The 72,089-nt window shown below is 36.1% G+C and overlaps 1 protein-coding gene and 1 pseudogene across 1 annotated transcript; one reads left to right on the forward strand and one right to left on the reverse strand.

The window, feature by feature from the left end:
* Window positions 1-26,674: 26,674 nt before the first annotated feature.
* Window positions 26,675-27,683, reverse strand: LOC137963176 (E3 ubiquitin-protein ligase AIP2-like; annotated as a pseudogene).
* An 8,737-nt stretch (window positions 27,684-36,420) lies between these two features.
* On the forward strand, window positions 36,421-38,102 carry LOC137963177 (uncharacterized). Its single transcript, XM_068810348.1, has 3 exons — window positions 36,421-36,505; window positions 36,610-36,767; window positions 36,810-38,102. Exons 1-3 carry the CDS (start codon window positions 36,421-36,423, stop codon window positions 38,100-38,102), a joined length of 1,536 nt encoding a protein of 511 aa, XP_068666449.1.
* Window positions 38,103-72,089: the final 33,987 nt, after the last annotated feature.

Below are 72,089 nucleotides of genomic sequence, written 5' to 3' on the forward strand. Positions count from 1 at the left end.
TCTGCCCAGGGAAGCCATTCGAACCATCGTTTAGGGCGGTCACCCACAAAGCACAGTAAATACATTTCTACCGTACGGTTAACAACCTCAGTCTGGCCATTGGATTGAAGATGAAAAGAAGATGAAAAGTTGAGTTTGATACCGCATAATTGGAAAAGCCCTCTCCAAAAGTGGCAGGTAAAGACTGCATCATGATCACTCACGATGGACTTTGGAATGCTTGCAAAATAACAATATTTTCTAAAAACACTTGAGCTACTCTGGAAGCCCTATAAGGATGAGCCAATGGAATAAAGTGAGAGTACTTTGAAAATTTTTCAACTACCACAAATAGGACGGATTTTCCATAAGTTTTGGGGAGGCCATAAATGAAGTCCATGGAAAGATCAACCCAAACCTGTGTGGGAAGGATTAGTGGTTGAAGGATGCCAACTGGTGATAAATGTTTGGCCTTGTCACATTGGCATACATGACACGAGGTCACATAATCTACAAGAAAAAATTGGCCCTAATCCGATGCAACGTCTTTTGAACACCCTCACGAGTGCTACAATCAAGGAAAAGGAGTGTTGTAAATAGATACGATTGTCATACATTATAATGTTGTTCCGGATAGCCCACTTGGAGTCCATTGTCCTTTCTGTAATCTTATGAGACAACTCTTGGAGTGCTAGAGTAGTCTAATGGTCCTCTTTAATGGAGTCTAAAAGGGGAGACTTTGGCTGACTAATCGCATAAAATTGGTGTTGTTCGTCCAGACGTCGGGAAAAGGCGTCAACCACCTTATTCTATTTGCCCGACTTATATTTCATCATAAAGTCAAATCCCATTAATTTTCTATTCTAATGCCGTTGTAGAAAAGTAGAGATGCATTACTCCAGTAAAAATTTTGAGGCTGTAATGATCAGTGCAGATGAGGAAGGTGCGTCCCCGCAAGTATGGCCACCAATGTTGAACAGCCTTGGCCAAACCAATTAACTTCTGGTGATGTGCCACTAATTTGGGGCCAAATATGCAATGGGATGCTGAGTTTGTTGTAGAACCGCCCCAATACCTCCCCCGGAAGCATCTCACTCAACCAAAAATAAGGCCTCAAAGTCTTGCATTTGCAGGATTGGGGTGGAAGCTCAAGCCTGTTTGAGTGCATTGAAAGAGTCTATAGCCGCATCGCTCCAATTGAAGGCATTGCGTTTGAGAAGACTGGTCAAGGTAATGGCCGCCGTTCCATAACTTTTTTATGAACTTCTGATAATATCCCACTAACCCCAAAAATCCTCTTAAGGGTGAAATGTTGTGCGGTTGTGGGCAGTCGATGACTACTGTAATTTTTTCTAGGTCCACTATTACACCCTTGACTGAGATTATGTGGCCAAGAACTTGGGGTTTCCCAAATGAATATTTAGAGCATTTCAAGTAGAGGTGATGTGCTCGGAGAAGTTGGAAAACAAGTTGTAAGTCTTCCAAATGCTTGTCCCTTGATATGTTGTAAATCAAAATATCACCAAAGAAGACTAACACAAACCTTTGGTGAAAGCCATGGAATACCTCATTCATCAAAGCTTGAAATGTGGATGGTGCATTGGATAACCCGAGTGGCATCACCACGAACTCGAAATGTCCATGGTGAGTACGGAATGATGTTTTCTCAATATCGGAAGTGTAGAATTTAGGTTCTCATGAAAGGAACTTTAGATCAACAAGAAAGAAGAAGAAGAAGAATAAAGAAGGAGAAGAGAAGAAGAAGAACGTGGAAGGAGAGGGTTTGGATTAAGGGAGAAGAGGGTTGCGTCAAAAAGAAAAATGAGGGCTGGACGAATTTTTGGAAAGAGAGGAGAGTGCTTCAATGCCCTACCTCTTAGCCAATGCCTTTATTTATAGTTTTACAATGCCCTTAGGGCTACAACTTGATAAAACAAAAGACATAAAAGGAACACATATTTACACTTCTATGCCATCTTTATGGAAAGTACCATATTTTACACATATGCCACTCCGACGTGTGGGCTTCTTGTCTTGAGCTCATGGGTTTGAGCCCATCTTCCAACACTCCCACTCAAGCTAGAGGAGAAAAAACATCATAAATACCCAGCTTGCCACATATAAACGATAGGATTCTAGATGTAACGGGTTTAGTGAGAATATCAGCTACTTGCTCTTGAGATGACACATGTTTGAGAGAGATTATTCTTGCTTGGAACTTCTTCCGTATAAAATGACAATCCACCTCAATATGTTTAGTTCTTTCATGAAAAACTTGATTTGAAGTGATATGAATGGCTATTTGATTATCACAATGCAGATTCATGGACCCCTTTTTATAAAAACCTAGTTTGGTAAGAAGGGTCCTGATCCATAAAAATTCAGTAACGGTATGGGCCATAGCTCTGTATTCTACTTTGGCGCTAGATCTTGCAACCATATTTTGCTTCTTACTTTTCCATGTAACCAAGTTTCCCCCAACCAGATTACAATATCCTGATGTAGATTTTATATCATCATGAGATCTAGCCCAATCTGCATCTGAGAAGCCTTCTATGTTGAAGTGCCCATGTTTTTTATACATCAATCCTCTTCCTGGAGCTCCTTTTAGATATCATAATATTATCTCTAAAACCTGCCAGTGAGATAAATCATTTTTCCCATGAGTTTTTGATATTTGCCAATATCAATATCTTCTTCATTTGTGGCACATAATTTTACATTTGTATCCATAGGTGTGTCAACTGGTCTACAACCCTTCAATCCTGTTTCTTCAAGGACATCCAAGACATATTTCCTTTGAGACAATATTATCCCATGTTTGGATTGAAGAACTTCTATACCTAAAAAATATTTAAGCATACCAAGGTCTTTAGTCTTGAATTCCTGACATATCATCTGCTTCACCTCTTGTATGCTCAAAGCATCATCACCGGTTAAGATAATATCATCCATGTATACGGCCAATAATATTTTTCCTTTGATCGTATCTTTATAATATATGGAATTATCAACTGAGCACCGATGAAAATCAAACTGTAGGAGTGTTTGACTAAATTTATCAAACAAAGCCCGAGGGGACTGCTTAAGCCCATATAAAGACTTTTTTAACCTGCATACTGACTCCCCCTCAACCACATAACCAGGTGGTTGAACCATATAAATTTCTTCACTGATATCACCATTTAAAAAAGCATTTTTAACATCCAACTGATAGACGGGCCATGAGGAGTTAGCAGCAATAGATAAGATGATGCGTACAGAATTCAATTTTGCAATAGGAGAGAAGGTGTCCTCATAATCTATCCCATAGCACTGCATATAGCCCTTAGCAACCAGTCGATCTTTAAGATGAGCAACTGATCCATCCGGATTATGTTTCACCAAAAAAATCCATCGACAACCAACCAGTCTTTTACCTTTCGGGAGTGATGTTAAGTACCAGGTTTGGTTTTCATATAAGGCGTGCATTTCTTCATCCATAGCCACCTTCCATCCTGGATGTCTCAGGGCCTCCTGATACGACTACGGAACGGAAGTAGAAGAAAGGGACGCAAGAAACTGAAAACACTTGGAAGACAAGCGATGGTTAGACATAAAATTTGAGATAGGATACAAAGTAGTACAAGAGCGACGTTATTTTCTTAAAGCAATAGACCGAGTATCAAATTCAGGCGCATACATAGGAGGAGATGGACTTACCTCGGGTGGATCCGATAACTCCACAGGTGAAGGTATGGCCGGTGCATCAGGGGATGGATCCACTCCAAGATTGAACGGCACAAGCGGACAAGGAGTAATAGAAGGACAAGTCCATCATGGAGGAGCATCATGGGAGGAGTAGAAGGGAGTGTTCTCAAAGAAAGTCACATCCCTAGAGATAAACATCCTCCAAAGAGTAGGATTGTAACAAACATAACCTTTTTGGGTGCGAGAGTATCCCAAAAAAATGCACTTCATAGATCGAGGATCAAGTTTGTTTTTATGTGGAGATATAACATGAACAAAACACATACATCCAAACACTTTCAAAGGAAGAGAAAAAAGGATTTTCACCATTAAATAACACAGAGTAAGGAGTTTTATGATGAAGGACTGATGAAGGTAACCTATTAATCAGAAAGCATGTTGTAAGTATAGTGTGAGGCCAATAGAAATAGGGTACCTTCATGGAGTAGAGGAGGCCCCGAGCAACGTCAAGAAGATGATGATTCTTCCTTTCACCAACACCATTTTGTTGAGGAGTATAGGCACATGGTGTTTGATGAATAAGCCCATTACTCTCACAAAATAATTTGAAATCATGAGACATGTATTCCTTAGCATTATCAAATCTAAGGGTTTGAATTTTCTTCCCAAATTGTGTCAAGACCATAGCATGAAAATTTTTAAACAAAGGAGGAATTTCGGAACGCTCTTTAAATAGATATAACCAAGTCACTCGAGTAAAATCATCAACAAAAATAACAAAATATTTAACTTGGGAAATATTTGAGACACATAAAGGACCCCATACATCAAAATGTATTAGCTCAAATGGAGCAGTACTTGTAGTTGTAAGACGAGGAGAATATGTACTCCTGACATGTTTACTTAATTGACAAAACTCACAACTGAAATTAGAAAGTCCTTTTAAAGATGGAACCAAAGAACGAAGTGAAGGGGTAGACGGATGACCAAGTTGGTTGTGCCAAAGTTGGGCCTCAGATGTAGTGGACAATAATGCAACTAATGGTGGAAGAGTGAAGTAGTACAAAACCCCCTTTTCATGGCCGCCACCAATCACCCGCTTCGCAGTGAGATCCTGAAAGACACAAGAAGATGGTGAGAAGGTGATAGAGCAATTTAATTGTTTGGTCAATTGGCTAACCGAGAGAAAATTTAAAGGAAATTGAGGAACAAACAAAACATCTTGAAGGGGAATGGATGAAGTAAGAGAGGAGGAACCTTTTCCAAGGACCTTGGTTTAGGTTCCATCAACAATAGTAATAAATTTATGAGGATAACAAGGAGATAAGGACTGCAACAAGTGTTTGTTACCTGATAGATGTTCGGAGGCCCCGAAGTCGATGATCCAAGAGGAAGAGGAAGAAGAGGAAGAGAGCATACCTGAGGCAATAGTAGTGGCATTAGTAGATGATGAGGGAATAGAGGATTCCTTGAAGGACTTCATTTTATGAAATGCAGCATAGTTCTCAGCCGTAAGAGTCACATTTTTGGATGATGATTCAGCCTTATCTTCATTTTTCTCAACGTACCGAGACTGGGTTAGCTGTACCCCAATCAGGCTTGCCATGAAGTTTCCAGCATGATGCCACAAGGTGGTTCTGATGGCCACAACAAGTGCAAAGTTGAGGCTCAGTACGGAAAAAATTCTGACCCATTCTACGACCTCTATTTTCAACCCCTCTCATAGTTTGACCCCCTCTCATATTTCTACCCTGTCTTCGGGATGAGGAAGATGTTCCCCGATTGCCAGAGAAAATCGCCGATGGAGCATCAATAGGAGAAGGAGGGGATGGATCCGGTATCCGAAGTAATGTAGCACTAATATCATCAAAGGATGGAAGAGCAGAAGAACTTAGAAGCTGAGTTTTGGCCACCTCAAGGTATGGTTTAATATTTGATAAGAAAATGGCTGCTGCCAAAGCTTCTCTTTGTCGTTCTTGAATGGCAATATCAGTAGAATATGGCTGAGCTAGTTTCCATTCTTGAAGAAAACCTCGAAACCATGCCAAAAATTCATGAATATTATCTCCATGTTTCGTATGCAGCATGTTTTGTAATACATCATATATTTTTTGTAATGAAGCAGTGCTTGAGTAAAGCTTGGCACAAGTGTCCCATATGTTCTTGGCGGTCTCCAAGTGGACCACATTGTTGGCCACCTGCTCTTCCATGATATTAATGAGCCAACTTATCACCATGTTATCATCCTTAACCCACTTGTAGTAGGACGCATCTTCTTCATCAATCGGAGGAGGAAAGTTAACAACGTGGCTCAAGAGGTCGTAATAAGAACCCTCCGAACCGATTGTGACCAGCTCATGTAATTGGAGAGACCTCTAGTGGATTTGTAGTAATACGGAGTATATCACTCTTATTACTATTGTATCCAATCTCCATGATGAGGCAAGTAAAATATGGAGGTCAAGGGAAAAAGATCTTCTTCAAAGAACAATTACTCAATGTAATTTGAAGAACCCGTTGACCAAATCGATCACCAACAAAAGAGAACAAGAACCAATTTCTTTCACAAGGGAAAGCACCAAATTATCAACAAATTTGTGCCTTTAGAAAGCTATAATAACATCCAGCCATCACTCAACTTTTCTTGTATTCATAAGAACAAAGAGAAGAAAGCAGATGCAACCGATTAGGCCTTAATCCAAACTCCAACACAAATGAGTAATAGACAAAAATTTAGAGAAGAATTAAAGACAAACCAAGACACTTGGAAGAGATTTATCTTCAGCTCATGGGAGACTTCAACGTAAAAAAAAAAATCAATTGTTGATGTTGGAATTTGTGTTTGTATCGACTGGGCCAGTCCTTGTATAAGATCCGTGGGGTTGCTTTACTAAAAGGTTCGAGCCTTTTAGCCTAATGGTTTCAACATGGTATCGGAGCAGGTTGGTCCCGAGTTCGAGTCCCGCTCCCACCGAATTTTGTCCCAGGTATTTTTGGTGAATTTGTCATGGGTTTTTCCAGGAGTTTTGTCCCGGGTTTTCCGGTGAATTTGTCCACGGGTTTTCCCGTGCAGGGGAGTGTTGGAATTTGTGTTTGTATCGACCGGGCCAGTCCTTGTATAAGATCCATGGGGTTGCTTTCCTAATAGGTTCGAGCCTTTTAGCCCAATGGTTTCAACATGGTATCAGAGCAGGTTGGTCCCGAGTTCGAGTCCCACTCCCACCGAATTTTGTCCCAGGTATTTCTGGTGAATTTGTCCTGGGCTTTTCCAGGAGTTTGTCCCGGGTTTTTTCTGTGAATTTGTCCACGGGTTTTCCTCGTGCGGGGGAGTGTTGGAATTTGTGTTTGTATCGACCAGGCCAATCCTTGTATAAGATCCGTGGGGTTGCTTTACTAAAAGGTTCGAGCCTTTTAGCCCAATGGTTTCAACAGTTGAAGTTAAAAAAAAATGGAACTACAAAGGGTAAATGACTACTAGAATTTCATCAAACATATAATGGGCATCCAACAACATAACACAAACCCATGAGCAACCTTAAGTAGGAGAAGATACAACAACATGTGCTAGAATTCTACCTCAAATGAGATGGATCCAAATTACATAAAGGTAATTTAATTTCACCCATCAATCTTAATAAGATGCAAACAACAAATGATTTTGATCACTCTTGTAATTGATTTACAAGGAGTCAAGATTATAACATCAATTTAGTCATAGAAATAAATCTTTACAACATATAAAGATTTATCTTGACTTGATGTGACTCAAAATTCAATAAGTAAAGAAAAAAAGTAAAAAGGAGTATGTAAATAAGAAAAGGAAACAAAAAAAAACATAAAGAAGAAGAGTATGAACTTATCTCTTCATGACTGAACTCCTTTTACAACTTCTTGAACAGATTTCATAATAACTCCATGAAAAGATCCTAAACTCCTTGCTATAATACCATGTAGAATTTAGGATCTCATGAAAGGAACTTTAGATCAACAAGAAAGAAGAAGAAGAAGAAGAGAGAAGGAGAAGAAGAAGAACGTGGAAGGAGAGAGTTTGGATTAAGGGAGAAGAGGGTTGCGTCAAAAAGAAAAATGAGGGCTGGACAAATTTGTGGAAGAGAGGAGAGTGCTTCAATGCCCTACCTCTTAGCCAATGCCATTATTTATAGTTCTACAATGCCCTTCGGGCTACAACTTGATAAAACAAAAGACATAAAAGGAACACATATTTACACTTCTATGCCATCTTTATGAAAAGTACCATATTTTACACATATGCCACTCCTTTGATGTGTGGGCTTCTTGTCTTGAGCTCGTGGCTTGAGCCCATCTTCCAACAGGAAGGATGCATTCTAACTTGATGACAACCCAATCATAAATCTAACTTGGTAAAAATTTGAAAACCATGCAATTCATCCAATAGCTTATCCACTACTGGTATGGGAAACTTGTCTTTGACTATTTTTACATTTAGCTCCCTATAGTCCACACAAAATCTCCATGTGCCATCATGTTTCTTAACTAGAAGGACTAGTGAAGAGAATGGGGAACAATTGCTGCAAATAAGGCCCTATTCCAGCAAGGCTTGGCACTGCCATTCTATCTCATCTTTCTGGAGGTGTGGATACCTATATGGTCTAATAACCACCACATCTTATCCAGATTTTAAACAAATTCTATGATCAGAGTGTCTCAATGGAGGCAGCCCTGAAAGCTCTTGAAACAAGTCTATGAACTCTTCTAGTCACTTTTCTAACGTGTTGTCCGATGGTTCCTGTTTGTGTAGTAGGTGGATATGATGTGCCGCTTCAGCTTGACTGCCCTTTAGCATTACTTGGCTTCCTTCTGACACAAAACTCATTGTTATAGCAGAGAAATCCCACAAAATTTGGCCCAAGGTTTGCAACCATTTGATTCCAAGTACCATATCAAATCCAGCTAATAGTATGACAAAAAATTCAGTGGTAAAATGAGTGTTACCAATTGAAAACTTTACTGCCCTTGTTGACCCCATAGCTAGGGATTTTCTCACCATTGGCAACTAAAACCATGGCAATTGGGTGAGGTTGGATCCCAAGTTGAAGATGTTTAGCAGCTGTTTAGCTTAAGAAATTGTGGGTACTTCCAGAGTCCACTAACCCCACAAGTTCCTTGTCTAGAACCCTTGCCCATACTTGTATACTTTTGGCTGATTTTTGTCTAGTAATTGCATTCAAAGAAATTTCTGGTTCGTCCTCCTCTTGAGGACCTTCATTCGGTTCTTCTTAACCCAATGCATCTAACTCCAACCAGAACAATCTTTTACATTGGTTGCCTGCTCTGTAAGGTTCATCACAGTTATAACATAGGTTTTTTGCCCTGCGGTTAGCCATTTCTAAACCAGTTAATTTTTGTATATATTGCAGTGGTGGTTTGTCCTTTTATCTGCTGCCATAGTATTAGTTTGAGTATTTTTGGATGGCTGCATTGTTGGCAAGGTCACCTAAGGTGAGTAGTTCCTCCCCCTTGCCAACCAGTCATCCAACTTTGAACTTTCTGTCTTGTTTCCAATGCTTGAGCTAAATTCATTGCTTGTGCCAAATCAGCAAGTGCATGGAGTTCCACCTCTAACTTCAAAGACTCATTAAGGCCTGTTGTAAAAAAATTTACTTGTTGGTCGACTCTAACCTTCCTGCTTGCTTGAGCCAATATTTCTTGGAATTTTTTATGATAATGTTCCATGGATCCAGTTTGTCTTAATAGGACCAAATCCCCCAACGGGTTGCTGTGTGCTGGGGGGCTCAATCTTATAGTACATAACTCTTTAAATTCCTCCCAATCTAGCACCAATCTCTCTGATTCTACTTGATGAAACCATAACTGCACTTCAACAAGCATGTGGAAGGTGGCCAGTCCCACCTTATCAAATTCAGGTGTCCCTTGATTAAAAAAAAATTCTCACATCTATGCAACCGAATTAAGGGGTTGTCGGGCCTAGTAAAAGTGGGAAAATACAATTTTGTATACCTGGGTACTGTACCTCCACCTTGCTGTGCATGGACACCAGTGCGCCTTGCATGATGCTCCCCTCTTCTACTGTGCGAGTTGTCCTCCCCCCCTTCGGTCTGGGGTTGGGTTTCTTCCAGCCAAAAGATTTGAAACCATACGTGAGAGTATCTCCACATGTAGGATAATACTTGGAATTTGTTCTAGCTGCTGGCCGAAATTTGTCATTCTCACCTCTTGTTCGGCCTTTGCATCCTGCATCTCTCTGACCATGGCTCTCATCTCTTCATTGCTAGACATATCACCCATGTTACACTGCTCTCATAACAAGTTGTTATGGTCCCGGGATATGGATCTTGTAAGACGGTGCTAGAAAGGGTAATCCAGAGTTTTGGGGACAGGTTCAACACAGCTAAGGTCACTCTTGGTTTTGGAAAATGGAAAAGAGAAAGAAGAAAAGAGAAGTAAAATTCAAAAGGGAACCTGGACATTTGAGTTCACTGAGGATAACTCCAACCCTAGAGCTCGTTGAGGAGAACTCTAAATCCCTATTTAGGCTAAAATTAGAATTGTCTTTTCCCATTCCTCGTTCCCCCCTAAGTAGGTTTGGTGCCAACAAGAGTTCAAGAGAAAGAATTAAAATAATTCCCCTATGGCATATTAACTCTGCAATTGAAATAAAAATGAAGTAAAACCAAATTTAAAAAAAGCAACTAACTGAATAACTAAATGACTCAGCCACGGCGCATCTGAATGACTCGGCCTACTATTGAGTCCATAACAGAACACTTAAGTTTGAAACATAGGAGGGGTAATTTTTCTTTTTGTATGTGAGCTTAGTAAATTTCTCCAATAGGGATTCTAGAATGGTATAACCTTACCTCGGTATTTCTTGTTTAAGGCCTCCGATGAAGCTACCAACTTGAGCCAATTGACTCAATTGACTATGCATTCAAACTTTGTTTGGTACTCTTTGATTGAGCCACTTTGCTTGAGCTTTATGAGAAGATAATCAAAATCTTGATATTGGTTGGCCCAAATCATATGCATAGATCTTGTACAAACACATGCCAAGTGATAAGAGGACTGGTGTGGTTGTTCTCTTGGAACCAACACACATATATCCTTCTAGATGGAAAGAAGCTAGAAGAATTTTTTGGTTTTCATCAGTTATTGATGTTGATTTTTAGGACTCCATAGATTTAGCTCATGGAGAAAAGGAGAGATGACATATTGGAGAAAACATGAGGAAGAAGAGGTTATGGACTTGTATCCTAACCCTTCCCTTGAAGCTCAACTTATAAATTAATAAACCTACAATATTATAATTATGCCCCTGGTACTTAAACTAATTATATCAATGTCATCTCTATGATATGACTCTTTATTTACCATCCTACCATCATTGTATGGGTTGTGGGCCTTCTCCTTGATCTATGGGCCTTGAGGCCATCTTCCACATCTCTTGGATGTGTGGGCCTTCCTTGGTTATGTGGGTTTGGGCTCATCTTCCAACACTCCCCCTCATGTTGGGGGTGATAGAACATAATGAAATCCCAACTTGCTGCAAATGTTGTATGGGATCTTTTGTATAAAATGGCAGTCCACCATATTTTCCAACACTCCCCCTCAAGCTAGTGGTTTCTTCCAAGAGGTCCAACTGTCATAATATAAGTGAGAGTAAAATCTGTTATGAATTCAATAGTAACTTGAGTCATTCAGAGGTGACATGGTTGTGTTGATTACTTTGGCTGAGTTAGTTACTTAGTCATTAAGTTACTTAGTTATTAAGTTAATTCATTAAGTTTATTTACTTTTCAAGTTGAATGTCGTGGAGGGGCATATCTGTAATTTTGTACTCTTGAACCGTACTTAAGGGGTGAAAGGAATGGGAAAGAGAAGTCTTGATTTTTGGTTAAACAAAGGATTTTTGAGTTCTCCTAATTGAGCTCTGGGGTGTGAGCTCTCCTCAACGAACCTAGGGTCTCAAGCTTTCCTTCGGCTTGATTTTCTTCGTCTTTCATCTTCTCCCCCTGTGAATCATCATGTGAGATCCGGAACCGTGACAACTTGGTATAAGAGCTTGAACATGGGTGATTCATTCAGGAGTTACAAGCTTCGAGCAATTGCCAGAGAGGTGCAATTTGCAGCAATGATGGCAGAAAGTGAGGAACGAATGAAAAGAATCGACCAAAAAATCAATAGGATGTGGGGTATGATGTTTGGAAGAAATCCACCCCTAGATTGAAGGGTAGAAGACTTGAGATTGGCTGAAATTGAGAAGCATCGCGTTAAGGCCTTAGAGGGGAAGGTCGCCGCTCCGAAAGATGAACAGTTGTTGCCCATCATTCGACCTCAAATCGCGTCAAAACAGCCAAATTTTGGTTCAACCTCAAATCTACCCTGTTCAGGCAACCTAAACTTCTCCCAAAATTGGAGATAGAAAATTTCTGAGCGGAGAAGCTCCATGTTGTAGTTGTTCGCCATCGGCAACAGATCAGGCTCAACTTCATTAGGGGGCATAAAAATATTAAAATTTTGATTTCGGAGTGGAAATAGTTGCCTTGGTGGAAGACGAGAAGTCTAGACTAGTTGGTTTTGATCTGAAATTATGACCATTAAGTTGCAGCCTCTCACTCTCGCTCTCGGCCTCCAAGCATGAAACCGACTTGACTGAATTTTGTGGCAAGTTTCAAAACCGATTTTCTCCAAATTTTTTCTTGTCCATTCTCAATCCCTAGACTTTGTAAGAAAAAACTCTACAATGGTGTTGAGGGTGTTCAGTTGGGCTGAGAACCAGAAAGGTTACTCGCATAAGCTTGAATGTTATGTGTTTCTTGTTGATATATTGGCTTCCACTGGTGATTTGGAAGGAGTTCAGGCTCTAGTGTCAAAAATTTGCGATGGGGATTTTTTGGGTCACATGTATTCAGCCTGCGGAGATGTAGTGTCCGCTAGGACACTTATTCGTTGAAATTCTTCGACCGGGTGGGGGTTGTCGGAATGCTATTGTAGACGATTATGAAATGTGTGGAGATGTGTTTGTGGTCACTTCTTTGATGCATATGTATTCCAAGTTCGGGGATATTCCTGGTGCTTACCAAACAATTGATGAAATGCCCTTTCGAGATGTGGGTACTTTGGCACACCATGAGAGCAGGATTCTGCCAAAAAGATGTGATGTCATGGAACACTATCCTCACTGGTTTTGCAAAGAATGGGCTTGCTGATGGGGCAATTAAGCTTTCCATGTTCTGGGTAAGTCTGAAGGCATACTAGTAGATCAGGGTACTATTATAAGCCTTCTCCCTGCTTTATCCCATTTAGGATCTATGCGACAAGGAATGGTAATTCCTGGAAGAACTATATGGACTGGTTTGTTGTATGAGATGTTTGTTGTAACATGTCTTATTTACATGTATGCCAAATGTGGAGAAATCAAGATTGTTCATTATGTACTTGATAGAATGGACCAGAAAGTTTTACTAGCATGGAATGCACTAACTAATGGTCAGTAGAAATTGGGGAATCCTAGGGCAATAGTTTATGCAAAGAAAAGATATGCTACACTGAAAGAAATGGGGTGGACAGAAGTAATTATGAATCAATTGAATCCTATTTGGATTTCAAAAATCGGATTTGTGTGTCAATTTGAAACTGCCCAACCACTGGTATGTAGGGTGTATGATTGCTAACCAGTTTCATGACATGCTTGTCAAGGTACTTCAGGTGGATGATACTAGAAGAGTTTTTGACCAAATCTCACAGAGGAATTTAAATTGTTGGAATACAATGATGTTGGGACACTGTATTCATGGATGTCTTGTGGCAATGGTGGGACAAAGTTTCAGTAAAAAAATGGGTGCCAGGGCAACATCAAAGAAAATGTGTTGACCACGGAAATTACCTTTATTGGTCTGTTCTATGCTTATATTCATGCAGAATTAATATCAAAGGGCCACAAGTGTTTTAATGAAATGTTGACTATATCTGATATCAGTCCCAAGTTTGCACACTTTTGGTGCATGGCTAATCTTGACCCACATGCTACTACACAAAGTGAGGGTAGTTGTAAATTTGGAGGTGTCATTTTCTTTTTGGATGCACATAGTCCAACAAGCATGGAAGTGTGTGAAAATTGGTTTTCCCAAGCAGTGCAAGATGACATCAACCAACTTTTTGTAGACGAGAAATATCATAATATTCATAACATCAAACAAGAAGAGGAACAAAATCTCCCAACGCCAAGCCTACCCTGCCTTTGAACTTGAGAACAAGCTCTTTCTCCAGGGGGGAATAATGTTATGGAGTCAATAGCAAGCCGAGTCATTCAAAGGCGACGTGGCTGAGTCTATTACTCAGTCGTTAAATTACTTAGTTGTTAACTTACTTAGTTATTAAGTTAAGTCATTAAGTTTATTTACTTTTCAAGTTGAATGGCATGGAGGGGCATATTTGTAATTTTGTACTCTTGAACCCTACTTAAGGGGTGAAAGGAATGGAAAAGAGAAGTCTTGATTTTAGGTTAAAGAAAGGATTTTTGAGTTCTCCTAAATGAGCTAAGGGATGTGCGTTCAGGTCAACAAACCTTGGGTCTCAAGTTTCCCTTTGACTTGATTTTCTTCTTCCTTCATCTTCTCCCCCTGTGAATCACCGTGTAAGATTTGGGACTGTAACAAAATCACTCCTAGCTATTAGACATCACTCCATACTCGAGTCAAATAACTCATGCTGCATGTTGGGCACACTCCTATCTTTTGTAGGTAGTGGGTCTATAGGCATTGTTCTGAAGTGTAATAAAACTCCTCAATCACTGTATCCCTCCACAAAACACCGACTCTCAAATGGTAGGAATAAAAAATACCAATTAAGGAGGGGAAACGAGTAATCACCTAGAAGAAAATATTTTGGGGCCACCATGTGCTTTTTTTTTCATCAGAATAACCAATGCTGACAAAAATCATCAAGTGAAAAGTCCTTCAATAATAATGTCTCAGCCAAAGAGACATATTAACAACAAATAAAATGGGCTTGGGCCCAATAACACGTAACAAATAATAAAAATACTAAAAAAAGTATCCTTAAAATAATTTGTTGTAAGTTTGTGCACAAAATAATATACTGACCAAGGAATAAGCTGCCAAAACTTTAAAATAATAATCCAGCCAGAGACAAGGAACCAAGTTGAGCCGAGTCAAATATCAGACCAATATTACTTAGTCGCAAGAGAAATCAATAGAGAACTCATGACCCGAACACATATAACATAGGAAAATAAACAAGAGGGCATAGTCGGGTTGACCCTGACCGAGTTGACCCAAGTGGAACAGAATGAGTCTGGCGCTTGCCCGTTGGGTTTACCATGTGGAACAGAACAAACCCGGTTTGGGTCACTTGACAGAATAAAATCTCTACAACACCTTGTTGATTTTTAGGAATCCATGGATTTAGCTCATGGAAAAAAGGAGAGATGACAAATTGGGAGAAACTAGAGGAATAAACAGGTTATGGACTTGTGTCCTAACCCTTCCCCTGAAGCTTAATTTATAGATTATTGAAATTATGGTATTGCAATTATGCCCCAGAAACTTAACCTAATTACATCAATGCCATCTCTATGAGATGACTCTTTATTTACCATCTTGCCATCACTATATGGGCCTATGGACCTTCTCCTTGGTCTAGGAGCCTTGAGCTCATCTTCCACATCTCTTGGATGGGTGGGACTTCCTTGGTCTTATGGGCCCATCTTCCAACTCTCCCCCTCAAGCTGGGGGTGAGAGAACAACATGAACGCCTAGCTTGCTGCAAATGGCGTATAGGATCTTCTTGTATAAAATGGTAGTTCAACATATCTTCCAACACTCCCCCTCAATCCGGTGGTCTCTTCTAATTGGCCCAATTGGCATAATATAAGTGAGAGTAAAATCACTCCTAACCGTAAGACATCGCTCCATACTCTAGTCAAATAACTCATGTTGGATGTTAGGCAAACTCCTATCTTCTGTAGGTAGTGGGTCTATAGGAATTACTTACAAGTGTAATCAAACTCCTCCATCATCGTATCCCTCCATAGGCAAGAGTAATAAATGCCAATTAAGGAGTGTAATAGGTAATCACCCAGAAGATAATATTTTGGGGCCACCATATGCTTTCTACGTCATCAAATAACCAATGCTGACAACAGTCAGCAACTGACAAGTCTTTCAATAATAATGTCTCAGCCAAAGAGACACAATAGTAGCAGATGAAATGGGCATGGGCCCAATAACACGTACCAAATAATGAAAATCCAAGGAACCATAAAATAATCCACTCAGAGATCATTAGAAGGTTGTGCACCACATAATATGTTGATCAAGGAATAAGTTGTCAATTAATTCTACATAATATCATGCTGAAGCCAAGGGACCATGTCAAGCTGAGTTAAGTAGTAGACCAATGTAGTTGAGTCACGGAAGAAATGGGTATAAAACTCAGGACCCAGACCTGTATAACCGAGGCAAGAAAACAAGTGGTTGAGTGAGGTTGATCTGAATTGAGTTGATTCAGTCTGAGTTGACCCAACCCACTAGGTTAACCCAAGCAGCACGCAATGATTCTCGGGTCAGTGGGTTGACCCGACAAGGTCTAGTCTGAGTTGGGCTCGAAGCTGAATCAGTGTTGGATGAAAACAAGTTTCCTAACTTAATAAACATTTAATTTTTCAAGAAGTCATCATACCTAAACATCACAATGGAGCAGTCATCTTCCAAAAATATCCTAGAAAACCTTCAAGCCATGATTGAAGCTCGACATATCAAATGGTGAGACAGCTATGAGGCTTGTTGGTGAAATCAATCTAGCTATCATCTTCGTCCTCCCAAAATGGCAATCTAGCTGGGGCAGGAAAGGCTAGCAGAAAAAACTCTATCTTTAGAAGTTACTTAAACAGTAGATGACCAACAAGGAGATTCTGAAATAATTAGAGTTGTCATCCAAAAATGGCAACACAAAGGGATACAGTCATGAGACATTCTGAAAAATAGATGTAACAACAACAACTAATGAGTCTCTGTAAATGGTAATGGACCTGACGCAAGGAGATGAGCCAAGGAATTTTCCAAAAAAGGAAATAGCAACAAGAGCAAATGTATTCTTGGCATAAACCTCTTTTTGTGATAGAGAAAAATAATCTAGTGAAGAATAGTTATTCAGCTGCAAACTGGTGTCGTCGTGATACGATGACAAAGGCAATGGCTATAGGAAGAAAGCATGCAACCAGACAACTGCTAGAAGAGTATAATATTGTCTGCTATTCACTAGCTCCATCATCAGTGCTTGAATCGCAGTTGTTGTGGATGCTGTAGCACTCCTCTGCTTCTACTTATCGGATCCGAAGCTTTGTACTTTCTCCTTTTCAGAGCCGGTTACTCTAGTTTAGATGAATTGACAAGAGTGGTAGAAAATGCATGTGGACGTGGATTGGATGGGGATGGAGACGATGTAAATTTTGTTCAAGTAGAATCAGTGCCCGAGACCAAAGTTGTATAGCACTTGCACCTCTTTCCCTGCCTTCTTCATTGCCTCCTCGCACTCCATCTCGTCGATAGAGACCAAAGGTGTAATACTAATACCATATACGACTCTGATATAAAGACCACAATACAAGTTTTTTTAGTCTTCTCTGCATCACAAACACCTCTTCATTTTTTGACATTGGTACTACTCTTTTTAGTAATAAAACTATCACTATATGGCTAGTGACCGATGACTGAACTGGAGCCAAGTGATGTCAGAAGGCAAAGGATTCAACACTCAGATGGTGGAGACTCTCCTCTCAAGAATGATGCAAAGAAAGCCAAAGAGATAAAATAATCATAGAGCTGAAGGAGATGACATAAAAAGAACTATAAAAAATGAACCATCAATATGACAAATAAAAGGGTTTTTGGAATCCTAAAAATCATAGCTACGAGTCCTGAAAATCAATGCTCTTATACCGTGTTAATTTTCAGAACTCCCTGCATTTAGCTCATGGAGAAAAGGAGAGATGATATATTGGGATAAAATAGGAAGAAGAAAGAGGTTATGGACTTGTCCTAACCTTTCCCTTAAAGCTTAATTTATAGATTAATGAAACTACAATATTAAAATTATGCTCTGGAACTTAACCTAATTACATCAATGCAATCTCTATGAGATGACTCTTTATTTACCATTCTACCATCACTATATGAGCCCATCTTTCGCATCTCTTGGATGTGTGGGCATTCCTTGGTCTTATGGGCTTGAACCCATATTTTAAAACATTTGGATGTGTGGGTCTTCCTTAGTCATGTGGGCTTAGGTCTATCTTCTGATACTCCCCCTCAAGCTGAGGGTGATAAAACATCATGAATGCCCAACTTGCTGCAAATGGTGTATAAGATTTTCCTGTATAAAATGGCAGTCCACGATATCATCCAACACACCTAAGTTGGAAATTTAATTTATTTATCGTCTTCCCCACTTCCGAACACAGTAGAAAACCAGAGAGAGCAGAGAGGTATCGTTGCGGCTGTCAATGATGAGCAAGCGGTCCTGAGGAAGCAACTCTGAGAAGAATTAGAAGTTTCCTAAAAACAGCAATATGATCTGCCAATGAAGCAGCAACAATGAACGTGACAGTTATAATCAGAAACTCGACAATATTTTCTTTAGATTAACAGCAGTAGGTGAAAATACAAAATCAAGATATCTACCATAAATAAACTCAGATTCATACAAAGCAGAAACCTTCGGATCAAAAGATGCATCTTCAGCTAGAAATGGTAACACTGTGGTGCTGGTGATTGCCAAGCAGAGCAGGATTAGAGTCAGCTTAGTAAACCAGCTAGAAGATTTTGACAGCAGGAAGATACGATTCTATCTTCAAAAGATAGTAGAGAACTCCGATTAAAAACAAAGACTCTCTTCCCGGTACATTAAATTCAAGGTACCGATTAGAGGATTTTCCAGAAAATCAGCAGTAAGATCAAGATAAGTTTCTGGAAATCAATCGGTAAATCAGCAGCTTGTATAAGCCATACCAATGAAGACGAAGCTGCCTCTGTTGCTGAAAAAAAAATCTGACAAAGCCTTGATCTGTCGCTGAAGGGATATGTATCTCCTGCTAATGAGATGCAGATATCCAAACCAAAAATTATGCTTCTTAAAAGGATGTGTATTTTCTGTTAATGAGATGTCCAAACAACAATACTAGCGGGAAATCTGGAACACCCCTTAAATAGAAATTCCAAACCGAAATTCTTGTTGTAATGCCCCTTAAACAACAACAATGACACAGACTAGAGATTGTGATATGGAATCTGAATAGGTCGCTAATTGCTTCACCAATGTGGGCAAGTTTCCTTAGAAACGGATGTGTCTGAGCTTGCCACTTCCATCTTGCCTTTGTAGCAGCAAGGAATGACTTCAACGATGGTGATTCAATGCTTCGTCTACTCCGATTATGTTATGCATGCAATAACATTAATATTTAATTATTTTTATTTAATTTATATTATTTTATTTCAGTTAGGCCATAGGGGTATTTTTAGAATATTATAATTATAGGGGTATTTTTAGAATATTTTATTTATAGGGGTATTTTTGTAATATTTTATCTTAAACCCTAACAGGTTGAACCCTATTTAAGGGGTAAGAGTGATGAGAAAGACAAGCATTGATTTTAGGTTAAATTTAGCTCTCCTTAAAGAGCTCTAGGGTTTTCGATTGATTTTCATCTTCCTCTCCATGTCTCCCTACAATTTTGCCATGTTGTTCTACAATTCTCCATGGCCGAACCGGAACTTTAACAACGAATCCATGTGTCAAATCCGAGACTATTACAATTGGTATCAGTGTAGGAACACAATGAGCTTGTCTATGTCCCGAGAAAAAAAGGATTGCCATGCGTGATCAATGGGAAGAAAGACATGCACGGTATAGAGAAATTGACAAAGAATTGCGTACAACAAGAGAAGTATTTTCTGCTGGCTTTGCCATCAGAAAATTCATACGACTTCAAATCCCCGAGCAGGATGTACGAGAAGGGAAAGCAGCAGAAGCTGTCTTGGACGGAGCAACAGGCCACGGCCTAGAAAAATAATAAAATTTGTGCCGTTTACCAGCTGAAGGCCCTGTGGAAGATTTGGGGGAAACCACAAATCTGGATGGACAGAAAGGCCATGTCTCGGAAACCTTCAAAATTTCAGCCAAGGAGAGCCAAAGCCGCACAGCGGGGACCACGATTTGGGACACTCGGCAGGGTTTTCTGCCAAGACGTCGTCGGTCGTGGACAACACTGGTGCGACCCCAAATCCGAATACGGGGACCTCAAAAATCTCCAAGGACCCTAGAAATCCGAAATCGGAGGGTCATGCAAACACAATCTCGTCAATAAAAGTTGATTTGGGTTTGATTCCAAATATCCATTATCATGGCCGGCAGAAGGTCGGTTCTTCATCGTCGACATGGAAAACTCCCAAATGGTGAAGCCCCAACGGGCTACGATTCGCCACCGGAGAAGCAGGAGACTCCGTCGGGTCCGTCGGCGAAATTTCCGCTCAAACTCGGTCTTGGCTGCATAGCGGCAAACGAATTTCCACAAAATCTGGGGTAAACTCCTGCGACGAATTTTCCAAAATTGCCTCTTCTCTTTTCTGAAATCCATCTATATTTTACATAATTCCTTCCCAATGGCATCGAAATTGTTCTGTGAAAATTTTAGTGTTGCGAAACAGAGGGGTTTTCAGTTTAATTTTTGGGATCCCATGTATGCTGTTTGGCCACAAACTTCCAATTCGAAATTTTGGCTTGGTGTGTTTCTGTTCTAAGAAGCAGAGAATTTTTGGGTGTATGAATTTTGACATGTAATTTTTTCTGGGGTTGCCAGGATTCATAGAAATAATTTTATAGAGAATGCTGAAATTTTTTTTTGAGGGGCTTTGTTTTTCTGTGGATGAGCACAATATCTGTGCGGCTGTGAGTCTTCAAATTTTTGGATGTGGGGTTCAAGTTGAAGTTGTTTTGGAGGAGACTAGCCGTTATGTAGCTGAGGCCCTTGTCCAAACACTTTGGGTTGATAGGCAATATGGCTTCCATAGAAAAGGATGTAACTACAAAATTTGAAGAGATAACAAGTCCTAAAAATATGGGGAAGCCTAATGCCATAAACTATAGCATGTTGGCCACTAATGAAGCATCTATTTCTTCAATAACTAACAAACAGAAAACAGTGGACGGCCCAGAGGCAGCTTCTGATCTTGTGGAGGGAAAAATGGATGAAAGTATATCAGGAGTCCACCCAAACATTGGGATTGAAGTTCCTATTACACTGCAAAGTTTCTATTCAGGCAAGGGAGAATTAGAAGCAGATGTTGCTGAAAACAGTTGGTCTCCTATTGAGAAGGAGTTATACATGAAAAGAATTGAGAATTTTGGAAGAAATAGTTGCCTTATAGCTAGGAACTTACTACCTGGCTAGAGGAGCTGCATGGAGTTATTCAGTTATATGTTTAATTATGCAGAATATGCTTCCAACAACACTTCCACATTGCCCAGCTTAACGTTGGATGACAAAGAAAAAAATGAACTGGAGTATATGGAACAGTTGCAAAAATCTCCATTCCTTGTGTGGCTCACCAAGAAAGACTATGAGGTAATTTTCTTCACAGCCCCAGTATTTGAATTTGGAGAATTTGGAGGCAATTCAGCAGAAGTGTCCTTCCATATTGTCACTATTGGCACTGCTTGTGCTTCTATCCCTGAAGGGAAGACATTAGATCTGAAACCATTCATGTCGGAGGATGCATTTTTGCATAGTTTTGGCGGGGACGAAGATGACCGAGATGAATATACCCCAACAGTTGACAGAGAGGAATTCCTGAGGGAGGTGGACAACGTCAAAGATTTTGCTGGAATTTGCTTGGCGGATGAGAATGTTCTTGATGCTGTTTTATCTGAATTTGATTATGTTCATGGACCCTTTAAGAAGGTACATGAAGATGTTCATGAATTTCCAATTGTTGCTTACAAGGCCCAAAATGTTATTGCTGGAAATGGCATGCCGGGGGGTGAGCTTGGAAGATTTCCTGCATGGGAAAGGAAGGATAAAAGTTTGAAGGGTTCTTTTGCAAATGTTGCTGCCAGAGAAGTCAAGAAAGTAAACGAGAATTATTTTGGGGTGTACAGTTCTTTTGGAAGTCACAGAGATGATCAGCGAGATGGTGAGGACAGATTCTTATAGGGCAGCTATTCTGAATAATCCTTCTCTCATGAGTCATGCAACAGTTCTGGATGTTGGTTGTGGTACTGGAATACTGATTTTATTTGCTACTAAAGCAGGGACCATTCTCCCTGATATGACAACTATGTTTGCTCCTGGAGTTGGGAGAGGTGGACCTAGCATTCCATTATGGGAAAATGTCTATGGATTTGACATGTCTATCTTTGGGATGGAAGTTCTGGAAGATGCTACCCAGATTCCTATTGTTGATGTAGTCGACATTAGTGATATTGTAACAGGCACATCAGTTCTAAAGACCGTTGATCTGGTGACAATGGAGTCTAGTTATGTAGACTTCACCTCTAGCTTTGAGTTGGAGCCGAAGAGGCTATCTCATGTTGCTGCTGTTATTGTAGTGCAGATAAGGGCACCCCAGCAGCAACGACAACCTGAAAAATATAATGCAGTTCCATATTGTGTACAGAGATAGAACCATGAATGGGACATAGCTTCATGCACACCTGACTTGGACAGTGGCCTGCAAATTGCTACTGTGGTGGCACTGCAGTAATGGGGTCGGCAGAAAAAATAACACTGGCTCGAAGTGATGCAGATGAGCAACACCTGGAATATGTAGACCAAAATGGAAATGACTCATAGGGTGCATCTAAAGCTGATGTGATTCAGGGACATGCTGCAGTGATTAATGCTGTCGAGTTCGGTGAACACCAATGGGAAACAACACACCTAATCGGTCCATATTTAGGCAAGTGGTATGGCAGTGTTTATGGGCAGAGAGGAAGTTCCACTCCATGGAGTTCTTTACACCTAGCAAAGGATCTCTTAACCCAGTGGAGTGCTGTGGCAGTCCAGCATACTCTGCTAACAGCCAGCCAAGCCAACAAGGCTGCTGTGACAGTCCAGCATACACTGCTGCTAGCCAGCCCAGCCGAGGTGCTTCTTGTGGATGCAGAGGGCTATTGGCATGCAATCAAGGCACTAACCCAGAGAGTTGGATACGGGCTGTATCATTCCGGTGATGCTGAATCTATTGCTTCTGCTGAACCTGTTATCAGTGATGGTTTCCGGCCTTTGAGTGTTTCAAGGTGCAGCAAATGGAGGGGGTTAGTGCTGCTGATTCTTCTCCATCCCAAGGGGTTGGTCTTGATGTTGTTGCTGCCAGGCTGGCAAAGTGTAGGCAGTGCAACCTGGCCAATGGGGGGCCACCATGAGGGGCTGTTTCACACCAATCCAGGACTGAGGAAGGGCAGAGATGCTGTTTGGGGAGATGTAGTGACATTCGGTATGCATCCCTACAGTCAAGCGTAAAAAAAGAAAGTTGCTAGAGGGAGTGCTCCAATTTGGGGCATCCAGAGGGCGGACATAGCGATCGCGGATGCTACTTGGGCCCAGGAGGAGACGTCGGCATATAGTTACGAGCTTGAGGACAAGCCCATTCTTCTGAGGGGGGTGTATTGTTATGCATGCAATAACATTAATATTTAATTGTTTTTATTTAATTTACATTATTTTATTTCATTTTAGGCCACATGGGTATTTTTGGAATATTTTAATTATAGGGGTATTTTTGGAATATTTTATTTATAGAGGTATATTTGTAATATTTTATCTTAAACCCTAATAGGGGGAACCCTATTTAAGGGGTAAGAGTAATGAGAAAGACAAGCATTGATTTTGGGTTAAATTTAGGTTAAACAGACTAAGAGCTCTCCTCAACGAGCTCTAGGGTTTTCGATTGATTTTCATCTTCCTCTCCATGTCCCTCTACAATTCTGCTAGGTTGTTCTACAATTTCCCATGACCAAACCGGAACCTTAACAACGAATACTTGTGTCAGATCCGGGACCATAACAGATTACGACAAGACCACCACATACCAGACTGCAAAAAAATTACTGCTCCCTCTACCGAGATTACTGCTCCCTCTACCGAGATTACTGCTCCCTCTGCTTTGTTACATGAAGACTACAACAACTGATGAATAACGAGTACCATGCACACTCAAATGCATACAAGCATTTCGCAATATAATCAGCAGTAGATGAATACGTGGAGACTAACTGCAGCAGAAATATTCTCTTACTCTACTGTTATCCAATGACCGTTGCACAGAGTAACAAAATCAGCCACCAGAATTAGTAAAGATTCTTAGGAACCAATAATCAGAGACAACGACTGCCAAGGATTCGTAAAAACCAGCAATCCATATCCATGTCATAGAAACAAACCAGTAAGCACCAGAAACCAGAACCTATCTGCGTCATGTGGACACCCAAAATTGGAGCACAACGATTCTCTAGCGTGCAGTTCAAGTGGTTACGTCGATTAACAAAGACTCAGAATTATATATGTTACCAAGCAACCAGTAACCAACAACAAACAATGGAAGGGAGCCTAGAGATATCCAATATTAAATCACACAAAGAAAAATATGAACCTCGCCTAAATAGCCGCTACTTGCGATAGACCACCAGATTCAGAATCAGAATTCGCCAAGGACAGAAGCAGAGAATTATTAGCAACAAAGACAAACAACAACAAACTTTGAATAATCACATAAAGGGAAAACCCCATAGAGTAAATGAGATCGAGAGCTTTTAAAATAAAAAAATAGCAGAAGACACAGAATCATGCGCCCAAAAAAAATGAGAATTCTAAAAACAATAGCAATAGTCCTAAAAATCATGCTTTGATACCATATTGATTTTCAGGACTTCATGGATTTAGCTCAAGGAAAAAAGGAGAGACGCATATTGGGAGAAAATAGGAGGAAGAAGAGGTTATGGACTTGTCACCTAACCCTTTCCCTAAAATTCAATTTACATATTAATAATCCTACAATATTACAATTATGCCCCTAGTACTTAAACTAATTACATCAGTGCCATCTTTATGAGATGACTCTTTATTTACCATCCTTCCATCATTGTATAGGTATGTGGGCCTTCTCCTTGGTCTATGAGCCTTGAGCCAATCTTCCATATCTCTTGGATGTGTGGGCCTTCCTTGGTCGTGTGGGCTTGGGCCCATCTTCCGACAGTTGAAAAGGAAAAAAATTAGACATATAAGCTCCCACTCCATCGGGTCATCTCTAGGCCTATATTTTGGAAAATATTTCATGCCATGCGTGTTAAGTTGTGGAGCCTAATTAAATCTTACCCTCTGACACGATATATTGACTGATGTATCATTAAGGGTAGTGTGGCAATTTCACACTTGTAATCCAATTACCCTATTTTCTTTTTATATATGGGGTCGTCGTTGTTAGGGTTTTATCATTTTGATGAGTATCATCATCTTGAGGAGCATCTGGAACTGTAGCTTGAGAGGTTAGAGAAAAGCACACGTAAGTGTGTGTGGTTTCTCTTTGTAAACTATTTCATCTTCACAGTTGATTACTGTAGCGGCGGAAGACAAGACGTAGTCTCACCTCGAGAAGAACCTGTATAAATCTTGTTTTTAATTTTCATTGCTTGCTTTTATTTTTTCCGTGTTTATTATTATTGCTCTCGTTAGTTTGGAATTAGTGCATCTAATTCCTAACAAGTGGTATCAGAGGTTTGGTTTGTGATTGAAAGAAATGGCTGGCGGAGAAGGATTGACACTTGGAATCAACAAGTTCGATGGTATGGATTTTGCATTCTGGAGGATACAGATGAAAGATTATTTTTATAGTAAAAAGCTACACGCACCACTTCTGGATATGCAACCTGAAGGTATGAAGGATGATCGATGGAATCTCCTCAATAGACAAGTGTTGGGAGTAGTCCCATTAAAATTGTCGAAGAACATTGCTCTAAACATGGCATCGGAGAAAACCACAGAGGGGATGATGAAGATTATGTCCGAAATGTATGAGCAGCCTTCCACAAATAATAAGGTACATCTAACGAAAAAAAATTCTTCAATTTAAAGATGATAGAAAAAAACATCAGTAGCATAACATTTAAATGAGTTTAGCATCAATCAATTGACATCCGTTCAAATTAAATTTGATGATAAGGTTCATGCATTAAATCTTTTGGCATCTCTGTCAAATTGTTGGGAACTTAAGAGGTTTGCGGTCAGACCCTATGCAAGTAATGGAAAATTGATCTTTAATGATGTTTGGGATACCATTCTTGCAGGGGAAGCTATTACGATCCCGGATCTAACACAACGATTCGTAGAGAAGGAAAGAATATCAAGCCAAAAAGAAGCTTGAAAACCCTAGGTTCGTTAAGGAGAAAGCATACCCCCGAGCTCATTTAGGAGAACTCAAAACCCTCTGTTTAATCTAAATTCAGACTTGTCTCTTTTCCATTCCTTACACCCCTAAACAGAGATCACGTCAACATGGTTCAAGAGAAAATTATAGATTGCCCCTCTGCGGAATTTAAAATAAATAAACTTAATGACTAAGTAATTGACGTAACTTACTGAGTAACTTAACATGTAAGTAACTTAATAACTAAGAAACTGACTCAGCCAAAGTAATTGACTCAGCCATGATATCTCTGCATGATTCGGCCTGCTATTGAGTTCATAACATTACACCCCTCCTGGAGAAAGAGCTTGTCCTCAAGCTTGAAGATCAGGATGCTTGCCAAAATGTTGCCATATCTCCCCAAGTAGTATTTGTGGCATCCGCGTCAACCCATAGGATGACATAAGTGGTGTAAGCGTTGCAATGTAACACCCCGGACAGAGAGATTGTGGTATTTGAAACCCTCCACTAGTTCCCCCACTTGGCAGAAAGTTTCCTTTGAAAATTAACAAATTTATTTTATCCAAGTACTATACTGTGGTAGAAGCACCAATAATATTCAACATATATTCTCCACCTCGGAGTGCATTTTTTGCTCCTTTCCTTTCTTCTTCAGCCTCATTTTCACGTTCTTTCCAACTCTCATATGCATGGTTTACTGTTTGTAGCTCATGCCTGCAGATCGGGCACGAATTATACTCATCCAGCCATTGGAAATAAATTCTTGCAAGGCAACTCCTGCATCTTGTCATCTATAATCAAGTTCTTCCTGCAAAGTGCACATTTTGTCTCTCTCCCTAGCATCACCCAGATTTTAGGTGTGACTGTGATGACTGGAAGCCTTGCAACCATCTCTTTTGAGGTTGGAGGTGGCTTCTTTGGTCTAGCACCAATTTCCTGTAGTGAAGCTTCAATGACAGAATGAATGTCCTGCAAACCACTGATTTCTTGCATAGTTTTTACCAACTCTTCCAACATTGCAGAAGTAGCATCAGGACCAAAATCGTTTGTTCTATTACTCTCCCCATGGGATTGAGAAGACTCAGCAGTACTAACCTGCTCTTGTGTGGTAGCAAGAGTTGTAAGTAAATTCTGTGCCACGAGCCATCCAGGTGGCCGGGGCTCAAGTCCAACTGTTAAATGTCCTTCAAACAGAAATATATAATCTCTGTGCAGAGTATTTGGTGTGGAGTCTGAGGCCTGGGGTCCATTCTCTGTCTCATCTAAATGTTCAAGGACCCTAGCAATGCATGCTCCCATTTGCTCCTTTTGTGAAGACTCAGCAACAATGCGTTCTGCATCTTCAAAAAGCCTCAAACCTGCATGCCAGAATCCCGTTGGTGTACATCTAGTCTGCAAGATCGTTGCTGCCCGACAAATTACAGAATAAATGAATTTATGAAGTTACGGAGAAGAAGAAGAATAGGTTTCAAGAAGAATGGATTGGATCAAAGACACGGCTTCTTCAAAAGTCTGTTTCTTCCCTAGCTGTCTCTGCAGCTCTTGCAATTTTTGCTACACAGAATCTTCGGACGCCATTAGTTTTAGCTCACTTCTCCTTCTTTCCTGTAGCTTCTCTAGTGTCTTAGAAAGGGAAGTGAAATTCCAGAGAATAAGAAATGCAATTCCGACACTCTTCATGGTCATAGCGGAGAACCAGTATGGAAGTATTGCACCCACAATCAACCCAATGAAGACTTAAGGTGTCAAAACATCCACTGTGGAAATTTTAGCACGGCTCACAAAGGCACCAAAGAGAGCCAAAGACACCAGGGCGGCTGAACCAATGGCAAACCCCCTTCCAATAGCAGCAGTAGTGGTTCCAGCGGCCTCAAGGGCAATAGTTATTTCGCATATCCTATGACTCATGCCAGCCATCTCAACAATACCTCCAGCGTTGTCACTAATGGGACCATATGCATCAATGGCCACACCAGTAGCAATGGTGGTCCAGCATTCCAAGAGCTGCCACTGCAATGCCATACAAGGCAGCAAGGCTAAAGTTGACAAAAATGCTGACAGCAGTAGCCTCTTTGAAATAATTAACTTGTATATACACCTTTAATTGAGCACAAGCTGAGAGGACTGAAACAACATCAACCCCATCTAGGTTAACACCTTCAACTGGCCATAAGCCTCTTTGCCCCTTCTGAGCATACCTTGCAATCCTTCTAATCCAAGAACCCACATTTCTTTCAGACATTTCATTAAAAATAATAGTTAAAACTTCCTTGATCCCATTATCAATGTCATTCAGATCCCTCCAACGCATTCCAGAAATTCCAACAAAATTTCCAATAAAGGCATGCTGTTCAAACTCATATAGACCTCGCTATAGAGAAAAACCAAGGATATTCTCCATCACTAAAACCCAGTCTCTTGAGAAGCTTGTATTGTCAAAAAAAAAAATTGAAATAGAAAGCCTCCCAGGAGTCCTGTGTTATGGTCTTGGGTCAAGTACCTATGCCTTCCGCTCTTAGCAGGCCGGTCTTTTGGGTAGTATTGGCTAGGTGCTCAACATTAGGTATCAGAGCATGCGCTACGCCGTGAGTTCGAATCCCCGCGGTGTGAGTCCTAAGTGGAAGGGGTGACCTAGTAGAAACTAGAGTGGGTCGTCGCTAGAGTGTGACCGCCGTGGTCATCGGCTTATGAAGGTGGGTGTGATGTTATGGTCGTGGGTTAAGTACCTATGCCTTCAGCTCCTAACATGCCAATCTTTTGGGTAGCATCGGCTAGGTGCTCAACATTCTGATCCAAAGACCCACACATAGCCAATAACTGAAACAGCTTGTACCTTTGAGAAAACATTTGCTACCAGAAACCCAAATGCAATATGCAATTTTTGGAATTCTCTGTTCCTGATTGCACATCCTGCTGTTGATGCCATTTCTCCCATTGTGGTCGCCATTTCCTTTTCTCCAATTTTTTATCCGCTCTGCAGTCAGCCGGAATAAGAGAAACCGTCGGCTGTTTGAGAAGTTTGGGAAGGAGCTTCGCTATTGCTTCATATAATTCACAATATGAGGTACCCCTAAAGCTAATAGGGCTTTCGAACTTCAATCTCTAATTATTTTTGAAAGTAGAGTTGAAGTCCCAGTCCTGAATCATGGTGATCTCATCCAGGATCTTCTTGCCGATGACCTTGATAGGGAACGTCGTGCCATCAATGACGGACATGGCGTAATAAACCTTGGCGAAGGGTCCCTGGCCAATGAGCCTGCCGAGCTTGTATTTTCTGAAAAAATTGGGTGTGCCGGCGTCGAGGACATTACAGTCTCTATGGGTCACAGAATCAATCGACCCCAAGGAAAGTCCTGAGTCCCGAAGCTCTTCGTCTCTGCTATTGCTCTCAAGCTCGCTTCGGATTCTCCTTCCACCACGGTAAAAATTTCCACTTCGAAATGAAAATCTTTGGATTTGTTTTACCTTCCTGTTCGTATAAACTGCTAATGATGAACAATCAAAACTACTGGGAGAAGATTTTTATGCCTTATGATGAAGGAGAGCCTGACCTGTTTCGGTGAGTAGCAGCAAGACATAGCCAAAATTTAGCATGGGGTTCCTCTGCTCTAAAATTTCCAGTCTCAATTTCTGGAAGAAGGTTAGGTTTACGTGAACAGGGAAGATTTGAGGACAAACCCAAATTTGGCAGTTCTGATGCAATTTGAGGTCCAACGATGGGCAGCAATTGTTAATCTTCTAGAGCGGTGACCTTCCCCTCTGAGGCCTTAACGTGATGCTTCTCGATTTCTAGAAATGTCTCAGACATTATACTGGAAGACTCATACATTTCATTCCACAATGTTGAAACCCCTGTGTGTATTTCTCCCAATAAAATGGCAAACCATTTTTCTCGGGACAAAGCATCGCTCATTGTGTTCCCGCTCTAATACCACGTTGTTAAGATCCCGAATCTAACACAACGATTCGTAGGGAAGAAGAAGAGAAGAAAAGAAAATAAAGGTAAAGGGAAACTTGAAAACCCTAGGTTCATTAAGGAGAACACACACACCCTAGCCCCTTAAGGAGAACTCAAAACCCTTTGTTTAACCTAAATTCAGACTTGTCACTTTTCCATTCCTTACACCCCTAAATAGAGATCACATAAAAAAGGTTCAAGAGAAAATTATAGATTTTCCCTTCCACAACATTTAAAGTAAATAAAATTAATGACTAAGTAATTGACTTAACTTACTGACTAAGTAAATTAACAACTAAGTAACTTAATGACTAAATAACTGACTCAACCAAAGTAATTGACTCAGCCATGGCATCCCTGCATGAGTCAGCTTGCTATTGATTTCATAACAGAAGTTTGTAGAAAGGACTCTGGAGAATCGTCGACATTAATTCTGCCTTAAGTGTCAATACTAGTGGCAGGAACTTCGAGAGGAATTCCATCAAGGGCAATGGTAGCGAGAAGTCAAGGAATGGAAGAAGCAAGTCCACATTTGGAAGGAATGTGGAGTGGATGAATTTCAAAAAGTCAAGTCACATAGAGAAAAACTGCAGAGCACCGAAGAAAATGAAAATAAAAACAATGCTGCAAATTCGGTAAGTGAATAAATACAAGATGTTTTACTCTTGTTGATTGGTAGCCCTATTGACTCTTGGGTATTTGATTCAAGAGTTTCTTTTCACACCACTGCACATTGTGAGATCATGGAGAATTATGTTGTTGGAGATCATGGGAAGCTATATCTTGCTAATAGAGAACCTTTGGATATTGTCAGTACTGGTAATGTCAGTTTGAGGATGTGAAATGGGACAGTGTGGAAAATTCACAAGGTGAGACATGTGCCAAAACCTATGCATAATTTGATTTCAATAAGGGCAGCTTGACGATGAAGGTCATAATGTGACTTTTAATGGTGTTACCTGGAAAGTCACTAAGGGAGCCATGGTTGTTGTACAAGGAGTTAAAACTGGAACTCTTTACATCACTTCCAGTTGCAATGACATGGTTGCAGTTGCTAATGCTCTTGCTAATTCTAACTTGTGGCATTATAGGCTCGATCACATGAGTGAGAAGAGAATGAAAGTGCTTCAGTCACAAGGGAAACTACCAAGGTTGAAAACTGTAAATAATAGTATTTGTGAAGGTTGTATTTTCAGCAAGCAGAAAAGGGTTAGCATTTCTAAGGCTAGAAATGAGCAAAAGACAACAAAATTTAAGTTGATTCACACAGATGTGTGGGGGCCTTCAACTGTTACTTCCCTTGGTAGTTCTAACTACTATGTGACATTTATTGATGATACAAGCAAAAAGGCATGGGTTTATTTCCTAAAAAATAAATTTGATGTCTTTAATACATTCAAGAGATTAAAAGCAATGGCTGAGAATGAGATATATTTGAAGGTGAAGTGTCTGCAGTAAGATAATGGGGGAGAATACATAGATGATGATTTCAAGTGGTATTGTGCCGATAATGATATCAAGATGAAGAAGAACATTCCTGGAAAACCTCAAAAAAATTGTGTGGCTGAGAGGATTAACATAACTCAAAACGAGCGTGCTAGGAGCATGAGATTACATTCATGATTGCCAAAGATGTTCTGTTCTAAAGCTATTAGCACCGCTGCCTATTTGATCAACAAATGTCCCTTGTTGGAAGATGGGCTCAAGTCCACAAGTCAAGGCTAGTAAGTCCACACATCTAAGTAGTGGTATATGGGTAAAATAGGATGCTTTCGATAAAGATGGCATAAAGATGTAAATACATGTTCTGTTTATGCCTCTTCTGTTATCATGTTGTAGTCCTAAGGGCACTGTAAAGCTATAAATAAATGCATTGGCTAAGAGGAGATTTCCAACATTTCATAAAAAAAGGCTCTACGAAGGAATTAATGTTGTAAAAAAGGCATCACAAAATTTTACAACTAAGAATTTTCCTCTTGATAAGTGTTTCCATGAAACATGAGGCAATAATGGTCCCTGGAGACATATTTTTATTAGAAATACTTTTCCAACGTTTCCTGAAAAAAATGCACTAACCAAGACTAATAGTTGTATAATGTAATATGTTTAAGAAAAAAATTGTGTTACCACAAAAAATTTCTACAAAGAATTTTCAGCTTGAAAAGTGTTTCCAGTAAACATATGATCCCTGGAGATGTATTTTTACTAAAAATATTTTTCCACTATTTTCTTGAAAAAATCCACTAACAAGGCCTTAAGTTGTAGGAGGTAAGTTGTTTCAGATAAAATTATCACACCATATAATTTTCCAAGTACGAATTTTCAGCTAGAAAAGTGTTTCTAGGAAACACGAGGCACTGAATTTCCTTGGAGACGTATTTTTTCTAGAAATAATTTTTCAGCATTTCCTAAAAAATACACTAATAATGCCTTATTGTTTTAGAAAGTAATTTGTTTTTAAAAAAGGCCACATCACAAAATTTTCATTGTAGAATTTTAAGCAAGAAAAGTGTTTGCAACAAAAATGAGGCACGAATGGTCCCTTGAGATGTAATTTTACAAGAAATACTTTCCCTACATTTCCTTGAAAAAGGTACTAACAAGGCCTTATAGTAGTAGAAAGTAATTTGTTTAAGCAAAAATTTCCTTACGACAAGTTTTTCCTGGTAAACATTTTCAGCTTGAAATTTTTTTCCTAGAAACATTAGCTACTAATGGTGCCTAGACATGTATTTTTACAAGAAATATTTTTCTCACTTTTCCTTAAAAAAATGCCTTAACAAGGCCTTTTGGTTGTAGAAAGTAATTTCTTTCAACAAAAAATTCCTTACCACAATTTTCCTAGTAACAATTTACATCTTGAAAAGTGGTTTAAGGAAACATGAGGCACTATTGGTCCCTAGAGATGTATTTTTACTATAAATTCATTTCCAATGTTTATTGAAAAAAAGACACTAACAAGTCCTTATTGTTGTAGAAAGTAATTGGTTTGAGCAAATGTTACCTTACCTCAAAATTTTCCTTGTAATAATTTTTAGCAAGAAAAGTGTTTCTGGAAAACATGAGGCACTAATAGTCCCTAGAGAGGTATTTTTACTAGAAATACATTTCCTTCATTTCCTGAAGAAATGCACAGACAAGGCGTTATAGTTGCATGAAGTAATTTGTTTTATCAAAAATTGCACAAATACAAAATTTTTCTCGTAGCATAAAAAGTGTTTTCAGGAAACATGAGGCACTAATGGACTCTGGAGATGTATTTTTACTAAAAATACTTTTTGCAATGTTTCCTTAACAAATGCACTAGCAAGTCCTTAAAGTTTTAGAAAATAATTTTTTTAAAAAAAACGTCTTACCATAAAATTTTCCTAGAATAATTTTTTTGCTAGGAAAGTGTTTCCAAGAAAAATGAGGTACAAATAGTCTCATGTGATGTATTTTTATTAGAAATAATTTTCCAATGTTTCCTAAAAAAAGGCAGTAACAAGGTGTTATAGTTGTAAAAAGTAATAGGTTTAAGCAAATATTGCCTTACCTCAAAATTTTCATTGTAATTATTTTCAGCAAGAAAAATGTTTTAAGGAATCATGAGGCACTAATGGACTCTGGAGACGTATTTTCACTACAAATACTTTGCAACATTTCCTTAACAAATGCACCACCAAGGCCTTATAGTTGTAGAAAGTAATTTGTTTAAAAAAAATTCCTTACGATAAAAATATTCCTAGAATGATCTTTTTCTTATACATTATTTATAGGAAACATGAGGCAAAAATTGTCACATGTGACGTATTTTTATTAGAAATAATTTTGAAATGTTTCCTGAAAAATGCCTCTAACAATACCTTATAGTTGTAAATTGTAATTTGATTCTGAAAAAATTGCCTCTTCGGAAAATTTTCCTAGTAAGAATTTTCTGCTTGAATAGTATTTCCAAGAAACATGAGGCACTAATGGTCCTTGCAGACGTATTTTTACTAGAAATATTTTTTTCCAAAGTTTCTTGTTAAAAGACAAAATAGTAGTAGCAAGTAATTTGTTATACCAAAAATTGCTTTCCAAAAGAATTTTCCTCTAAAGAATTTTCAGCTTGAAAAGTGTTTCTAGGAAACGTGAGCCACTAATGTTCTCCAAAGACATATTTTTACTAAAAATACTTTTCCAATCTTTCCAGAAAAATGCATTAACAAGGCCTTATAGTTGTAGAAAGTAATGTTTCTTCATTAAACATTGGCAAACCACAAAATTTTCTTGGTAAGAATTTACATTTTGGAAAGTGGTTCAAGGAAACATGAGGCACTAATGGTCCCTAGAGATGTATTTTTACTTGAAATACATTTCCAATGTTTCCTGAAAAAAGGCACTAACATGGCGTTATAGTTATAGAAAGTAATTTATTTCAACTAAAATTGCCTTACCACAAAAATTTCTTGCAAAGAATTTTCAGCAAGAAAAGTGTTTCTAGGAAACATGAGGCATTAATGATCCCAAGAGATGCATTTTTACTAGAAATACTTTTCAAAAATTTCCTTAAAAAATGCACTAACAAGTTGTTATAGTTGTATAAAGTAATATGTTTCAGCAAAAATTGCCTCACCACAAAATTTTTCATATAAGAGTTTTCAACTTGAAAAATGTTTCCACCAAACATAAGGCATTAATGGTCCCTGTAGATGTAGTTTTACTAGAAATACATTTCCTACATAACAAGACATTATAGTTGTATAAAGTAATTTATTTTAGCAAAAATTGCATAACTACAAAATTTTCCTAGTAGCTTAAAAAGTGTTTCCATGAAACATGAAGCACTAATGGACTCTGGAGAAGTATTTTACTAAAAATACTTTTTGCAATGTTTCCTTAACAAATGCACTAGCAAGGCCTTATAGTTTTAGAAAGTAATTTTTTTAAAAACACCACTACAATAAAATTTTCCTAGATTGATTTTTTTGTTTGTAAAGTGTTTCCAAGAAACATGAGGCACAAATAGTCTCCTGTTATTTATTTTTATTAGAAATATTTTTCCAATGTTTCCTAAAAAAGGGCACTAACAAGGTGTTATAGTTGTAGAAAGTAATTGGTTTCAACAAATATTGCTTTACCACAAAATTTTCCTTGTAAGAATTTTCATCAAGAAAAATGTTTCCAGGAATCAGGAGAAATTAATGGTCTTTGGAGACGTATTTTTACTACAAATACTTTGGCAATTTTTCCTTAATAAATGCACCACCAAGGCCTTATTTGTTTAAAAAATTGCCTTACCATAACAATATTCCTAGAATGATTTTTTTATTATAAATTGTTTACGGGAAACATGAGGCACAAATTTTCACATGTGACGTATTTTTATAAGAAATACTTTTCAAATGTTTCCTAAAAAATGCCTCTAACAATACCTTATAGTTTTAAAAAGTAATTTGATTATGAAAAATTGCCTCTCCAGAAAAATTTCCTGGTAAGAATTTTATGCTTGAAAAGTGTTTCCAAGAAACATGTGGCACTAATGTTCTCTAGAGTTGTATTTTCACTAAAAATATTTTTCCAACGTTTCCAGAAAAATGCATTAACAAGGCCTCATAGTTGTAGAAAGTAATTTTTATTCATTAAACATTGTCTAACCACAAAATTTTCTTGGTAAGAATTTAAATTTTGGAAAATGGTTCAAGGAAACATGAGGCACTAATGGTCCCTGGAGATGTATTTTGTTATGGAATCCATAGTAGGACGAGTCATCCAGAGGCGACGTGGAGTTGGTGATTCAGTGGAACAACCAAGTACCATAGGATTATATGTCTATTTTATTTCATAAGTCGTTAGCATGTAAGCCACAATGGCAAGATTGTAAAAACATTCAATTGCGCCCTTAGCGTGAATTGATTTAAGGGAACTTACGCAATGAAATTAGGTAAGAATGATTTCAACCTAACTAGGATCAGCGTTCTCCTCTAAGGACCCCAAGATTGGCGTTCTCCTTGACAAACCCAAGGTTTAGGCATCCCTTCGATGAGTCTGACTCTACATCTCCAATCCTTCCTTCATTCCCTCCCATTCTCGGCAACATAGGTCAACCAGGTAAGTCCGTTAGGCCTGGTTCATCCCCTGTTGCCCTTGGCGATCCTTCCCTTCATCGAGTGACGAGGTCTATGGTTAGGGACCACAACACGTTGGTATCGGAGCAGGTAATATATGAGGGAGTCTTCGACCCATGAGGATTTGTTGGTAAGAGTCACGGAAATGGTTTACACCAGACCGGAGGAGATTGAGGGCCGACTAGCAGCATTGCTGGATAGTTGAATCTCTCAAGTATACGAGATGATTTCAGGAAAAAAAACCAACCTCGAGAGAGGGCACCTACAAATGGACAAGGAGCACATCACATTGGACGCACATAACACACTGGATATGGGGGAAATTTCAGTCCAAGCAATTGGGCGGTCCCAAGGTACACTAAACTCTATTTTCCGGGTTATAATGGGGTTGACGGCCCTTTAATTTCGTTATATCACTGTGAAATTTTGTTTTATAATCAACGAACGGCTGAAATAGACAAAGTTGGGTTGGGCGCATTCCACATGCTCGATGAAGAGCAACTATGGGGCCATCAACTTGAGTTGGAACATCCTGGCATAGAATGGGATGAATTTAAAGAATTGTGCACCATACGGTTTGGGTCCCTTGCTCAAAGCAATCCTTTGGGCGATTTAGTACTATTATGACAGACGGGTAATGTCGCCTAGTACCAAAAGCAATTTCAAGAGAAATTAGCACGAGCCAGCAAAGTGGTACGAGTGGACCAACATGTCAGTTTGTTCACGGCTGACCTCACCGAGTCCCTCCATTTGGAAGTGGAACTACTTGGGCCTACGGATTTGACCAGAGCAATGAATTTGGCTAGAGCCTTGGAAACCAAACAGAAATTTCAAACTCGAAGACCTATCTGGCAAGGGGGAAAGAACAGCTCGGCAGTGCCTACCATAGCACCACCGTGGCAAAGAAATACTGCTACCACTACTTCTACAACACCTAAACCTCCTCCATCCACTCCAGCATTCATCTGGAAATTAAATCGGTCTGAAATGGAAGAACATAGATCGAAGGGGTTAAGTTATAATTGTGATGAGCAGTACACATTCAGCCACCAGTGTAAGAAACTATTCTGGTTAGAAATGAAGGATGAGGAAGAAGCAAAAAATTCAGAAGTAGAGCAGCTCGAGGTTGAAGAGCCTGCCATTTCTTTGCACACGATCACAGGCCTCCAGTCTACCACAACCATGCAAGTTTGTGCTGTAGTCAACGAGCAACCCCTTTTAAGTCTTGTGGACTCCGGCAGCACTCATAATTTATTGAGTTTCATGGCTGCCAAGTTTTTAAAACTTTCAATTCAAACGTGGCCTGGAGCTTCAATCTCTGTTGCAAATGGGGAAAAGGTGCCTAGTTATGGGATCAGCAAGGAAGTCAGGTTTACTATTAATAATCATCAATTTTCTGTGGAGTTTTTTATCATCCCACTGGCAGGATTCGATATGGTTTTGGGGGTTAAGTGGCTCCAAACATTAGGGCCCATCTTGTGGGACTTTTCAGCATTGATGATGAGCTTTGAAGTTGGCAACTACAAGGTTACACTACAAGGATGTAAAACTGAGGTGCCAGTGCATCTATATGGACTTCAGCAACACACCCCGGTGGACAGAAATTTAGACAACTTGATGGATCACTTCCAGGACTTATTTCTGGAACCTATTACTCTACCGCCACTAAGACATTGTCATCGTTGGATCACTCTGAAGGCTGGGTGCAAAGTGGTGGTTGTGAGACCATATAGGTACCCCCACCTCCAAAAGGATGAAATTGAACGTCAATGCCGAAACATGCTGAAATGGGGTCTCATCCGGCCAAGTAAGTCTCCTTTCACCTCGCCAGTTTTATTGGTAAAGAAAAATGACAGTACTAGGCGCTTTTGTGTGGACTACCATGAGTTAAATGCCAAGACCATTAAGGACAAGTTCCCTATTCCAGTTGTGGATGAGTTATTAGACTAATTTCTTGGAGCAAAAGTTTTCACAAAGTTAGACTTGCGCTCGGGGTATCACCAAGTCAGAATGTACCCTCTGGATATAGAGAAGACCGCATTCCATACTCACCAAGGTCACTTTGAGTTCATCGTCATGCCTTTCGGTCTCTCCAACGCCCCTTCTACATTTTAGGCACTAATGAACGAGGTATTTAATGACTATCTCCGAAAATTTGTGTTAGTATTCTTTGATGACATTTTGATCAACAATAAGTCTTGGACTCACCATTTAAGAGACTTACGTCTGGTGTTCCAACTTCTTCGGACACATCATTTATAATTAAAACGTTCCAAGTGCTCATTTGGTACCAATCAGGTGGCCTATCTGGTCATTTCATTACAGCCACAGGGGAAACAGTGGATTCGGAAAAGATTGAAGCAATTGTGCATTGGCCACCACCGTACCATATTTCAGCATTGAGAGGATTTTTGGGCTTAGCTGGGTATTATAGAAAGTTTATCCACAACTATGCCCCACTAGCTGCTCCTCTATCCAATCTTCTCCGCCGCAATACCTTCCACTGGAATGATAGCACTGAAAATCATCCCAAACACTCAAGCAAGCTCTAGCATCAGCTCCGGTACAACAGTTACCAGATTTCAAAGATCTGGTAGAATGTGATGCCTTAGGAGGAGGGATTGTGGTGGTGCTTCAACAATCCAAGCACCCTATTGCCTATTTCAGCCGTTAACTCTGACTTCACCATCATAAGCTACCAGCCTATGAACGGGAACTCATTGGCCCAGCCAAGGCCGTCCGCCATTGGCGACCTTATTTATGGGGATGCTTTTTTCTTATCGGCACAGACCACTACAGTTTGAAGTTTCTGTTGAATCAACGCATATCAACTTCTCCCCAACAACACTGGCTTAGCAAGTTAATGGGCTTTGATTTTCAGGTGGAACATAAAGCGGGTGTTGAATTTATGGAAAAGTGAAATACTTCATTGACATCAATAACTTGTTGTAATCAGGGTACATGAACCTCTATTTATAATAGAGGAAGGTAGTAGAGTCCAATTACAATAAAACTACCCTTGTCCCAATTACACCCAAACTCTAACACTTAAAGATAAGTCCTAACACAATTAAATAACTCAATATTGATCAAAGACAAACATAACTCAAACTAAAACTCTTCTTGGTCATGACCCTAAGATAAAGATACTTTTGTGAGCCCTTCTTGATCTTTCAACTGATGTGATAAGGATGCCAGCTCATGGTAATCATTGTGGGTCCTACTTCTTATGAGCTTGGGCCCATCTTGTGGGCCTACCTTTCAATACTCCCCCTCAAGCTGGTGGTGAGAGAACAACATGAACTCCTAACTTGCTGCAAATGATGTATAGAATATTTTTGTATAAAATGGCACATCTTCCAATATGCCTTCATCTTCCAATACTCCCCCTCACGTTGTTGCATCCTTTATTGAGGCCTTATGGAAATCACTCCTAGCCGGTAAGCCATTGCTTCATACTCCAGTCCTAATGCTAGATGTAGGATACACTCCACTTCTATCGGTAGTGTGTCTATCGGCATTGCTCTAAAGTGTCTACCACCATGTCCCTCCATAGGACAACGACTCTCAAGTGGTAGGAGACATAAAAACCATTACAAGGGGGGGGAGGGATAACATAGATATAATTATAAGTTCCTCTGTCATGGACTTTCAACCACAAATAATTTTGATCTTTTTGATGGGGATGAAGTTCCTCCGTCATGGACTTCCAACCACAAATAATTTTGATCTTTTTGACGGGGATGAAGTTCCTCCGTCATGGATTCCCAACTACTAATTATTTTCATCTTTTTGACGGGGTAAAATAAATGATGACATGAGGCCACCTCTTCTTCTATAATAATGTCCCCAAAGAGACATAATAGTTGCAGCTGAATAAAACACGACCATCTTCCAACACATATAACACGAACGAAATAATAACCTTTGTAAAAGTACCCATGAAATAATCCGATATAAAAATATTTTCTTAGATGCACAAGTTTCATCTTTTGTGCTCCCCCTTTCTTGAATATTTTTGTCACATAAACTCATCCACAACATATGGAATAAAATACCTCTTTCTTGTACTTGTAGTTCTCCCCCTCAAGCTGAACAAAATATCATAGATGTAGAAATAAGCCCATATAACGTAGATGCATAGATAAGTCCTCAAACCAGGGATAAGTGAGATATTTTTCTGATATATCAACTCAAAAAGTGATGCAAAACAATGGGCATGAATTCGGATTTTTCAATACAATAGAATATCAGCATGACCTTTGATTCTTCCAATGCGAATATTTCTTTAAATATAGATCAGATTGACATGAAATTTTATTCGTCTGAACCTAGAATTAAATATATTTCATACAAGTATAACTTCATTTCATAAAATATAATTTTAAGAAGAAAAATAATCTGATATATTTTAGTCTCTATCATTTGGACGAATGAAGCACTGTTTCTACTTTTTTTTTTCCATAATGACCATTGATTCTTCAAAGATAAATATCTCCTTATAAAAAGATCATACCGAGGATTGGTTGAGTAGGTAAAAAAATAGACTTATGAATATTTATTTTGATATATAATTCTCCATATAAAGTATCTTTCTTGATAGCATAAAATACCTCAGAATTTGAAGTTTTCTGTTGCCGCTCGAACCTCATTTTCAATCTGACCTTTTCAGTTTCAAATATCGATTTCTATTTGTAGATAACTCAGATAAGAAATTTTTTGAATGGTTAAAAGAATAGATGTACTGATATTTCTTTTGATATATATTTCTTAATATAAATTCTAGTTATTGATAGCAAAAAATACCTCAAAATCTGAAGATTGCTATTCTTGCTTGAACCTTTTTGCAATCTGACTTGCGCTCATTCAAATATCAACATCTCTCTATAGATAACTCCTTTTGGAACAAATCATTTTTCCTTAGAAAGTAGAATCAAATATATTTCTGTCAATATATAATTTTCAATATGAAAAACTTCGTATAGAGGTAAAAACCGCAAAGAAATCTATGGGTATAGGGACAGAAAAAATAACTATGAACCTAGACTTTGGGTTTAGGGTTTAGAGAAAAGGATCACATTAAATCATAGAACCTGCTCTGATACTATGTTGAATTTATGGAAAAGTGAAATACTTCATTGACATCAATAACTTGTTATAATTAGAGTACATGAACCTCTATTTATAATAGAGGAAGGTACTAGAGTCCAATTAAAATAAAACTACCCTTGTCCCAATTACACTCAAACTCTAACACTTAAAGATAAGTCCTAACACAATTAAATAACTCAATATTGATAAAAGACAAACATAACTCAAACTAAAACTCTTCTTGGTCATGAACCTAAGACAAAGATGCTTTTGTGAGTCCTTGATCTTCCAATTGATGTGATAAGGATGCCAGATCATGGTAATCATTGTGGGTCCTACTTCTTATGGGCTTGGGCCCATCTTGTAGGCCTTCCTTGGTCATGTGGCTCATCTTATAATAATCTTAGATATTTGGGCCTTCCTTGGTCGTGTGGGCTTGATTTTATCTTTCAACAGCGGGTACTCTGAATAAAGTTACTGATGCCCTCTCCCGTCGTATCGAAGACCAACTGCATTTGGCTGCCATCAGACACACCACTTCTATCTTACTAGATTCCATCAGAGAGGAACACCAGCACACACCAAATTTATAGGAGTTGTCACAACAGATTGCTGCAGGCACTAAGTCAGCCCATTGGTCCATTCATGACCACATTATTCTCTATAAACAGTATATCTAGCATCCACTTCACGTTGGTAGCACTGGCTATCTCATCTTATCATGACAGCACGCATGAAGGGCTGCAGAAAACTCTTTAGCGCTTCCGAGAAGATTTTTATTGGCCAGGGATGAAATCCACAGTTGCAACGTATGTGGCTGAGTGTCTGGTGTGTCAACGGAACAAAGCTGATCATTTGAGTCTAGCTGGCGTCTTACAACCACTCATTCTTCCCACACAGGTATGGGCAGATATTTCTAAGGATTTCATTGAAGGGCTTCCGAAAACTTCGAGCAAATCTGTTCTCTTGGTGGTGGTAGACCATTTTTCTAAATATGCACACTTTATCCCTATGGAGCATCCGTATACAGTAACCACTGTAGCACATGTTTTCTTTGCCAACATTGTCTGCCGCCACGGTATTCTGGAATCCATCGTCAGTGATCGAGATGTGGTCTTTACTAGAATCTTTTGGAAGGACATTTTCAACTTTTGTGGTACCAAACTCAAATACTCCTCCACATATCACCCTCAAACAGACGGCCAGACTGAGGTGGTCAACCGCACCATTGAGATGTACTTGCGGTGTTTTGTGGGGGACAGTCCTAAAAAGTGGGTAGATTGCCTTCCTTGGGTGGAGTACTGCTACAACACTTCTTTCCACAAGACTTTACATGCAACACCATTCAATATACTATATGGTAGGGATCCTCCTCCCTTGCTCTCCTATGCTCGTGGGACTACCAGAGTGGATGCAGTGGACCAAGCTCTTATAACTCGTGGTCAATTGTTGGAATTCGCTGTCCAACACCTTCAAACAACTCAAGCCTGCATGAAGCACTATTATGATCAAGGACACCACGATATTCAGTACAATCTGGATGATTTTGTATGGCTCTACCGTCAACCTTATCGTCAAAATTCTATTGCAGGCACTCATCACAAGCTTTCTCCAAAATATTTTGGCCCCTTCAAAATTATCCAGCGTATTGGGTAGGTTGCATATAAGCTACAAATTCCTCCAAAGTCCAAGCTACACATTGTCTTTCATGTCTCCTTACTCAAGCCGCTCAAGGGTCCCACCCCCAATCTATTCCCACCTTACCACCGATTGAAGACGGTAAAGTTTCTCTCACTCCTGCCAAAATATTAAGTGCTCAACTGAATCATGGGCGCAGAGAAGTCCTAGTCCAGTGGACACACACAGATGCCACAAAAGCCACTTGGGAAGACCTAGATGTTTTCTAGCACGTCTACCCTATGTTCGAGCTTGTGGACAAGCTCTTTCTCCAAGGGGGGAGTGATGTTATGGACTCTATAGCAGGACGAGTCATCCATAGGCGATGCGGGTGAGTTGGTCACTCAGTGGAACAACCAAGTACCATAGGATTATATGTCTATTTTATTTCATAAGTCGTTAGCATGTATATGTCTATTTTATTTCATAAGTCGTTAGCATGTATATGTCTATTTTATTTCATAAGTTGTTAGCATGTAAGCCACAATGGCAGGATTGTAAAAACATTCAATTGGGCCCTTAGCGTGAATTGCTTTAAGGGAGCTCACGAAATGAAATTAGGCAAGAATGATTTCAACCTAACCAGGATCGGGATTCTCCTCTAAGGAACCCTGGATCGGCGTTCTCCTTGACGAACCCAAGGTTCAGGCATCCCTTCGACGAGTCTGACTCCACATCTCCAATCCTTCCTTCACTCCCTCCCATTCTCGGCAACATAGGTCGACCAGGTAAGTCCGTTAGGCCTGGTTCATCCCCTGTTCCCTTTGGTGATCCTTCCCTTCGTCGAGTGACGAGGTCTATGGTCAGGGACCACAACATATTTTGACTTGAAATACATTTCCAATGTTTCCTGAAAAAAGGTAATAACATGGCGTTATAGTTGTAGAAAGTAATTTGTTTCAACTAAAATTGCCTTACCACAAAATTTTCTTGCAAAGAATTTTCAGCTAGAAAAGTGTTTCTAGGAAACATGAGGCATTAAAGATTCCAAGAGATGCATTTTTACTGGAAATATTTTCCAACATTTCCTAAAAATAATGCAATAACAAGTTGTTATAGTTGTATAAAGTAATATGTTTCAGCAAAAATTGCATCACCACAAAATTTTCATGATAAGTGTTTTCAACTTTAAAAGTGTTTCCACCAAAGATAAGGCATTAATGGTCCCTGGAGACATATTTTTACTAAAAATATTTGTCCATGGTTTTCCTGGAAAAAATCTACTAACAAAGCCTTATAATTGTAGAAAGAAATTTGTTGCAAGAACACGACCTTATTGTTGTAGAATGTAATTTGCTTCATCAAAAATTGCCTTACAAAAAAATTTCCTAGAAAACATTTACACCTTGTAAAGTGGTTCCAAGAAACTTGAGGCACTAATGGGTCCCTGGAGATGTATTTTTCTGGAAATGCCTTACCACCAAATTTTCCTGATATGAATTTTCAACAAGAAAAATGTTTCCAGGAAACATGAGGCACTAATGGTCTCTGGAGATACATTTTTACTACAAATACTTTTCTAACACTTCCCAAAAAAAAGAAAATGAACCAACAAGGCCTTTATATGTTTTAACAAATATTGCCTTACTACAAAGTTTTCTTGTTAAGAATTTTTTGATAGAAAAGTGTTTCCAGGAAACATGAGGCACTAATGGTTCCTAAAGATGTATTTTTACTAGGAATAAATTTTGAAATTTTTTTAAAAAATGCACTAACAAGTCCTTCTAGTTGTAGAAAGAAATTTGTTATGCAAAAAAATTGCCACATTAAAAAAAAACAATCTTTGTAAGAAATTTTATCTTAAAAATTGTTTCTAGGAAACATGAGGAACTAATGGTCCCTATAGATGTGTATTTACTAGAAATACTTTCCCAATGTTTCCAGAAAACTGCACTAGCAAGGTCTTATAGTTGTAGATAGTAATTATTTTAGCAAAAATTGCCTTACCACAATTTTTGGAGTAACATTTTTAATCTTGAAAAGTGTTTTCGGGAAACTTGAGGCACAAATGGTCTTTAGATACAAATTTTTGAAAGAAATATATTACCAGTATTTCCAAAAAAAAAGGCACTAACAAGGTCATATAGTTGAGGAAAGTAATATGTTTCAGCAAAAATGCCTTACCACCAATTTTTTTGGAAAAGAAATTTCAATGAGAAAAGTGTTTCCAGTAAACAAGAAGCACTAATGGTCCCTGAAGACGTATTTTTACTTGAAATACTTTTCCAATGGTTCCTGAAATATTGCACTAACAAGGACTTATAGTAACAGAATGTAATTTGTTTTAGCAAAAATAGCCTCTCCACAAAATTTTTTTGGTAAGAATTTTCTAGGAGAAAAGTGTTTCCTGGAAACATGAGGCACTAATGGTCCCTGGAGACATATTTTTACTAGCAACACTTTTCCAATGGTTCCTGAAATATTGTAGTAACTAGGACTTAGAGTAGTAGAATGTAACTTCTTTCACCCAAAATTGCCTCTTCAAAAAAATATCTTGGTAAGATTTTTTTGCTTGAAAAATGTTTCCTAGAAACAAGAGGTACTAATAGTCTCTATAGACTAATTGTTAGTAGAAATACTTTTCCTACATTTCAGAAAAGAATGCATTAGCAAAGCCAAATAGTTGTAGAAAGTAATTTGATTCAGCAAAAATATCTTAACACAAATTTTTTGTGGGATGAAATTTTCAGCTTGAAAATTGTTTCCAAAAAACGTGGGGAACTAATGGACCTTGGAAATCAAGGCTTTATAGTTGTCAAAAGTTATTTGATTCAGCAAAAAACTATCTCACCATAAAAATTTTCTGGTAAGAATTTTTTTCTTGAAAAGAGTTTCCCAACAACTTGAGACACTAATGGTCCCTGGAGCTGTATTTTAAGTAGAAATACTTTTGAAACATTTCCTTTAAAAAAGGCAATAAAAAGGCCTTATAGTTGTAGCAAGTAAATGTTTCAGCAAACATTGCCACACCATAAAATTTTTCTCGTAAGAATTTTCAGCTAGAAAAATGTTTCCAGGAAACATGAGGCGCTAGAAAAATGTTTCCAGGAAACATGAGGCACTAATAGTCCCTGGAGACGTATTTTCACTCTAAATACTTTTTCAACGTCTCCTAAAAAATGCAGTAACATGGCCATTTAATTGTAAAATGTATTTTGTTTCTGCAAAATATGGTTCTCCACAAAATTGTCCTTGTAAGAATTTTCAACTAGAAAAGTGTTCCAAGAAACATGAAGCACTAATGGTCTTTGGATATGTATTATTACTAGAAACACTTTTCTAACGTTTGTTGGAAAAAAAAGAACTAAAAAAGGCCTCATAGTTGTAGAAAGTAATTTGTTTTTACAAATATTGTCATACCACAAAATTTTCCAGGTAAGAATTTTCAGTTCGAAAAGTGTTTCCGGGAAATATGAGGTCTATGGGTCCCTGGAGACGTATTTTTACAAGAAAAACATTTCCATATTTTCCCGATAAAAGGCACAAACAAGGCCTTATGGTCATAGAAAGTAATTTGTTTCAGAAAAAAAAAATTTCAACAATTATTTCTAGGTAAGAATTTTCAGCTAGAAAAGTGTGTCCAAGAAACAAGAGGCACTAATGGTCCCTGGAGGCGTATTTTTTCAAGAAATTCTTTGACAATGTTTCTTGAAAAAAGGAACTAATAGTCCCTATAGACATATTTTTACTAGAAATACTTTTCTAATGTTTCCCTAAGAAATATACTAACAATGCCTTATAGTTGTAAGAAGTAATTTGTTTCATTAAAAATTGCCTAACCACAAAATTTTCCTGGTAAGAATTTTCAGCTTGAAAAGTGTTTCCTCAAAACTTGAGGCACTAATGGTCTTTGGAGACGAATTTTTACTACAAATAGTTTTCCAACGCTTCTTGAAAAAATGCACTAACAAGATGTTATAGATGTAGAAAGTAATTTTGTTTTAGAAAAAAAGACTTGCCACAAATTTTTCTTGGTAAGAATTTTCAAGTTAAAAAATGTTTCCAGGTTACATGTGGCACTAATGGTCCCAGAAGATGAATTTTTACTGGAAATAATTTTCCAATGTTTCCTAAAGAAAATAGATTATCAAAGCCTAGTAGACGTAGAAAGTACTTTGTTCCAAAAAAAAATGCCTTACCATAAAATTTTCTTTAAAAGAATTTTAAGCTAGATAAGTGTTTCCATGAAACATTGGGGACTAATGGTCCCTAGAGACACATTTTTACAAGAAATATTTTTCCAAATTTTCCTTAAAAAATGCCCTAATTAGGCCTTATATTATTAAAAAGTAATTTGTTTCAACAAAAAATGCCTTACTAAAAAAATATCCTTGTAGGAATTTTTAGCTAGAAAAATGTTTCCAAGAAACATGAGGCACTAATGGTCTCTAAAGATGTATTTTGACTAGAAATACTTTTCCAACGTTTCCTGAAAAACTACACTAACAAGGCCTTATAGTTATAAAAATTTATTTCATTCACCAAAAATTGTCTTACCACAAAAATTTCTTATTGGGAATTTTTAACAAGAAAAGTGTTTCAGGTAACAAGAAGCACTAATGGTCCCTGTAGTTTTATTTTTACAAGAAATATATTGTGAACTTTTTTTGAAATGTTTTACTAAAAAAACCTTATAGTTTTAGAAAGAAATTTGTTTCAGAAAAAATTGCATTACCACTAAATTTTCCCTATAAGAATTTTCAGCTAGAAAAGTGTTTCAAGAAAACATGAGGCACTAATCATCCTTGGAGACTAATTTTTACTAGAAATACATTTTAAACTTTTAGCGAAAAATGCACTAACAAGGCTTTATAGTTGTAGAATAATTTGTTTTAGCAAAAATTGCCTTACCACAAAATTTTCCTGGTAAGCATTTTAAGTTTGAATAGTGTTTCAAGGAAACATGATGCACTAATGGTCCCTACAGATGTATTTTTACAAGAAATAATTTTTCATTATTTCTTGAAAAAATGCACTATCAACGCCATACAGTTGTAAAAGTAAGTTGTTGAACCCAAAATTTCTTTACCATGAAATTTTCCTAGAAAGAATTTTCAGCGAGAAAAGTGTTTCTAGGAAACAAGAGGCACTAATGGTCACTTGAGATGTATTTTTACTAGAAATACTTTTTCAATATTTTTCATAAAAATACACGAACAAGGCCTTATAGTGGTAGAAAGTAATTTGGTTCAACAAAAATTACTATTCCACAAAATTTTCTTGTTAATAATTTTCTTCTAGAAAAGTGTTTCCAGGAAATAGGAGGCACTAATGGTCCCTAGAGACATATTTGTATGACTTCTGATCATAGAATGTAATTTGTTTCAGCAAAAATTGCCTGAACACAAAATTTTCCCACTAAGAAATTTTAGTTAGAAAAATGTTTCCAAGAAACATGAGGCATTAATGGTCTCAATAGATGTATTTTTACTGGAAATATTTTTCCAACGTTTCCTAAAAATGCACAAATAAGGCCTTATAGTTGTAGAAAGCAATTTGGTTCAACAAAAAATGCCTGACCATAAAATTTACCTGGAATGAATTTTTAGAACAAAAAGCATTCAGAGGAAACATGAGGCACTAATGGTCCCTAGGGATGTATTTAACATGAAAAATATTTCCAACATTTTCTGAAAAAATTCTATAAAACGGCATTATAGTTTTAGAAAATAATTTGTTTAAAAAATTGTCTTACCACAAAATTTTCTTAGTAAGAATTTTCAACTTGAAAAGTGTTTCCAGGAAACATGAAGCACTAATGGTACCTAGAGACATATTCCTACTAGAAATATTTTGCCAATGATTTCAAAAAAAGAAACTAACAAGGCATTATAGTTTTAGAAATTTATTTTATCGAAAATTGCTTGACCACAAAATTTTTCAGGTAAGAATTTTCAACTACAAAAGTGCTCCCAAGAACAATGAAGTACTAATGATCCTTGGAGATGTATTTTTACTAGAAATAATTTTCCAACATTTCATAAAAATGGCACTAAAAAGGCCTTATAGTTGTTGAAAGAATTTGTTTCACTAAAATATCCCTAACCACAAAAATTTTTGAGTAAGAATTTTCAGCTAGAAAAGTGTTTGCATAAAACATCATGCACAAATAGTCTTTAGAGACGTATTTTTTATTAGAAATAACTTTCCAAAATTTCCTAGAAAAATGAAATGACAAGGCCTTATAGTAGTAGAAAGTAATTTGTTTTAGAAAAAATGCCCCACCACAAAATTTTCTTAGTAATAATTTTTCAGCTAGAAAAGTGTTTCCAAGAAACTTGAGGCACTAATTGTTCCTGGAGAAGTATTTTTACTATAAATACATTTCCAACATTTCCTAAAAAAAATACAAAAACAAGGCTTTATAGTTGAAGAAAGTAATTTGTATCACCAAAAATTGCTTTTCCACAAAATCTTTCTGGTAAGACTTTTTTTCTCGAAAAGTTTTTTCAAGAAACTTGAGGCACTAATGGTTCATGGAAACGTATTTTTATACAAAATACTTTTCCAAAGATTCCTAAAAAATGCATGAACTAGGCCTTATAGTGGTAGAAAGTAATTTGTTTTAGCAAAAATACCCTAGCACTAAATTTTCCAGGAAAGAATGTTCAGCTAGAAAAGTGTTTCCAAGAAATATGAGGCACTAATAGTCCCAAGAGATGTATTTTTACAAGAAAACATTTCCAACATGTTTGAAAAAAAGGCACTAGTAAGGCCTGATAGTTGTAGAAATTAATTTGTTTCAACAAAAATTGCTTTACCACAAAATTTTCCTGGTATAAATTTTTTGCTAGAAAATTGTTCCCAATAAAAAGAGGCACTAATTGTTTCCATCGTTTCCTGCAAAAAATGCACTAACAAGGCCTTATAGTTCTAGAAAGTAATTTGTTTCAAAAAAAATTGCCATACCAAAATATTTTCCTGGTAAGAATTTTAAGCTAGAAAATTGTTTTAAGAAAACATGAGCCAGTAATGGTTCATGGAGACATTTTTTTACTAGAAATAGTTTTCAACATTTCCTAAAAAATGGCATTAGCATGCCACAAAACTTTTCTTGTAAGAAGTTTTTGCAAGAAAAGTGTTTCTAAGAAATATGAGGCACTAATGGTCCTTGAGACGTATTTTTATTTTTAAAATAAATACTTGTCCAACATTTTTTGAAAAAAAATCACTAACATGGCCTTATAGTTGTAGAACGTAATTTGATTCAGCAAAAAAATGCCTTACCACAAAATTTTCATGGTAAGAACTTTCACCTAGAAAAGTGTTTCCAAGAAACATGAGGCACTAATGGTCTCCATAGATGTTTCTTTACTAGACATATTGGCCAAATTTTCCTAAAAATAGACATTGATAGGCCTTATAGTTGTAGAAGGTAAGTTATTTTCGAAAAAAATTGTCTTACCCCAAAATTTTCAAGGGAAGAATTTTCAGCTAGAAAAGTGTTTCCAAGAAACATGAGGCATTAATGGTCCCTGGAGTGGTATTTTTACTAGAAATACTTTTCCTAAATTTCTTGAAAAAAAATGCACTAACAAGGCCTCATAGTTGTAGAAAGTAATTGGTTTCAGCAAAAATTGTCTGACTCGAAAATTTTCCTCATAATACTTTTTTGCTGGAAAAGTGTTTCCAAGTAGCTCAAGGCACTAATTATCTCTACTGATATATTTTTACCAGAAATACTTTTCCAACATTTCCTTAAAAAATACATACATAAGGCCTTCTAGTAGTGGAATGTAATTTCTTTAAAAAAAAGGCCTTACCACAAAAGTGTTTCCAAGAAACATGAAGCACTAACGGTCCCTTGAAACGTATTTTTATTAGAAATACTTTGCTAATGTTTCCCAAGAAAAGTCACTTTCAAGGCCTTATTATTTTAGAAACAAATTTGTTTCAACAAAAATTGCTTTACCTCAAAAAATACCTCATAAGAATTTTCTATTAGAAAAGTGTTTCTAGGAAACATGAGGCACTAATGCTCCATATAGACGTATTTTTACGAAATACTTTCCTAAAAAAAGCCACTAACAAGGCCTTCTATTTGTAAAATTTAATTTGCTTCAACGAAAAATGCCTTATCACAAAAATTTTTAGGTCAGATGTTTTAGCTGAAAACGTGTTTCAAGGATACATCAGGCACTAATGGTCCATGGAGACGTATTTTTACAAGAAATACTTTTCCAACATTACCTGAAAAAAAAGAAACTAACAAGGCCTTATAGTTGAAAAATGTAATTTGTTTCATCAACAATTGCCTTACCACCAAATTTTCTTTGTAAGAATTTTCAACTAGAAATGTGTTTACAGGGAACTTGAGGCATAAATGGTCTTTGGAGACATATTTTTACAAGAAAAGTTTTTTCCAACATTTCCTGAAAAAGGCACTAACAAGGCCTTATAGTTCTAGAAAATAATTAGCTTCAGACAATATTGGCTCCGATAATATTGTCTTGATAAGAATTTTTAGCTAGAAAAGTGTTTTCAGGAAACATGAGGCACTAATGGTCCCAAAAGATATATTTTTATTAAAATATTGTTCCAATGTTTCTTGAAAATAGACACTAACAAGGCCTTACAGTTGTAGAAAGTAATTTCTTTTTGAAAAAAATTCTATAACAAAAAAAATTCCTTGTAAAGAATTTTCAGCTAGAAAAGTATTTCAAAAAAACCTGAAGCACTATGGTCCCAAGGTATGTATTTTTTACTAGACATATTTCTCCAATATTTCCTGAAAAAGCGCAATAACAACACCTCATAGTGGTTAAATGTAATTTGTTTCAGCAAAAATAGCTTTACCACAAAATTTTCTAGGTAAGAACTTTTAGCTAGGAAAGTGTGTTCTGGAATCATGAGGCTCCAATGGTGCCTAGAGACATATTTTTACAATAAATACTTTCCAACATTCTTAATCAATTGCACTAAGAAAACATTAAAGTTGTAGAAACTAATTTGTTTCACAAAAAATTGCCTACCTTAAAAATTTTCTTTGTAAGTAATTTTAGCTAGAGAAGTGTTTCTAGGAAACATAAGGCACTAATGGTCCTTGGATACTTATTTTGTACTAAAAATATTTTTGCAACGTTTCCTAAAAACATTCCCTAACAAGGCCATATAGTTGTAGTAAGTTATTTCTTTCATCACAATTTTTCTTGTAAAACTTTTTGTTTGAAAAGAATTTCCAGGAAACATGACACATTAATGGTACCCTGTAGTACAAATAAATTTCCAACATTTCTTAAATAAATGAACTAATAAAACCATATAGTTGTTGAAAGTAGATTGTTTCAACAAATATTGCCTAACCTCAAAGCTTTCCTGGTAAGAATTTTTAGGTTGAAAAGTGTTTCCAGGAAACATGAGGCACTAATGGTCCTATAAGACGTATTTTTCCTAGAAATAATTTTCCAATGTTTCTAGAAAGAAAAAAGAACTAACAAGGCCTTATAGTTTTACTAAATAATTTGTTTAAGCAAAAAACGCATTACACAAAATTTTCTTGGTAAGAATTTTCAGCAAGAAAAGTGTATCCAGGAAACATGAGGCAATAATAGTCCTAGGAGATGTATTTTTTTAAAAAAAATACTTTGCTAACGTTGCTTGAAAAAAAAACTAACAAGGCCTTATAATTTTAGAAAGCAATTTGTTTTGGAAATAATTGTCTTACCACAAAATTTTCGTGGTAAGAATTGTATGCTAGAAAAGTGTTTCTAGGAAACATGAGGCATTAGTGGACCATGAAGAAATTTTTTTACTAGAAATACTTGGACAATGTTTCCTAAAAAAAGCAACTACCGAGGCCTTTTAGTTATAGAAATAAGTTGTTTTAGAAAAGAATTGCCATACCACAAAATTTTACTGGGAAGAATTTTCTGCAAGAAAAGTGTTTCCAAGAAACATGAGGCACTAATGGCCCATGGATATGTATTATTACTAGAATTATTATTCCAATGTTTCCTAAAAAAATGTAATAACAAGGCCTTATAATTGTTGAAAGTAATTTGTTTTAAAAAAAATTGCAAAACCAGAAAATTTTCTTGGTAAATTTTTTTATCTCGAAAAGTGTTTCCTAGAAACTTGAGGCACTAATAGTCCTTAGTGACATATTTTTATTGGAAATACTTTTCCTACGTTTTCTGAAAAAAAGGACTATCAAGGCCTTACAATTGTTGAAAGTAATTTTTTCGGCAAAAAATTCGTTACCACAAAATTTATAGTAATGATGCCTTACAATTGGTAAGAATATTTAATTTTAAAAGGGTTTCAAGGAAACATGAGGCACTAATGCTCCCTGGAGATGGATTTTTCCTAGAAATACTTTTCCAACATTTCCTTAAAAAAAGCACTAACAATGCCTTATAGTTGTAAACAGTAGTTTGTTTCATCAAAAATTGGATTTCCACAAAAATTTCCTGGTAAGAATTTCCAAGTTGAAAAGTGTTTCCAGGAAACATGATTCACTAATGGTCCCTAGAGACAATTTTTTCCTAGAAACGTTTTTCCAATGTTTCCAAAAAAAAATTCACTAACAAGACCTTATAGTTTTAAGAAGTAATTGTCTAAGTAAGAAATGCTAGGAAACATGAGGCACTAAAGGTCCCTGGAGACATATTTTTAGTAGAAATACTATTTCCGATGTTTCCTGAAAAAAAGTCACTAATGAGGGATCATGGTTATAAAAAGTAATTTGTTTAAAAAAAATGCCTAAGCAAAAAAGTTTTCTTGTAAAAATTTTCTACTAGAAAAATTATTCTAGGAAACATGAGGCACTAATGGTCCTTACATATGTATTTTTACTAGATATATTTTTCCAACTTTTCATGAAGAAAGGCATAAAAAGGCCATATAGTTGTAAAATGTATTTTGTTTAAGCAAAAATTCCCTTACCTCAAAATTTTTCATGTAAGAAATTTCTGCAAGAAAAGTGTTTCCTAGAAACCTCAGACACTACGGTCACTGGAGACATATTTTTACTAGAAATAGTTTTCTAATGTTTCCTAAAAAATGCACAAACAAGGCCTTATAGTTATACAAAGTAATTTGTTTCAACAAAAATTACCTTAACTCAAAATTTACCTGGTAAGAATTTTAAGCTAGAAAAGTGTTTCCAAGAAACATGAGTCGCAAATGGTCTTTGGAGAGCTATTTTTATGAGAAATACTTTTCCAATGTTTCCTAAAAAAAAGGTTCTAACAAGAACTTACATTTCTAAAAATTAATTTGTTTCAGCAACAATTGCCTTAACTCAATATTTTCTAGGTAAGAATTTTTAGCTGGAAAATGTTTCCAGGAAACATGAAACACTAATGATCCCACGAGATGAATTTTTACAAAAAATATGTTTCCAACCTTTTTTGAAAAAAAAGGCACTAACAAGGCCTTATAGTTGTAAAATGTAATTTGTTTATGCAAAAATTGCTTTACCACAAAATTTTCCTAGTAAGAATTTTCAGCTTGAAAAGTGTTTCTAGGAAACATTAGGCACTAATGTTCCTCGGAGACGTATTTTTACTTGAAATACTTTAACAAAAATTCCTAAAAATGCACTAACAAGGACTTATAGTTGTAGAAACTAATTTGTTTCGACAAAAAATGTCTAACCAAAAAGTTTTCTTGGTAAGAATTTTCAGCTAGAAAAGTGTTTCTAGGGAACATGAGGTACTAATGGTCCCGTGAGATATATTTTAACAAGAAATATTTTTCAAAATTTTCTGTAAAACATGCACTAACAAGACCTGATTGTTGTAGAAAGTGATTTATTTCAGAAAAAAATTCCTAGTAAAATTTTCAATTTAAAAAGTGTATCCAAAAAATTTTCACATTTTCTGTAAACATACACTATCTAGTAAAAACTTTTCCCAAAAATATTTTTCCAATGTTTCCTCAAAAGATGCACAAAGAAGGCCTTATAGTTGTAGAAAGTAATTTCAGCAAAAATTCCCTTTCCTCAAAATTTTCTTGGTAAAAATTCTCAATTGTAAAAGTGTTTGAGAGAGAAATGAGGCACTAATGGACCTGGGAGATATATTTGTACAAGAAATAATTTCTAGCATTTTTTTTGAAAAAATGCACTAACAAAGCCTTATGATTGTAGAAAGTAATTAGTTTCAACAAAAAAATTTATACCACAAATTTTTCTTGGAAAGAATTTTCATCAAGAAAATGTTGAGGACTCAATAGCGAATTGTTAAATTCCGTTGAAGGCCCTATCCCAAAATGACTAGCCACTTAGGAAACATCTTCTGCCAACTAATAAATGCAAGATCTTTATACTCACTAATGTATGTGGGACTATCCTTTTGAACTCCCCCCCCCTCACGTGTAGGCACATGGATAGTTTGGGTAGAGGCCCTCATGTGGCGGCACGTGGATAATTTGGGTGGATGCCCACATATGAGAACCTTGCTCTGATACCATGTTAAATTGGATCGAAGGCCCTATCCCAAAATGTCTAGACACTTAGGAAACCTCTTCTGTCAACTAATAAATGCAAGATCTTCATACTCACTAATGTATGTGGGACTATCCTTTTTAACACTAACCGAGTCATCCAAAGGAGGCTCATTGAGTCACTGAGTTAATTGCTTTATTTCCATATTGTTTTAATTTCGTTTTTATGCATTATTTAAGTTAAATTACCATAGGGGCAGAAATTTAAAATTAAACCCTAAAACTATGTTGCCTTCAACCCTACTTAGAGGGGAAGGAGAATGAGAAAAGGCAAGTCTTGAATTAGGTTAAACAAGGTTAAGAGTTCTCCTTGACGAGCTCTAGAATCAAGTTCCCTCTTGAATACGAATTTCTTTCTTCACTCTTTGATTTTTTGTTTTACCTTCCTCTTCACCAAAAACAAGGAGAGATTTCTTCCTCTTTTCCGAGCTCAACAAGAGGCCTTTAGCCTCTAATCAGTGCACAAAAGCAAGAGTGGATCTCTCTCCCTCTATCTTTTTGAGCCAAGAAAGAGGTTTTCCAGCCACTATACCGAGAGCAGCAAAGGCTAGAGGTTCTTCAACCACTAAACTAGAGAGCAGCAAGGTTAGGGACTCTTAACCTCTCATCCGTGGACTGCCCAAGTTAGAGTCTTTTCAGCCCCTAACCGGACAGCAGCTGGAAGGGTCCTAACCCTCTCAGTCGTGAGCAGCAAGGGGCCATTCCCCTCCTGTCTGAGAGCAGCAAGGGCTTCCCAACCTCTTACCAAGAATAGTAGCATAGCTGCAAAAAGGAAGCTCTTTTCCTTCCTATCGAGAGCAGCAACTCTCTTACAACTCTGGATTCACCAATCCGACACCGAGTTACCAAAGCAAGTGACCATAACAACTTCGTATTAGAAATATACCGTTGTTGCAAGTTCGAATCCCAGAGGGGGCGACCTAGATACCAGATTAAAATTACTGGTAGGCTCAAAAAGTGGGTCGGACCAGTGTTGCTAGAGTGGGCCACTGAGGATGTTGGCTCATAATGGTGGGAGTATTGTTATGATCCTGGGGTTAGGTACTTGGCTTTCTGCTACCAAGTAGATCGGTCTTTTGGTAAGTATTGGCTAGGTGCTTAACATTTGATATCAGAGCAGGAACACAATGAGTGATTCTTCATCCCGAGAAAAATGTCTGGCCATACTCAATCTATTGGGAGAAATAAGTGCAACATTTTTAGCATTGGTAGAAATATGCACAGAAATTTTAGCATGCCGTGATGGAAGGCGTGAATCTGTTAGGTTCTTCCCTTGCCATGGATCAAGTGATTTATCATGCATAACGGGCTATATTTCTGTAAGGAATGACTTATGGATTGGGAGTCAACACACGGATAAAAATCCCCCACCTCCCCCTTTTGCCAACGATTGCAAAACCTGATGTATAAAAACTAAAAAAGAGTTTACAATCCCTAATAATTACATACACTTTTTGAAATTATCACTCTCTACATTTGTGCATTCTGCATTTCCATTTTAGATTTGAACTTTTTTTCTTAAATCAAAACCTGAATTTTATCTTTCCTTTCATCACGTAAACAAAAAAAGAAATAAAGGACAAATAGATCACAACAAAATGAAAATTTTAGAGTTTATGTATGCAAAAAATTTAAAACAATAACATATGTAAGTAAAGAAAATTTATTCACACACCACAAATGAACACAAAAGTTTTGTTATCCAAATTTGGGAAATTCTACTTGTTCAACCCTAATAGCTGGGAATTTTATAAGAAAGAGATTTTTCTACACATGTTTTAAAAAATGGAAATGCATGCTTGAAACATGTTAAAGATGCAAATAACATACGGATCCCAACCTTTTAAAGAGAATAACATTAAATTCTCAAGTGAACGTGCACCGGGATATTTACCTGAGTCGAACTAGCCATTATTTTGCCGATTTACAAAAAGTTGCCTAACGATCATAGATGATTGAAAAGTGATTTATCATGTGCAACGAGCTATATTATTGTAAGGAATGTCTTATCAATTGGGATTCAACACTCGGTTAAAAATCCCCCGCCTCCCCCTTTTCCCGACGATTGCAAAACCAAATATATAAAAACTAAAAAAGAGTATACAATCCCTAAAAATTACAGGCACTTTTTGGAATTATCACTCTCTACATTTGTGCATTTCGCATTTCCATTTTAGATGTGTACTTTTTTTCTTAAATCAAAACTTGAATTTTCACTTTCCCTTCATCTCGTAAACAAAAAAAGAGATAAAAGGCAAATAGATTATAACAAAATGAAAATTTTCGAGTTTATGTTTGGAAACAATTTAAAGCAATAAAATATGTAAGTAAAGAAAATTTCTTCACACTCCACAAATGAACACAAAAGTTTTCTTATCCAAATTTGGGAAATTCCACTAGTTCAACCCTAACTGTTTGGAATTTTATAAGAAAGAGTTTTTTCTACACATGTTTTAAAAAACGAAAATGCATGCTTGAAACATGTTAAAAATGCAAATGACCTATGGATCCAAACCTTTCAAAGAGAATAACATTAAATTCTCATATAAATGTGCGATGAGATATTTACCCAAGTCGAACAAGTCATTAATTTGCCCATTGACAAAAAGCTGACCTGATGATCATAGATGATTGTAAAGTGATTTATCATGCGTAACGGTCTATATTTTTGTAAGGAATGACTCATGGATTGAGAATAAACACTCGGTTAACAATTCACCGCCTCCTCCTTTTCCCGACGATTGCGAAACCAGATATATAAAAACTAAAAAGAGTTTACTATCCCAAAAAATTACAGAAACATTTTGGGATTATCACTCTCTAGATTTGTGCAATGTGCATTTCCATTTAAGATGTGTAATTTTTTTTCCTAAATAAAAACTTGAGTGTTCACTTTCCCTTTATGTCATAAACAAAACAAGAGATAAAAGGCACACAGATCTCAACAAAATGAAAATTTTAGAGTTTATGTATAGAAAACATTTAAATCAATAACAAATGTTAGTAAAGAAAATTTATTCACACACCACAAATGAACACAAAAGTTTTGTTATCCTAGTTTGGGAAATTCCACTAGTTCAACCCTAATAGCTTGGAATTTTATAAGAAAGAGATTTTTCTACACGAATTTTAAAAATTGGAAATGCATGCTTGAAACATGTTAAAGATGCAAATGACCTATGGAACCAAACGTTTTAATGAAAATAACATTAAATTCTCAAGTGAACGTGTGGTGGGATATTTACCCGAGTCAAACTAGCCCTTATTTTGCCCATTTACAAAAAGCTGACCTACCGATCATAGATCATTGTAAAGTGATTTATCATGCGTAACGGGCTATATTTTTGTAAGGAAAGACTTATGGATTCGGAGTCAACACTCGGTTAAAAATCCCTCGCCTCCCCCTTTTCCTGAAGATTGCAAAACCTGATATATAAAAACTAGAAAGAGCTTACATTCCCTAAAAATTACAGACACTTTTTGGAACTATCACTCTCTACATTTGTGTATTGTGAATTTCCATTTTAGATGTGTAATTTTTTTTTCTTAAGTCAAAACTTGAGTTTTCACTTTGCTTTCATCTCGTAAACAAACAGAAAATTTTAGAGCTTAGGTATGGAAAAAATTTGAAGCAATAAAAAATGTAAGTAAGGAAAATTTATTCACACACCACTAATGAACACAAAAGCTTTTTTATCCAAGTTTGGGAAATTCCTCTAGTTCAACCCTAATAGCTTGGAATTTTATAAGAAAGAGATTTTTCTGCACATGTTTTAAAAAATGGATAGGCATGTTTTAAACTTTTTAAAGATGCAAATGACCTATGGATCCAAACTTTTTATGGAGAATAACATTAAATTCTTAAGTGAACATGTGGTGGGATATTTACCCGAGTCAAACAAGTCATTATTTTGCCCATTTACAAAAAGCTGACCTGATGATCATAGATGATTGTAAAGTGATTTATCATGCGTAACAGTCTATATTTTTGTAAGAAATGACTCATGGATTGAGAATAAACACTCGGTTAACAATTCACCGCCTCCCCCTTTTCCCGACGATTGCGAAAACAGATATATAAAAACTAGAAAGAGTTTACTATCCCAAAAAATTACAGAAACTTTTTGGAATTATCACTCTCTAGATTTGTGCAATGTGCATTTCCATTTAAGATGTGTAATTTTTTTTCCTAAATAAAAACTTGAGTGTTCACTTTCCCTTTATGTCGTAAACAAAACAAGAGATAAAAGGCAAACTGATCACAACAAAATGAAAATTTTAGACTTTATGTATGAAAAAATTTAAAGCAATAACATATGTAGTTAAAGAAAATTTATTCAAACACCACAAATGAACACAAAAGTTTTATTATCCAAATTTTTGAAATTCCACTAGTTCAACCCTAATAGCTTGGAATTTTATAAGAAAGTGATTTTTCTACACTTGTTTTGAAAAACGAAAATGCATGCTTGAAACATGTTAAAGATGCAAATGACCTATGGATCCAAACCTTTTAAAGAGAATAACATTAAATTCTCAAGTGAACGTGCGGTGGAATATTTACCCGAGTCAAACAAGCCATTATTTAGCCCATTGATAAAAAGTTGACCTAACGATCATAGGTGATTGTAAAGTGATTTATCATGCTTAACGGGCTATATTTTTGTAAGGAATGATTCATGGATTGAGAATAAACACGCGGTTAAAAATCCCCCGTCTCCCCTTTTTCCCGACGACTGCAAAACCAGATATATAAAAACCAAAAAGACTTTACAATCCCTAAAAATTACAGAAACTTTTTGGAATTATCATTCTCTACATTTGTGCATTGTGCATTTCCATTTAAGAAGTGCACTTTTTTTTCTTAAATCAAAATATGAATGTTCACTTTCCCTTTATCTTGTATACAAAAAAAGAGATAAAAGGCAAACAGATCACAACAAAGTGGGAGTCAACACTCTGTTAAAAATACCCTGCCACCCCCTTTTCCCGACGATTGCAAAACAGTGATATATAAAAACTAATAAAGCATTTACAATTCATAAAATGTATAGACACTTTTTGGAATTATCACTCTCTACATTTGTGCATTGTGCGTTTCCATTTTAGATGTGTACTATTTTTCTTAACTCAAAACTTGAATTTTCACTTTCCCTTAACCTCGTAAAAAAAAAAAAAGAGACAAAAAACAAATATATCACAACAAAATGAAAATTTTAGACTTTATGTATGGAAAAAATTTAGAGCAATAACATATGTAAGTAAAAAAATTTATTCACACACCACAAATCAACACAAAAGTTTAGTTATCCAAATCTTGGAAATTCCACTAGTTCAACCCTAATAGCTTGGAATTTTATAAGAAAGAGATTTTTCTACACATGTTTTAAAAAATGGAAATGCATGCTGGAAACATTTTAAAGATGAAAATGACCTATGGATCCAAACCTTTTAAAGTGAATAACATTAAATTCTCAAGTGAACGTGCGGTGGGATATTTACCCGTGTCAAACTAGCCATTATTTTGCCCATTTAAAAAAAGATGACCAAACGATCATAGATGATTGTAAAGTGATTTATCTTGCGTCACGGGCTATATTTTTGTAAGGAATGACTTATGGATTGGGAGTCAACACTCGGTTAAAAATCCCCCTCCTCTCCCTTTTCCCTTCGATTGCAAAGCCTGATATATTAAAACTAAAAAGTGTTTACAATCCATAAAAATTACAGACACTTTTTGGAATTATCACTATCTACATTTGTGCATTGTGCATTTCCATTTAAGATGTGTACTTTTTTTTCTTAAATCCGAACTTGAGTGTTCACTTTCCCTTTATCTCGTAAACAAAAAAAGAGACAAAAGGCAAACAGATCACAACAAAGTGAAAATTTTAGAGTTCATGGATGGAAAAAATTTAAAGCAATAAAAAATGTAAGTAAAGAAAATTTATTCACACACCACAAATGAACACAAATGTTTTGTTATCCAAGTTTTGGACATTCCACTAGTTCAACCCTAAAGCTTTGAATTTTATAAGAAAGAGATTTTTCTACACATGTTTTCAAAATTGGAAATGCATGCTTGAAACATGTTAAAGAAGCAAATGACCTATGGATCCAAACCTTTTAAAGAGAATAACATTAAATTCTCAAGTGAACGTGCGGTGGATTATTTACCTGAGTCAAAGAAGCTATTATTTTGCCCATTTACAAAAAGCTGACCAAACGATCATAGATGATTATAAAGTGATTTATTAAGCATAACGGGCTATATTTTTGTTAGGAATGACTTATGGATTGGGAGTCAACACTCGGTTAAAAATCCCCTTCCTCTCCCATTTCCCTTCGATTGCAAAACCTGATATATAAAAACTTAAAAGAGTTTACAATCCCTAAAAATTACTGACACTTTTTGGAATTATCACTCTCTACATATGTGCATCATGCATTTCCATTTTAGATGTGTACTTTTTTTCTTAAGTGAAAACTAGAGTTTTCACTTTCCCTTCATCTTGTAAAAAAAAAAGAGATAAAAGGCCAATAGATCACAACACAAAGAAAATTTTAGCGTTTAGGTATGGAAAAAATTAAACGAATAACAAATGTAAGTAATAAAAATTTATTCATGCACCACAAATGAACACAAAATTTTTGTTATCCGAGTTTGGGAAATTCCACTTGTAAAACCCTAATATCTTCGAATTTTATCAGAAAGAGATTTTTCTACACTTGTTTTAAAAAATGGAAATGCATGCTTGAAACAAGTTAAAGATGCAAATGACCTTTCGATCCAAACCTTTTAAAGTGAATAACATTAAATTCTCAAGTGAACGTGCGGTCGGATATTTACCCGAGTCAAACAAGCCATTATTTTGCCCATTTACAAAAAGTTGACCAAACGATCATAGATGATTGAAAAGTGATTTATCATGCATATCTGCCTATATGTTTTTGTATGGAATGACTTATGGATAGGAAGTCAACACTTGGTGAAAAATCCCCCGCCTCCCCATTTTCCCGACGTTTGCAAAACCCGATATATAAAAACAAAACAGAGTTTACAATCCCTAAAAACTACAGACACATTTTGGAATTATCATTTTCTACATTTGTGCATTGTGCAATTCCATTTTAGATGTGTACTTTTTTTCTTAAATCCAAACTTCAGTGTTTACTTTCCCTTTATCTCGTAAACAAAAAAAGAGATAAAAGGCAAACAGATCACAACAAAATGAAAATTTTAGATTTTATGTAAGGGAAAAATTTAAAGCAACAACAAATGTAAGTAAAGAAAATTTATTCACACACCACAAATGAACACAAAAGTTTTGTTATCCAAGTTTTGGAAATTCTACTAGTTCAACCCTAATAGCTTCATATTTTATAAGAAAGAGATTTTTTCACACATGTTTTAAAAATTTGAAATGCATGCTTGAAACATGTTAAAGATGCAAATGACCTATGGATCCAAACCTTTTAAAGAGAATAACATTAAATTCTCAAGTGACATACGGTGGGATATTTACCTGAGTCAAACTAGCCATTATTTTGTCCTTTTAAAAAAAGTTGACCAAACGATCATAGATGATTGTAAAGTGATTTATCATGCGTAACGGGCTTTAGTGTTGTAAGAAATGACTTATGGATTGGGAGTCAACACTCGGTTAAAAATTCCCCACCACCCCCTTTTCTCGACGATTACAAAACCTGATATATTAAAACAAAAATAAGTTTACAATCCTTAAAAATTACAATCACTTTTTGGAATTATCACTCTCTACAATTGTGCATTGTGAATTTCCATTTTAGTGGTGTACTTTTTTTCTTAAATAAAAACTTGAGTTTTCACTTTCCCTTCATCGCGTTAACAAAAAAAAAAAAAAAAAAAAAACCAGAAAAAGGCAAATAGATCACAACAAAAAGAAAATTTTAGAGTTTAGGAAACGAAAAAATTTAAAGAAATATAAAATTTAAGTAAAGAAAATTTATTCACACACCACTAATGTTCCCAAAATTTTTGTTATCCAATTTAGGGAAATTCCTCTAGTTATACCCTAATAGCTTGGAATTTTATAAGCAAGATATTTTTCTACACATGTTTTAAAAAATGGATATGCATGCTTGAAACATGTTAAAGATGCAAATGACCTATAGATCCAAACTTTTTAAAGAGAATAATATTAAATTCACAAATGAACATGCGGTGGGATATTTGCCGAGTCAAACAAGCCATTATTTTGCAGATTTAAAAAAAGTTGACCTAACATTCATAGATGATTGTAAAGTGATTTATCAAGCGTCACGTGCTTTATTTTTGTAAGGAATGACTTATGGATTGGGAGTCAACACTCGGTTAAAAATTCCCCACCTCCCCCTTTTCCCGACGATTGCAAAACACAATATAGGAACAAAAAAGAGTTTACAATCTCTAAAAATTACTGACACTTTTTCGAATTATCACTCTCTACATTTGTGTGTTGTGTATATCCATTTTAGATGTGTACTTTTTTTCTTAAATCAAAACTTGAGTTTTCACTTTCCCTTCATCTCGTAAACAAAAAACAAAGATAATAGGTAAATAGATCACAACAAAAGGAATATTTTAAAGTTTATGTATGGAATAAATTTAAAGCAATAACAAATGTAAGTAAAGAAAATTTATTGATGCACCACAAATTAACACAAAAGTTTTGTTATCATAGTTTCAGAAATTCCACTAGTTCCACTCTAATAGCTTGGAATTTTATAAGAAAGAGATTTTTCTATACATGTTTTAAAAATTGGAAATGCATGCTAGAAACATGTTAAAGATGGAAATGACCTATGGATCCAAACCTTTTAAAGAGAATAACATTAAATTCACAAGTGAATGTGCAGTGGGATATTTACCCGAGTCAAACAAACCATTATTTTGCAGATTTACAAAAAGTTGACCTAACATTCATAGATGATTGTAAAGTGTTTTATCATACATCACAGGCTTTATTTTTGTAAGGAGTGACTTATGGATTGGGAGTCAACACTCGGTTAAAAATCCCCCGCCTCCCCCTTTTCCCGACGATTGCAAAACCCAATATAGGAACTAAAAAAGTTTACAATCCCTAAAAATTACTGACACTTTTTTGAATTATCACTCTCTACATTTGTGTGTTGTGTATTTTCATTTTTGATATGTACTTTTTTTTCTTAAATCAAAACTTGAGTTTTCAATTTCCCATCATCTTGTAAACAAAAAACAAAGATAAAAGGTAAATAGATCTCAAAAAAGTGAATATTTTAGAGTTTATGTATGGAATAAATTTAAAGCAATGACAAATGTAAGTAAAGAAAATTTATTGATGCACCACAAATGAACACGAAAGTTTTTTTTATCATAGTTTTGGAAATTTCACTAGTTCAACCCTAATAGCTTGGAATTTTATAAGAAAGAGATTTTTCTATACATGTTTTAAAAATTGGAAATGCTTGCTAGAAACATGTTAAAGATGGAAATGACCTATGGATCCAAACCATTTAAAGAGAATAACATTAAATTCTCAAGTGAACGTGCGGTGGGATAACTACCCGTGTCAAACAAGATATTATTTTGCCCCTTTACAAAAGGCTGACCTAACGATCATAGATGATTGTAAAGTGATTTATCATGTGTAATAGGCTATATGTTGTTAAGGAATGACCTATGGATAAGGAGTCAACACTCGGTTAAAAATCCCCCACCTCCCCCTTTTCCCAACGATTGCAAAACTGGATAGATAAAAACTAAAAAGAGTTTACAATCCCTAAAAATTACAGACACTTTTTTGGAATAATCACTCTCTACATTTGTGTGTCTTGCATTTCCATTTTAGATGAGTATTTTCTTTACTTAAATCAAAACTTGAGTTATTACTTTTCCTTCATCTCGTAAACAAAAAAAAGAGATAAAAGGCAAATAGATCACAACAAAATGAAAATTTTAGAGTTTATGTATGGAAAAAATTTAATCCAATAACAAATGTAAGTAAAGAAAATTGATTCACACACCACAAATGAACACAAAATTTTTGTTATCCAAGTTTGGGAAATTCCACCAGTTCAGCCCTTATAGCTTGGAATTTTTTAAGAAAGAGACTTTTCTACACATGTTTTAAAAAAGGCATATGCATGCTTGAAACATGTTAAAGATTCAAATGACCTATGGATCGAAACCTTTTAAAGAGAAAAACATTAAATTCTCAAGAGAACGTTCGGTGGGATATTTTCCTGAGTCAAACAAGCCTTTATTTTCCCCATTTTCTAAAAGCTGACCTAACGATCATAGATGATTGTAAAATGATTTATCATGCGTAACGGGGTCTATTTTTTGTAAGGAATGATTTATGTATTGCGAGTCAACACTCCGTTAAAAATCCCCCGCCTTCCCCTTTTCCCGATGTTTACAAAACCTGATATATAAAAAGTAAAAAGTGTTTACAATCCCTAAAAATTATAGACACTTTTTGGAATTATCACTCTCTACATTTGTGCATTGTGCATTACCATTTTAGATGTGTACTTTTTTTCTTAAATCAAAACATGAGTTTTCACTTTACCTTCATCTTGTAAACAAAAAAATAAAAATAAAAGGCAAATAGATCACGACAAAAAATTTTTTTAGAGTTTAGGTATGGAAAAAATTTAAAGCAATAACGTATGTAAGTAAAGAAAATTTATTCACACACCACAAATGAACACAAAAGTTTTGTTATCAAAATTTTGGAAATTCCACTAGTTCAACCCTAATAGCTTGGGATTTTATAAGAAAGAGATTTTTGTGCACTTATTTTAAAAAATGGAAATGATTTCTTCAAACATGATAAAGATGGAAATGACCTATGGATCCAAACATTTTAAAGAGAATAACATTAAATTCTCAAGTGAACGTGCGTTGGGATATTTACCTGAGTTGGATATTTACCTGAGTCAAACAAGCTGTTATTTTGCCTATTTACAAAAAGCAGACCTAACGATCATAGATGATTGTAAAGTGATTTATCATGCTTAACGGGCTATATTTTTGTAAGGAATGATTCATGGATTGAGAATAACACGCGGTTAATAATCCCCCGTCTCCCCTTTTTCCCGACGATTGCAAAACCAGATATATATAAAAACAAAAAAGACTTTACAATCCCTAAAAATTACAGACACTTTTTGGAATTATCACTCTCTACTTTTGTGCATTGTGCATTTCCATTTAAGAAGTGCACTTTTTTTTCTTAAATCAAAATATGAATGTTCACTTTCCCTTTATCTTGTATACAAAAAAAGAGATAAAAGGCAAACAGATCACAACAAAATGAAAATGAAAACAAAAGTTTTGTTATCCAAGTTTTGGAAATTCCACTTGTTTCAACCCTATTAGCTTCGAATTTTGAAAGAATGAGATTTTTCAACACATGTTTTAAAATTTGGAAATGCATGCTTGGAACAGTTTAAAGATGCAAATGACCTATGGATCCAAGCCTTTTAAAGAGAATAATATTAAATTCTCAAGTGAACGTGCGGTGGGATATTTACCCGAGTCAAACAAGCCTTTATTTTCCCCATTTACAAAAAGTTGACCAAACGATCATAGATGATTGTAAAGTGATTTATCATGCGTAACTAGCTATATTTTTGTGAGGAATGAGTTATGGATTGGGAGTCAACACTCTGTTAAAAATACCCTGCCTCCACCTTTTCCCGACGATTGCAAAACAGTGATATACAAAAACTAAAAAAACATTTACAATTCAAAAATGTACAGACACTTTTTGGAATTATCACTCTCTACATTTGTGCATTGTGCGTTTCCATTTTAGATGTGTACTATTTTTCTTAACTCAAAACTTGAATTTTCACTTTCCCTTAACCTCGTAAAAAAAAAAAGAGACAAAAAACAAATATATCACAAGAAAATGAAAATTTTAGACTTTATGTATGGAAAAAATTTAAAGCAATAACATATGTAAGTAAAAAAATTTATTCACACACCACAAATCAACACAAAAGTTTAGTTATCCAAATCTTGGAAATTCCACTAGTTCAACCCTAATAGCTTGGAATTTTATAAGAAAGAGATTTTTCTACACATGTTTTAAAAAATGGAAAAGCATGCTAGAAACATTTTAAAGATGAAAATGACCTATGGATCCAAACCTTTTAAAGTGAATAACATTAAATTCTCAAGTGAACGTGCGGTGGGATATTTACCCATGTCAAACTAGCCATTATTTTGCCCATTTAAAAAAAGATGACCAAACGATCATAGATGATTGTAAAGTGATTTATCTTGCGTCATGGGCTATATTTTTGTAAGGAATGACTTATGGATTGGGAGTCAACACTCTGTTAAAAATCCCCCTCCTCTCCCTTTTCCCTTCGATTGCAAAACTTGATATATTAAAACTAAAAAGTGTTTACAATCCATAAAAATTACAGACTCTGTTTGGAATTATCACTCTCTACATTTGTGCATTGTGCATTTCCATTTATGATATGTAATTTTTTTTCTTAAATCCAAACTTGAGTGTTCACTTTCCCTTTATCTTGTAAACGAAAAAAGAGACAAAAGGCAAACAGATCACAACAAAGTGAAAATTTTAGAGTTCATGTATGGAAAAAATTTAAAGCAATAAAAAATGTAAGTAAAGAAAATTTATTCACACACCACAAATGAACACAAATGTTTTGTTATCCAAGTTTTGGACATTCCACTAGTTCAACCCTAAAGCTTCGAATTTTATAAGAAAGAGATTTTTCTACACATGTTTTCAAAATTGGAAATGCATGCTTGAAACATGTTAAAGATGCAAATGACCTATGGATCCAAACCTTTTAAAGAGAATAACATTAAATTCTCAAGTGAACGTGCTGTGGATTATTTACCCGAGTGAAACAAGCCATTATTTTGCCCATTTACAAAAAGCTGACCAAACGATCATAGATGATTATAAAGTGATTTATCAAGCATAACGGGCTATATTTTTGTTAGGAATGACTTATGGATTGGGAGTCAACACTCGGTTAAAAATCCCCTTCCTCTCCCATTTCCCTTCGATTGCAAAACCTGATATATAAAAAATTAAAAGAGTTTACAATCCCTAAAAATTACTGACACTTTTTGGAATTATCACTCTCTACATTTGTGCATCATGCATTTCCATTTTAGATGTGTACTTTTTTTCTTAAGTGAAAAGAAGAGTTTTCACTTTCCCTTCATCTTGTAAAAAAAAAAAAAGAGATAAAAGGCAAATAGATCACAACACAAAGAAAATTTTAGTGTTTAGGTTTGGAAAATATTAAACCAATAAAAAATGTAAGTAATAAAAATTTATTCACACACTACAAATGAACACAAAATTTTTGTTATCCGAGTTTGGGAAATTCCACTTGTAAAACCCTTATATCTTCGAATTTTATCAGAAAGAGATTTTTCTACACTTGTTTTAAAAAATGGAAATGCATGCTTGAAACAAGTTAAAGCTGCAAATGACCTTTCGATCCAAACCTTTTAAAGTGAATAACATTAAATTCTTAAGTGAACGTGCGGTCGGATATTTACCCGAGTCAAACAAGCCATTATTTTGCCCATTTACAAAAAGTTGACCAAACAATCATAGATGATTGAAAAGTGATTTATCATGCATACCTGGCTATATGTTTTGGTATGGAATGACTTATGGATAGGAAGTCAACACTCGGTTAAAAATCCCCCGCCTCCCCATTTTCCCGACGATTGCAAAACCCGATATATAAAAACAAAACAGAGTTTACAATCCCTAAAAACTACAGACACATTTTGGAATTATCACTTTCTACATTTGTGCATTGTGAAATTCCATTTTAGATGTGTATTTTTTTTCTTAAATCCAAACTTCAGTGTTCCCTTTCCCTTTATCTCGTAAACAAAAAAAGAGATTTTAGGCAAACAGATCACAACAAAATGAAAATTTTAGATTTTATGTATGGGAAAAATTTAAAGCAACAACAAATGTAAGTAAAGAAAATTTATTCACACACCACAAATGAACACAAAAGTTTTGTTATCCAAGTTTTGGAAATTCTACTAGTTCAACCCTAATAGCTTCGAATTTTATAAGAAAGAGATTTTTCCACACATTTTTTAAAAATTTGAAATGCATGCTTGAAACATGTTAAAGATGCAAATGACCTATGGATCCAAACCTTTTAAAGAGAATAAAATTAAATTCCCAAGTGACGTACGGTGGGATATTTACCCGAGTCAAACTAGCCATTATTTTGTCCATTTAAAAAAAGTTGACCAAACGATCATAGATGATTGTAAAGTGATTTATCATGTGTAACGGGCTTTATTTTTGTAAGGAATGACTTATGGATTGGGAGTCAACACTCGGTTAAAAATTCCCCACCTCCCCCTTTTCTCGACGAATACAAAACCTGATAAATTAAAACAAAAATAAGTTTACAATCCTTAAAAATTACAATCACTTTTTGGAATTATCACTCTCTACAATTGTGCATTGTGAATTTCCATTTTTGTGGTGTACTTTTTTTTCTTAAATAAAAACTTGAGTTTTCACTTTCCCTTCATCTCGTTAACAAAAAAAAAAAAAAAAACAGAAAAAGCCAAATAGATCGCAACAAAAAGAAAATTTTAGAGTTTAGGAAACGAAAAAATTTAAATCAATATAAAATTTAAGTAAAGAAAATTTATTCACACACCACTAATGTTCCCAAAATTTTTGTTATCCAATTTAGGGAAATTCCTCTAGTTATACCCTAATAGCTTGGAATTTTATAAGCAAGATATTTTTCTACACACGTTTTAAAACATGGATATGCTTGCTGGAAAAATGTTAAAGATGCAAATGACCTATGGATCCAAACCTTTTAAAGAGAATAACATTAAATTCACAAGTGAACGTGCGGTGGGATATTTGCCGAGTCAAACAAGCCATTAATTTGCAGATTTACAAAAAGTTGACCTAACATTCATAGATGATTGTAAAGTGATTTAACATGCGTCACAGGCTTTATTTTTGTAAGGAATGATTTATGGATTGGGAGTCAACACTCGGTTAAAAATCCCCCACCTCCCCCTTTTCCCGACGATTGTAAAACCCAATATAGGAACTAAAAAGAGTTTACAATCTCTAAAAATTACTGACACTTTTTCGAATTATCACTCTCTACATTTGTGTGTTGTGTATTTCCATTTTAGATGTGTACTTTTTTTCTTAAATCAAAACTTGAGTTTTCACTTTCCCTTCATCTCGTAAACAAAAAACAAAGATAAAATGTAAATAGATCACAACAAAAGGAATATTTTAGAGTTTATGTATGGAATAAATTTAAAGCAATAATAAATGTAAGTAAAGAAAATTTATTGATGCACCACAAATTAACACAAAAGTTTTGCTATCATAGTTTTGGAAATTCCACTAGTTCCACCCTAATAGCTTAGAATTTTATAAGAAAGAGATTTTTCTACACATGTTTTAAAAATTGGAAATGCATGCTAGAAACATGTTAAAGATGGAAATGACCTATGGATCCAAACCTTTTAAAGAGAATAACATTAAATTCACAAGTGAACGTGCAGTGGGATATTTACCCGAGTCAAACAAGCCATTATTTTCCCCATTTACAAAAAGCTGACCAAATGATCATAGATGATTGTAAAGTGATTTATCATGCGTAACTGACTATATTTTTGTGAAGAATGAGTTATGGATTGGGAGTCAACACTTGGTTAAAAATACCCTACCTCCCCCTTTTCTCGACGATTGCAAAACCTGATATATAAAAACTAAAAAAACGTTTACAATTCACAAAAAGTACAGACACTTTTTGGAATTATCACTCTCTAATTTTGTGCATTGTACATTTCCATTTTAGATGTGTACTGTTTTTCTTAACTCAAAACTTGAATTTTCACTTTCCCTTAACCTCGTAAAAAAAAGAGACAAAAGACAAATAGATCATAACAAAATGAAAATTTTAGACTTTATGTATGGAAAAAATTTAAAGCAATAACATATGTAAGTAAAAAAATTTATTCACACACCACTAATCAACACAAAAGTTTAGTTATCCAAATTCTGGAAATTCCACTAGTTCAATCCTAATAGCTTGGAATTTTATAAGAAAGAGATTTTTCTACACATGTTTTAAAAAACAGAAATGCATGTTGGAAACATGTTAAAGATGAAAATGACCTATGGATCCAAACGTTTTAAAGTGAATAACATTAAATTCTCAAGTGAACGTGCGGTGGGATATTTACCCGTGTCAAACTAGCCATTATTTTGCCCATTTAAAAAAAATTGACCAAACGATCATAGCTGATTGTAAACTGATTTATCATGCGTCATGGGCTATATTTTTTTAAGGAATGACTTATGGATTGGAAGTCAACACTCGGTTAAACGATTGCAAAACCAAATATATAAGAACAAAAAAGAGTTTAGAATCCCTAAAAATTACAGACACTTTTTGGAATTATCACTCTCTACATTTGTGCATTGTGCATTTCCATTTAAGATGTGTACTTTTTTTTCTCAAATCCAAACTTCATTGTTCACTTTCCCTTTATCTCATAAACAAAAAATGAGAAAAAGGCAAACAAATCATAAAAAAATGAAAATTTTCGAGTTTATGTATGGAATAAATTTAAAGCAACAACAAATGTAAGTAAATAAAATTTATTCACACACCACAAATGAACACAAAATTTTT

The sequence above is a fragment of the Aristolochia californica genome, unplaced genomic scaffold, assembly GCF_029961685.1.
Source record: "Aristolochia californica isolate CCGP_79_NKW_82.1479 unplaced genomic scaffold, dmAriCali1.0.hap1 SCAF_4, whole genome shotgun sequence".
Lineage (NCBI taxonomy): Eukaryota > Viridiplantae > Streptophyta > Magnoliopsida > Piperales > Aristolochiaceae > Aristolochia > Aristolochia californica.

Bases quoted from the DNA above. Each gene is read 5' to 3' on its own strand.
- LOC137963177 (XM_068810348.1), top strand. From the start codon at position 36,421: ATGGACAAGGAGCACATCACATTGGACGCACATAACACACTGGATATG. The intron at 36,506-36,609 runs GTACACTAAACT...CGGCTGAAATAG, and splicing joins AGCAATTGGGCGGTCCCAAG to ACAAAGTTGGGTTGGGCGCA. The intron at 36,768-36,809 runs GTACTATTATGA...TAGTACCAAAAG, and splicing joins GCAATCCTTTGGGCGATTTA to CAATTTCAAGAGAAATTAGC.